Source organism: Anoplophora glabripennis, unplaced genomic scaffold, assembly GCF_000390285.2.
Source record: "Anoplophora glabripennis isolate ALB-LARVAE unplaced genomic scaffold, Agla_2.0 scaffold4, whole genome shotgun sequence".
Taxonomy (NCBI): domain Eukaryota; kingdom Metazoa; phylum Arthropoda; class Insecta; order Coleoptera; family Cerambycidae; genus Anoplophora; species Anoplophora glabripennis.
This window is the reverse complement of record NW_019416568.1, coordinates 1,718,297-1,790,385: the sequence shown is the minus strand read 5'-3', so window position 1 is coordinate 1,790,385 and position 72,089 is coordinate 1,718,297. Positions and strand designations below refer to the sequence as shown.

General features: G+C 36.6%; 1 protein-coding gene across 2 annotated transcripts; it reads right to left on the bottom strand.

Annotated features, from left to right (window-relative positions):
* Window positions 1-22,746: 22,746 nt before the first annotated feature.
* On the bottom strand, window positions 22,747-52,659 carry LOC108917348 (discoidin domain-containing receptor 2). 2 transcript variants are annotated; one of them, XM_018723898.2, is made up of 6 exons: window positions 52,492-52,659; window positions 37,659-37,681; window positions 28,801-28,916; window positions 27,708-27,813; window positions 25,752-27,273; window positions 22,747-22,991 (listed from the first exon to the last, which is right to left on the bottom strand). In XM_018723898.2, exons 3-5 carry the CDS (start codon window positions 28,865-28,867, stop codon window positions 25,803-25,805), a joined length of 1,644 nt encoding a protein of 547 aa, XP_018579414.1. In that variant the 5' UTR covers window positions 28,868-28,916; window positions 37,659-37,681; window positions 52,492-52,659; the 3' UTR covers window positions 22,747-22,991; window positions 25,752-25,802. The 2 variants fall into 2 exon arrangements, with proteins under 2 accessions (XP_018579414.1, XP_018579413.1); XM_018723897.2 differs by lacking the exon at window positions 37,659-37,681.
* Window positions 52,660-72,089: the final 19,430 nt, after the last annotated feature.

Below are 72,089 nucleotides of genomic sequence, written 5' to 3'. Positions count from 1 at the left end.
ACTCGTTAAACTGACGATATTACTCCATAAAACGAAAGCATTAAATCGGAATCATTTCATTAACTACAGCAGTATTTATAACATTACAGGTACTTAAATATGTTTAGATACAAAACGACTAAACTGAAACTATGTCACGGATTACGGATTTTTTTTACGATAATTCGAGCGAATATAAACACATTAAGCCAGGCACGCACATTATGCAGAAGAACTCGTAAAAATTCAGTACCCAGCTATAGAGCCATTCGTCATTTCCAAACTAGTCCAAGGTCTGCTTCGTGGGACTCGCTGAAACACAATCAATTTGCTAATGGAATTTCAAAAGGAGCTCGGCAGGTGCGAGCCATAACCATTATTTATCGGGGCCTGTAATAACTATACCGAGCTTACATGCATGATCTCGTGTAGCTGAGGTAATAAATCAAAAAAATCAGAAACATGCGTTTCGGCCCGTAATCGCTCGCCAAGCGTAGAAATATCACAGAATTTTGTAATTGTAGTACGTGTAGACGTTGTCGAGGCACTTAGTGCTTTGTTGTTCAAAAAAAGTCCTCTGACTGATATTTATATTTGCCATGTGCATAGTCCATGGTCTTCCGGTGCATGGCTTGTAGTGGTTGGCTGGTGGGAAACATTTACAAGTTCCAGGTAGTTCTAACCTCTCGTTTCAATTGGATCTATGTCGATTCTTCTGGATTTCTATTGCCTCCCTGTAAAGTACGTGCCCAAATCTCTGACCTTTCTACGTTGTTGTCTTTCAAGCGACACTCGTTTAACTTCGGAATGACGTCTTCTATTTGTCCAATGTATATTTTTCCATATACATACACAGAATACTATACACGACAGAAGTAGATTATCTTTGTAGGTCGTCTTGGAGGTGCTGTAAATAGTATTAATATTGTATTCCTTAAGATGAGAGATATTCTATTAGTACAACCTTATATCGTCATGCCGTCTTTTTTGAGGAGAACTTCTAAGAACAGTAAGGTATCATTTTCATCCAACTCCACGATGAAACTGACTCCGGAACTTTCTTCTCGAGGAAGATGTAGATATTTGCCAAAGCTGAGCCCATAGATCCTTCTTCACTTTGTTCATGAAACTACCTACAGGAGAAGATCCAATTGGTCAACATTTTTGTGATGAGCCTTTGATGGAGTTCTCCAAAAACTTGTCCAACTAGCGTTTTTGCGAATAACGCCGTCAGGTCAAAACTCCTAGGATACCACCTGGATCTAGTTGGATTACCTTGACCTTGTAAATGTCGCTGGAGGTTTTACTGACATAGAATCGTCATTCTCAAGGAATTATGCCCTGAAAAGTGGTAAAATTAAACAGTACCAGTCAGATACAGATATTGCTCTACCATTATCATAAAAAATTCTTGATATCACTTCTATATTCCGCTTCCAGGAGTTTTCCACCGAGGGGGAAGTAAAAATCTCGCTCACCTGCCCTCACGCGTAGCCCTCTCCACCGGCAAGGTCATAAATCCTTCAGGCAGCGGGAGGGCGGCTTCGGGGGCGCCCGGGAGGGGTTGGGATTTGCATGGGATCGAAGTGCGTGTGCCGCCGCATTCGTTCGTTCCGCGGCGAGGAGTATTTATGGCCGTTCCCGGTCTTACTTTGCCGCCGCCGCCGCCGCCGCAGTCCTGATACTTTCAATAATACACCGCATTACGGGGGATTTATTCACCGATGGAATCCATTCTCTATAATTCACCTGGAAGGGGGGCGGTTGGGGGAATTTAAATTTGGGGGCCGACGGGGAGGGCGTCCTCTTGTTCTAATCCCTGTAATTGGAACGGGGCGAGGGCGCCGTTTGTTTTTCGTTTTTATTTATCGGCTCCGAAGGGCTCTTCTGCTGAAAGAAAAGGGTTTTGATGCATTTTAACCTTAATTACCGTATTAAGGAGGTATATCGGGGTCCGAGGGTAGTGAGGATCGCAGGGGGGTCCTATGCTTTTCTTATGGGACTAAAACCCGCTGCCAATTTGAAAAAATTAAATTCTATTGAAATTATTTGCAATAAACATCTATATAGCAAATAAATCTTTTCAATATGCACATAACATACATATTGAAAATTAACAACATAAAAATATCATATTTAAGTAGTTTCAAATTATATTTAATGAACGCATAAACATTATGTAGATCTGGCAACAGCGCTAATAATCGAGTTCAGTTGTACACACTGCGAACCTACAGACCTTCGGACATCGCAGATATTGTGCGTCAAATTCGGGTAAAGATGCGTACGCGTTCAAAAATAGATTGTATGTAAACTATGTACAATATAATTATTATATATAAGAAATATATCGTATTATCCTCGTGAAGATTTGAATCCTTTATTTAAAATCCGTAAATCATGTGAACTGGTAAAACAACGAGAAAATAATTATGTTTAGTTCTAAAGAAATGAAATGACACTCGCGCCCATCTCTCGTCCAAGTCAAAGAAAATGTTGGATGCAATTTTGAAGGTTCTGTGATAGAAATTATTACTCACTGTTCGTGTTTTTCATCTCTTTTTTAGATATAAAGTTTGCTGAGAAATATTTAGGCTCCTTTGTTATTCTGTACAAATGCTTTTATCTCAAGTATTACTAATTATATTAATCAAGTAAAGAAAACTTTATGTAACCCTAAATATTGTTGGGTAATGATTACGATGTTTTTATAAACCATTAAATATATTAAAAGGATTTGTCAACTGTATTTTTTATTCCAATAAATATATCACAGCTTCCTAGCCTTTTTTAATTAATTTATTTTTTTAAAAACATTACAAAAAATAATCTGTTGTGGATAATTTATTGTTGATAACAATGTACATGGGATTTAAGGAAAATGTATATATTTGAAATCAATTTCGTTTTTATCAAGTCTTTCAAATGTATTCCCTCCTTGCTGCCATCTGATTGCTACGTTGCCATATTAATTCTCAAGACAGACAGAAATGCAATTATTGGTTCCTGTTTCTAATTAATACAGCTGTACTATGTTCAAAACTTACATTAGTTTTACATCAAAAATAAGATGATACTGTGTACTATTTATGGAGAAGTTTTGTTTCACAATTTCTACATTTTTCAGTTATGGGTAAAAAATGAGCCGCACCGTCCATCTTCGCCATATAAATATGCCCTTTTAACCTCTTTTAAAAATCGCTGTTAGTTTTATGGTCAATATATCCACGTGAATGACTCACTTTACCAAAAAACTGACGCCGCACAGTTGCTAGGTGCAGATTTTCGCCAAATCATGCCGTTCGGTAAACGGATTTTCCGGTTGTCTTCGCCAAAAAGGGGAACCGGAAGAAAAAACAACGGATTCGTCTCGGTGTTTCTTTATACCCGCGATTACCTCGCTCTGCGCTGTACAAACACTTTTTCGTAAACGGCGATTTGTTTCCGCCGATCGTCCTCATTACGATCCGCGGTGACCGGCCAGATTGAAAAGTTTATGAGGCGAACAGCGCTGAGTTGATCTCGGTTTTTATTGCCGGTTTCATTTCACGGTTAATTCTTGCAAAAGTTAAATATTTGCGGCCGGTTATTGGACACAGTCACCTTGACTAGCTAATCGTTGGGTGGCCGTCGTCAGTTCTATACAGGGTTAGCAAAATTCGATACAATTAAGCTTTTAGTCCTCGTTTAATCATCCGAATGCAAAAAAATTGGATCATCACATCAACTTAGTTGAAATTGTACGAGGAGTGCTAAAAAACAATTCGAAAGTTGCGTGAAATAATGTATCTTTAAAAAAATTAATTATTAAAGTTTTATTTATTTATTAGTATAAATTTTCACCACCAAGAACGGCGGTGACAACATTTTTAACATTGAGGCAATGTTTCGCATTGTATTAGCTATGTCCTCCCCAAATTTTATTCATGCAACTCTCTTGGTTTCGACAAATATTTGTGTTTGAGTTAATCATAATTTTGTCGTAATTTTTCTATTAGAAGTGTTAAAGTGTTAAAAAATTAGTATCACATCTTCAATTTTTTTTGAATAACCGCATTAGACATGATAGTAATTCTAGAATTGAGGAAAATTAGTCCGTTCTATAATACTTGAATGTACTATAGGACTAATAACCGTTTAAAAATCAATATCATCGCATCTGCTGCCCTCTCCTTTTCTTATTTATTTTCCCGCTCCCTTCGGTCGCCGCCCATGTCTACGAACCTGTGGCTGCCTTTGATCCGGACGAGATTAGCGGGATGAGAGAGATTTATACCGTCATCACTCCGTAATAGTGGCTTATTTTAATGTTGGTACCCCTGTAAAACATAAATAAGCATCAGCGGCCCTCCAAAACGCCTAGATTTATCGTACCAGGTGGGAATCAGATTGGAATTTCGGGGGTAATTAATTTTTTCATCGGGCGCCCCATTTGGATGTAAATTGGATTTAAACACGGCCCAACTGCATGTCGCGAGTGATTCACTTGCAGTTGGTATTGTTTTCCAGTTTTTTTTTGTGGTCTGTGTTGGGACGTGTATGTTGCTGTAACGCCCCTGGATGCGGTGAAATAAATGTAAATCCGTTTTACCGCAAATAGACACCATACGGTCATAGAATTTACTCCTGCCTCATATTAATTCATTTATAACAAATTTTGTATCAGTTGCAACTGGCTCGAAACTAGAACATTTTTATTCTATACTGTAAAAACTGTATAGAAGACACACTCATTCGAAACTGGAGCAATTTTATTCAATACTGTAAGAACTGCATCTTTAGAAGAGAATCTCATTCGAAACTGCAGCGATTTTATTCTATACTTTAAGAACTGCATCTCTAGAAAACACTCTCATTCGAAACTGCACCAATTTTATTCTATATTGTAAGAACTGCATCACTAGAAGACACTCTCATTTGAAACTGAAGCAGTTCTAATTGACACTCTCATTCGAAACTAGAGCAATTTTATTCTGCAAAAGACACTCTCATTCGAAGCTGCAGCAATTTTTTGTAATATTTTAGGGTCTCCTCTAGACTAGAAGATAATATTCCGACCACTATTATTCCACTGAGTTATATTCCAATGGAATATACAGCAAAGTATAACACCTACTGCTCTTCTTTTTATGAAAAAAGGTGCATAGAGATGAAGGAATGACTCATCTTGACAAATTGGAGATCTGTGGTATATCGGAACGTTTATGTCTCAGGTAAAGCTTAAGAAGATCTGGTTTCTGTGCAATTTGCAGCAGAAGTCCACTAAGGCAAGAAGTACAGGAGCATGGTGGTTTACGGTGGTTGAAAACGAACAAAAAAGAAGAAACCACAAGCGAACCGACACAAGGAAATTGCATAAAAAATGACAGATTACATCAAAATCATATTAGAAATGCATCAGAATGTTATAAAATCTTGAACATACCTCAGAAATAACTGAATTCATGAAAAGGAGATCCAGGACATCTTCCTTTGGAATCAGTATTATTTTGACACCAAAATGATTGACCGTATCCTCTTAAAGGCAGCAATATGAAGATGCAAACCCATGAAACCAAGATGGATTTATTGTGCAGGGAGTGCCAATCCCACAGTCCACAGTCCTTGATTAATGGGTGCGAATTTATGACAACTATATAGTTAACACCACAGCCCATAACGTATTGGCAGACGACAGATATATTACACACGTATACGAGGGTAGATATGTGCTTTGAGCTATCAAAAAATATTGTTATTTAGTAGCTTGACTAATTTCGTGTACCTTAATCTAAGTATTCCCACCGAGTCTAATTTTTTTTTCTTCCTAATGTAAGATAATTCAATCATGCTCTCAAATTTGAACTCATTAGCAAACCAAATCCATTAACTTTTTTTTGTTAATCACAGATTTTCTTATTTATTTTACGGAGGATCTATTGAGAAATATATTATCAACGTACAACTGTAGCATCTAAAATATTTGGCTCCTTATTTGGAATGAATCAATTAAGTTGTCAGTCGGTCTCAGAAGCATATTTGTCGAAAGTAATATGTGAAATTAATTCTTTTTGGTAGTGTAACTGGAAATCAACCGTTATAATGCCACATATAAAAAATTACGCTGATTATGTGACTATGAAGCGGATAACATTTGTGGGCACTTTATACAGTAGATAGTGTCAAAATAACATATGTTCTGGTTTTTATAAAATGTTTTCTTCTTTACTACCATCGAAATAAAAAAAGTAAATGGAATAGTAGAAATTTTAAGGAATTTTGTTAAAACAAATACTCTTTCTTACAGAATCTAAATTTATTTTATTAATACAGTCTTTGTTGTTAATGTCATTAACTTTGGTGCTGAATAAACACTATTCATGGCCTCTTAAGTTGTGACTAATATACCAAATCAACGCCCAGTATGACGCCGTCTCAATATTGACGATGGAATCTAAGTAACCTTCGACACGGACTCGTCATTAAATTAGTCCCATTTTGAAGATGATCCAAAACAGATCGAAATCTATTAATATACGAGCATAGGGCCAAATCTCAAGTGCTTCCACTTGAGAGACTTCTGTTTGAATTACCGATGGAGACAAGATATAGTCAAACAACAGTCTTGCTACTATTTTTTACATTAAAAACGTACTTATTAATGAATGCAAAAGCACTGTAGTGATATATTGTAAATATTTAACACTGTATTCATATAAAGTGAATATCTGAATACAAGTATGCTAAATTCGAATTTGTTTACTGCAATTTAACATGGATTGAACAATTTTTCTGTATTCATACTGGGAGTAAGTGCCACTTTTTGAGGTTAGACTCTAATCCGCGCGCGTTGGCGGAACGTAGCGCCCTTAAGCCGCGCGAATCGCACCAAGAATGATCTAAACCGTGCTTGAAATATTCGATTTCATTTAAAGGCAGTTAATATAATGAAAGCGGCCGGGTTAAATTGATTATTTATAGGCGTATAACCCGCTCGCTTATAAATTATGGCCGCGTTGAGGTCCAATTAAATTTACGATGGTGAGTACGTTTTAAATTGTCTATATAAATCCATTCTGTTATGCAAATTCCTGGAAATTATTATCGGGGCGGCGTCTTCAATGTTTTATTTTAATCGGTGCGGAATTGCCGGTTATCAGTTGATTTATTTGCTCGGTTTATCTTTATTTATTGTGGGAAGACTAATAGGTATTAGTGAAAAATAGGAATTTACGTAAAACTATCGTACTTTTAGCTAAGCACGAAGGCAATGTAGAATCCTTATAAAACAAAGTTAATGAATAATATTAAAGTAGAAAAATGAGGACATATTTACTATCAGTGCCAGTACCAACAACAGCCAATACTAGTTGTCGCTTAAATATAATCCATAAATCAATGGATTGAATTAATAAAACATTTTGAGGTTAAATCAAAGATCAGATTTGCAGTATTATCAAGAATTTTCCCAGTACTAAAAGACGGTTAATCCATCTAACATAAACAATGATCTATTCTTTGCTATACTGTCTTTCTTTGTAAAGGTATTTGGGGATGGTTGTATACTCATTGTGACAAAGTAAAGAATTTTGCTTCTGCAAATCAAATTTGGTATGTTCCATACAATGGTTTTAAATCTAATACTTGTTTGGCTACTTCTGGTGCACCTCGAGGATCCAACTATGGCCCACTTCGTTTTATTTTATTTACTAATGATTTATCATCAATACTAAAGTTTCTATCATTTGCTTTTGCTGATTATTTAAAACGTTTTTATGATGATCTGGAAAATGAAAAAATTTCTCTCATCACATTCATCAAATGGTCAATACTGCCTGTAAAACATTAGGATTTGACATTAGAAACCCTTCATCGTTGACGTTATTTTTATTTCCAAACGCTCTTAAAGGGTGTGTTTGCACGCCATCTGGGATATCTGCATTATCAAGGTTATATGAATGTATACGATTCAGCCTCCTGATCCTCCTGATTCAAAGCCCATCGTTTTCAATAAAATCAAAGCCCTCAAGACCAGCCCTATGCTAGTCTGGAAATAGAAGCTGAAATTGACTCCGCTACCGAGTCCACTGCTCATCCGCGGGGATAGACGGAGATGTTTTAAAACTAACGACAAATTATCACCGGAGTAAGGCAGAAGTGCATAAAGTTTTAAATTTATGGAGGCGTGTAGTACGTCTGGGTGAAATAGTGTCTGTGCTTTAATTTAGCCTACGAATGCAGAGTCTCGCGCCAACTGCTGAACACCAAGCTACCGCTTTAATGCATGCAGCGAAAGAAATGGGGAAAAAGCGAGATACAATTCGCAAACATTGAAAATTTCAGCTAAAAATTTTTGTTAATATTTTGTATCTACTAGTGATTTGTTTAGGTTTTGAAGCCAGTTCAAAGAAATTCATAATTTTTTTTCTGTGGGTTTAGAGGTATATAGTGTCCCTGTTTACTTGTGGATTTGTAGAACTAGATATAGACACACATGCAGCTGTACAAAGTCTTGAACAAATAAAATATCAATCATTGTCGTACATACATAAATACAAATCCCGGTCTGTTTTCTATTTGTTATTTTGTTTAGTAGATCAATATTTGCACAACATACTTTTGAATTCATGAGAACTCATTTCCTTCAAAATAACTTGTTATACCTATCTGGTATTCTAGAAAAAAAAACACAGAAAGCAAATACCTGATAATGTTTATCAGTTTATAGTACCTATTATTATTTTTTACATTATTAACGGCAATTTTTTATTGATTTTATATACATTCACTGGCACCCAAAAACTTCAAAGTATCGTGTATGGGAAATACTCCATGCTCATACCACTGCTTGCGTATGAGTGAATGACATCTGACCTTTCAGCATTAACATCGTATCTTTTAAAATACCCCCTCACCGACCAATTCCGTTTGATGTATAGCGCCGTTATTACTGAAAATAATACCCGTATTTGAAATATTTATGGCCCTGGCTTAGCCGGCGCAACTATAATCAATTAGAGGCCATTAATATTTAAAGTAATTAATAAATCATCCATCAGGGTGTGATGGTGGTCAGTTTTTATATTTTTGGATGATTAGGCTCTTAATATCGCAGCGGGGAGTTAATATTTTATTTCAAAACGTGAGTCATGCGTGTTATAAGTCGCTTGCAATCGTTATAAAATCGAACAATATAAGTGAAAGAATCTGTTCATTCGCCCAACTTTCATGAAGTTGAGAAGTTGGTAATAAAAACGCACGACCACGAAAGTGTGTTTGTTTAAAATCTCTATACGCTTATAAAACTGTATGTTATAAAATTCATACATATATACAGAGTTCTGCTGATTTGTATTTTATTTATGACATTTTATTCATCTGACTAGTTGAAAAAGGCAATTTAGATTAGAAATCTACGTTATTTCTCTTCCGATATTACCTTGTTTACACATAAAAGTTGCTAATTCTAATACTTCACCTTTTAATGGATGTTCTCGAAATCCTTGAACATTAAATCGCCTGACCTCTGCAGCACCACGAAGCGGTTAATATCTATAAACTAATAGTATTTACACTTTTATCGTTATTCCTTCCTTGATGTCACGACTCCCAAGCCTAGCGCGAGTGTTACCAGTGTAAGCAATCATTCTAACATCCATAGCTTCACGAGACGCACCAGTACCCTATTTAATTCCTTTTCTATTAAGCGAGCAATAAAATTATATTACCAGACGTTGCCCCACAAGCTAGTGTTTAAGTGAGTGCATTTGAACACAAACTCGAATTATTATTATTCGAGGTATGTTTTATTGATAACATAAATATTTGCGTAGACTCCCCCTTATCTGTACGAGTGTGTTTAAGTAAAATGGTCTAATAAAATAACACCCACAGGCATTGGCGTGCGCATGTTACGGTTATCGGGCTATACACAGTTAAATCACAATGATTTTTGCTCAAATACTTACGTTGAAACTAGTTGTGTGCCTCACGGGTACAATTTGGGACTTTTACTCTTTTTGATCCTCGTAAATGATTTAGGTGTTGCGATATATTGTAATATATTGAAGGAATGATGGAACTATATACAGATATCAACCCTGTACATTCTTGTGACAGTCTGTACTGTAACCGTTATTTATGCCACTGTTGACATTAAATACCTCTCATTATCTCCTCCCTCCGTCCCCGGGGCTACGCCGCTGGCCCGTATGTCGATCATTCTACGAGCGTATGCACGTACTACACAACCCATCTGAACAAATACCCCAAGAGGCTTATCCGGAGTCCCGTGTGTTTGTTTAGGACGCTCAATTTTTCAGCCGATTCAATAAGGACAATAAGGCCTCACTATTTATGAGACGGTCAAATGTACTCGTGGATGCGTCGGAGCGGATTATCTCGAATCGGGCTTTTCAGCCTCCCGTTTCGCCTCTTCAGATCCAATTCTGACGGTTGGGCGAGGCGAAAGCTACGCCTCGCACCTGCCGCCGTGCCTGGGAATTCCATTTTTGTCGATTGGAAAAGTCAGGTGGCTGCCGTATCTGGAGCAAGGCTGGTGGAATATAATAATAGCAATTTCTTTATAGAACAACAGATCTGTAAATTAATTTGTACATTTTAACATTAAGCGAGCGTTAATAAAAGACATAAATAGTAAAGGTCTAAGGTTGTAGCCCTGAGGGACCCTGTGCTTGCCTATAACTCTCGAATCATGTATCATCAATGAACTTTTTTATTCCACTGTTTCTAGTGATAAATTTAAATCTTCTCTTCCACTTAATACACCACTATACTTTTTAAAAATGTTTTTAGGGTCCATAACGCCCAATGGCAGCATCAAAGTTCTGTCCCAAAATCCCTTATAACGTATTCCATGTTCTCTACCTAAAGAATACGTAAATATCCCTCTTTGAGCGCGTCCTATCTTAAATATAATATCAATAGATGTATCCGTTGTACCTTACGAGAAGAATCCCTTTGATCTGACGTCGGTATTAAAAGTTTTCTATATTAAATTGCAAATCAGCCCTAAACGGTAAGTAGCTTGAGAGACTTAGTCTAAAAGACGTCCTTTCATCGCAGCAAGTCTGTTAATTAGAAATTCATTTTGTGGGGTTGTATCAGCATGAATCTTAATTATTTTTTTCCTAAAGCTTTTTCAACTCACGGTGCGACTGGTAGACTAGGAGATTGATATCGGGATGCATAATTATGCTAATTTTATAGCAGTGGATGACAGTTATGCATGTTTTTACATTCCTTTGAGAACATTACTCCAGTGTTCAACGCGGGAGGGCACTGATATGAAATGAAATCTGTGAAACGTATTAAAGGTGATGTTTCTTCAGTTTTTATTGCGTATTAAGATCACGAAAATATACATGAAACGTTATAAAAACTGTCTACGTACTGTTTTTTAAGTGTTTTTAATTTATTCATAAAATATGGGCTTCTGGGAATACCAATAAGCTGTATAAGATACAAAAAATGTCCTTAATATCCCGAGATTGCTTATCGAGGCTGATTTTCATGATTTAATATTCTCGAGAGGCATCTTCGACCATCTTTCATAAAGGCTCCAAAGTTTAAAATTCATTAGGAAGTTGTTGGGTAAAAAAATTCAATTAATGTTATTTAATAAGGCCAGGCGAAGTTTATTTCTTCCTCGAGTTGTTATTTGGGAACGAGGTGTATCTTTTAATAAAAAAATCACTTAATCAAATAAACTTAATGTTAATTAAAAAATAGATTTTTGTAAGAAAAAAACAAATTAGTTTTTTTAAGAATTATTAAAATACTTACCAAGCCTATTTGGTTGTCCTTCTGGTTCAGTTATTATAGGATATTAATAATGTGAAATTAGATACATATTATGCCACAAAGACTTAAGCAGTTGAAGGAAATGTCATTTTATTAAGCTTAACCGCATATTTTTCAATATTGTATATTTAAAAAAATGTGACAAGAGTGCATTTTCAGGTTTTTTGCTGAAAAATTGCTTTGGTTCATGATACCTATTTTCTTGAACACCCTGTACTTGACTACAACTCGATATCACTTCTAAACCGCTACCTCTATCATATATATGACTAATTCTTCTGACGTAGAAATGTATCAAATTATACAGGAACACGATACAGACATGAGACCCAGACATCTTTTCCGTGACTATTCGTAACACGATCAGGTAGCGGAAAAAAAACAACTTTTAATTACGTATCCCGTTACAGAACTTTTTTAACTTCTACCACGTAAGACTTTTGCATCTGAATGACCGCCAACACATCTACACAGTAGAACACAATAAAGTGTTTAACAAAGAACAGAACTACACAGAAAATATAATGAATCTAATATTAATGTCATTTACAGTCACTGTGAAGATATAAAGTGAAAAACTAAACCAGTTTTGCGTAGAGAATCATGTAATCGAGAAAAGTTCTATTTATACCAATATAATTTCAATGTCCAGTCCACCCTCATCAGCAATTAAATGACAGCGAAAACATCCTCCCAATTCCACAGAAAAAAGGCACAAACATCCACTTCTAATTAACGGTTCCCAGATCATTATTCTAACAGTATCGGAGCCCTCTTCGCATATGCCTCTTGTTTTTCATAAATCGGTAGAGGAGTCGACCCACGGACAAAGCCGTACGGCACTCGACAATCAGTCAAACGTTCACGGTAACCATGGATTAGGGATCTCCGCCTACGGCAGATGTGACCTGGGAACGGTAGTTGGGACTCCGGCCAGATCGAAAAAATAAATTCGATTTGTTTACTGGGTAACGCGGGGGAAGAAATTAAATAATCGCGTTCCCTAATCCAATTTCGCCTACGTCGTTGATACAAGTTGCTCGGAAATGCTGGAAAAGCATAGTGACGGTAACAAGTGGTGGATATCCTAGTACACTAACAGTTAGTTTATATACTACCTTATGTTTTACGTTACTTGTACACCTTTCTGTGGTAAAACTCTTTCTTTCTTTAACAAAAATTGTAGCTCGATGTTTGGATTTGGTTTAAGCTTCTTGGCAATTCGAGATTTTCATTTTTCACAGGAGAAAAAGGTCCTTCTAGTGCACACAAGTTTGCTAAGTTATCATCCTTGTCTTCCGAGTCTTCGATGAACTTCTTCCAAAGCTTCTTTATATGACAGTTTTGTGAACAACGGCGTCTGGTCAAACTTTATTAGGAAATCATTTGGATCTAGTTAGATTCCTTTGATATAATCGCCAGCGTTTTGGAAAGGTGTTTCGCTTTGTACACCTTTGGAAGATAATACAGCTTAGGTGTCTCGAGTCACTTGAAATGAGGTCATTATGTCGTTCCTTAGGAATGTTAGAGACTTAACCTCTAATTCATTCATCACATCTTCCCCAATTCTTGAATGGGTTGGTCTTGATCTTCTTATGTTCCAGGTCCTGTAGAGATGCAAGATGAGGAAGCTCACTGCAATTGTGATCTTATTTATATATTGTGTGCGAGAAAATATTTTTCTTATTAGCTGACGCTCTTGAAATAGGGTTCAATAGGTATTCAGTGAATGAAATTAACATAGTTTTTTAGGAAATATAAATTCGTACTTAGGAATAGCCTTCTCCTATAATTATTTACAAAATTACTTGGCCCACCACTGGCTTTTCAAATAGAATCGATCCAGGAATTCCATATACCAAAGAAGTAGACCAGTCGTGTGCTAAACAGCTGCATATCAAATATTCGATCTCCACCCATTCCGCCACCCTTCCTGTTTATGCTATTAATCGCCGAAATGGAATTCTGAACTGAAAATATGGCGTTGGTTTACATAACAGGATGTATTCGTTCACCGGTCTAGAAATCGCAATGAGTACGTTGCGAATTTGAAGAGGATGGAGGTTTTTAGAAATACAAAACAACGGAAGTTACAATTAGTTTATTTTAATTTCGTGTATCGGTTCTAAATAAATTCCAACATTGATTGCAGAAAGTATTGCTTTCCCTGTACTTTTCTTATGGAATAGAATTTAAGATCATTCTGAATACAATCTATATAATTGTTGGTATCGAAATTCACCACCATATAGGGCTGTTATTAACGGTAATTTATTATCTTCAATTTGAAACAGTATAGCAGCTGTGGCTTGTGCGATATGCGATAGTTGAAATATCCCAAACATCGGTTGTTGTAGATTTATCACCCCTGAATGTGTCAAAATGTGGCTGTTTCTCAGTGGGCCTCATGTGCCAACCGCAGGGAACGTCGTATATATCTTCTTAATTAATATTGACAGATATGGGTTAAGGTAATCCCCTATTTTCCTAATTAGGGTAATTCCACACACAGAATGATCCACCATAAAATGTAACAGCTGTCAATAGTATGATGACAAGCTTCTTTGTAACGTTTAAACGTTTTTAGTTTGAGTCAGTGACAGATAAATAAAAGAAAAAATTGTTACTCACGCTGCGGAACCTTCTCGAGGTTGAGTTATTCCAATTTTTTATTCCTAAGCGGTCTACAATTCGATTCGATTCCTATGTAACACTAGCCGTGCGTGAATCGAGACGTTTTTTAACATTTTAAAGAAATTCAGGTAGACTGAGAAGAAATACTATAAAAAGACTTCTCAACATTCGCTTCCACACAGAATGTTAGGTATTTGTGACATATTAAAGCAGCGAACAGATAATAATTGTTTCCTTGATCAGTTATTAAATCATCAAATATATAATTCAATTAAACCATTACTAAAGCAATGACCTCGTTTATTATTGTATAGTTCTAAAGTTTTGTTAGCACTTAATGTATTGTGCACGTACCTTAAAGTACCCTGCAGAAGTCCGCCAATAAAACTATTAGAGGATATATTAAAAGTGCAGCAGTGGCAGATAACAAGAAGCAGAAGTTACTGCGGATCCCAGCCCGATATTCTTTGAAGTGCAGAAATAAAGGAGAGCCCGAGATTACCAGGTAAAATAATTACGACGGTCGGAGAAATAGTGGATTTTAATTCTCTCGCAAAACGTGAAATAATTCTTTGAAGTGCAGAAATAGAGAAAAAGCCACGTCCTAAAATAACTCGGCTCGGATTGCCTTCCGGTAGAAATCACTAGAGACGAGGATTATATGTTCAAGATCGCGACGTTGCCAATAATTCTGTGTTCCTCCATTAAGCCACTTCAGCACGGTCGATTAACGTGCAATTGGAGCAGTAGCATTGAGTTTATTAATAAGAAAATCATAGAGAAATCTAGATTTGAAAAACAGATTGGAGCCTATTGATATCAATGAGATATCTCTTTGATAAGATCGCTTTATCCCTAAACCATAAAGATAACGACTTACCTGATGTAATCCAGAAAGGTTAAGAGGTGCAAAAAGGATAAAAAATAAAACATACACTCGGGAAAGACCCTCAGGGATCATGTGATGTAGCATATTCTTTCCCTTAACTGTCGATTCTGTTTTAAACAATTCCTTGAACAAACGACCGTCCTATCGAACCCTCATCTGCAGCGTTCATCGGAACGTAAACACGTCTCCAACTTTGGTTTGTTGTAGAGACTTTGGCACTAATCACGATATATGGGACATAACAAGCATCGTTTCTGGCTCAAACAATGATTTTGCTTATCGGAGCCACTTCAGTTGTTTTTCCCTTAATTTACTGGCATCAACGACTAATTCAATTGCCTGACAATTATCTTATTGGCTTTGAGAACAACAGGAAGTGTTTGATTCAATTGGTCTGACTGCGAGCTTCACTAACAAACAATTTATAGTCGGATACAAATGTCTCTACCTATTACCATATGAAAAATTACTCAAAAAAATTGTTCTTACGTATGCTACAATATTTATACAACTGGAACTCGTGATACTAGGATTGCAGCGTGTATTTTATCGACCGTCGATTTGTTGGTATTAATGTGGGGGAAAAATTGCGCGTAATAATTTCAAAAGGGAATTTGTCAAATTGAGCCAATGCACACAAAGGCAGGCGTCAATGAGGACACTATTTAGCCACAATTAAGTATAATGTTTCCGAAATCACAACACAATTGCGAACAGGGACAGGGACCAGCTGCTAGATCGATACAAAAGGAGTTGGACAATAGTAGGCCGTGAGCGGTGTTTCGTTAGCCAAATAGCCTCGTCTCGTGCGTATGAATGGATGATTTGAATCACGGTACAATAGGCGTCTGGGCGTGTAAGCCGGGCTCGATTGTTATTTTGAGGAATTTATGTGTAAATGAAGGCAGAGGCGATTTGGAAGGATTTCCTACTGGGTAATTGGCCTCTTATGGGTGTGGATCGTAAACCTCCAGATCCGACGATTGTCATTCATCACTTTAATGTCGGATTATGACTTCGATAATACCGAAAAACTCCTGCTGATATTGTAGCAGCACAAAAGCTCTGGCTGTTGAAAAATTCGTGACTGTTTCCGCTGGTTTTCCGACCAAAAAGGCCATATATCGTATCGTATGGTTTCTAATAAGAATTTATTTGATTAAAAGAAAGAATTTCAGATTCGTCTTCAAGGGACTACGTAGGTACTATTACCCTTAAAGCTACGCCTTACGTAATTACTTGATATTTTAAGTGGACTTTTCTCTATTTACAGATTGTTAAAAGATTGAAGATCACATCTTCTTCATAATGTAAACGAAGCAAGAAGCACCTCGTTCATAATTCATAAATTTCCCTGGTATTAAACACCGTCTGCCTCGCCGCACATATATTATTTCTTATTTAAATATTTTCTCCTATTTAAAACCAGGTTCTTGGCCACAGTCACGTGCTGGAGATTATTACAACGACGCTAAGCCGGGCTAAAATGGACCGATATTTTACGGCTGTCTGCCGTAACTTAACGAATTCTGCGCTATGTACATGGAGGAGAATAATGAATTGAAGCTTTTCATCGCGACTGTATTGATATTAGGGTTTAACTGAGGGGCAGAGGTTTTTAATTCTGTAATTTTACAGTTGATACTTAGGAGAGGATTTGGCGCAAAGCCTCTGGATAAATAAATGTATGTACATAGTGATAACCCTCAGCATTTGTGGGATTAATTTTATATGTGTAAAGTTAACAATTATTATGACAAAGTAATGAAAGGAAACTACTGTACCGGGTGGCCAACTAAGAATGGCCCCCGGCCATATCTCGGAAACGAATCATCGCACAGCTTTAGAAAAAAAATTAAACTAGTGGAAGAAACTGAGGGATCAAAAAAAAAATCTAAATTTTCAGCGATTTTTCAAATGGCTGTATCTTTGATAAAAATGGTCGTATTGGAGTAAAAAAAAAGCAATTTGAAGCTTGAAGTTTCTAATCTTTGGATCTTGCAAAAAAAATTTATCTTAATGAATATCATGAAAAAAAAATTTTTGAATCGATTCTCAGAAATTTCGCAAAAGCGGCGGCATTAGCGTTACCCAAAGCGTACCACGTGGAGGTTGCTCGGTCGGATTTACGCTTCTTTTACACACGTGCGAAAAGCATTTAAAGTTATGAAAAAAAATTTTTTTTTTGACAAACTTTTTCGTTGGATTCACTCCAAAAAATTTATCTCAGTAATCCCCAAACATTTTCGACACGATTCCCCTACTCCATTTCGTGATTATGCTGACTGAATTTTAATTAAATTTAAAAAAGTTGATACCCCTAACGGAATATTCCGAATATTGACATCGATCTACACCCTTCTCAGAGATTATTGCTGCGATACATCTGAATCCATAAAACACTTTTTCCGAATTTACAGAACACTAAAACAAACAGTTTTTTTCAAACCACCTTTTTCAGTAGAAAAAAGATTTGAACAAAAAAATTTTTTCAAAATTTCAAACGCTTTCTGCAATAAGAATGTAAATAAAACAGGAAAAAAATGTTTTTTTCATTTTTTACAGATTATGAGCATTTACAGACAAAAAAATGTGATCCTTTAATTTTTTTAAAAATTCAATCGATTGAAACAAAAAAACGGCTTGGGTGGATCGAATTGAAACTTTAGGGGTACAATGACCTGTAAAAGCCACAGTTAACTTTAGTCATTTTCTCAATATTCTCAATGTGGCACGTGATTTACTAGAAGACCCCTAAAAGTCCTATTTTTACGATTTTTCAGTCATGTTAAGGATAAAAAATTTTTTTTCCTAAAAAACCGTGCCAGGACCTTGTAGTGAATTCATTCAAGTTTTTGAAATCCAACTTCGATTTTCTGTGCAAGTCCGGTAGCTCAGCGAGAAATGGTCGTATCGAGACCAAAAAAAAAAGAAATTGAAGCTAAATGAACAACCTATCTAATCCATAAGGTGATTAAGTTGGAAAAAGTTTTTTCAAGTCCGTACACCAAAAATTAGTTCGAAAAAAATTTCGAAAATTTTTTTTTCTTAATATTCATTAAGATTGCGCGATACGTGTTACTTGAAAAAAAAATTTTTGCTTCAAATTGCTTTATTTTTTACTCCAATACGACCATTTTTATCAAAGATACAGCCATTTGAAAAATCGCCGAAAATTTAGATTTTTTTTGATCCCTTAATTTTTTCCACTAGTGTACGTTGAAGAAAATTCGCTTAAAAATGTTTGCTAGTATCTAAAATGGTCGCCAGGTGGCGTAACAGCTACGACTAAATAGAAAATTTAATTTAAGAATGGTTTGCATCAGTTTCGTTACTTGCCTTGCAGTGATTACCATGGATAATGCGCCTTACCATAAACGACATAGTCAACATTTGCATAGGTTTCAATTGTTTTGCTTTTCGCAATGATATAAGAGTACCGTTTCATTGCAACTCCATGGTGAAGCTGCTGTGGAATATTACAAATTGTAGGTGGAAAAAACAAATCCCTTATAATCTCTTAAAAACTATTTTCTGCGAGTTCATTCCTCTGCCTCCATACTTATCCACGGTCTTGGCTGCCGAATCGCTTCCCGTGCTGCCGGCAGTATGGAAAATAATGAGCTTTTAACGACGCCCATTGTTAACTATTTAGTTTTAATAAAAGGCGGCTGAAATCAGAGCGCAACCCCAAGCCAGGGGCCTCGCGGGCTCAGCAAGCGACTAGCTTTAACTTATTGGGCTCGTTTACCCGACGCGGTTGCTCCGCATCGCTGGCTCCCACCTTATTGCTTGTATATCAACGTCGGGATTTCATAATACGAAATTTACCTTCTTTTATGTCGGGAGGGAATATTAAACTGCTACGTCGTGCGTGGTTGATGTCGAATTATTAAAGTTTCGGGACGAATGCCGCTCCCGCCTTATTAAACGGGGCCTAATGTTGCTGTACCTCACGTGGAGTGGCGGGGCTTTGTCGCGATTCTATTTTTATTAGCGCTCATCCCAGAGTTTATTAACTGACTGCCTAAATTACTCTTTATTGTCACCGTTACCGCTGCACGCCTGGAAGGGCACGAAATTCGGGATCAAATATAACACATTCCTGTCAAAAACGGGAGAAAACATCTCTTCTGTCACTAGCTCCAAGTGTAACCTTTCACTTCAACGTAATTGGAAGCGCTTGTCCTTTTGACGACTCGACGATAATGTATTGTGACCCAAAAAGTTTAATTTTAACAATATTTTTATTAGAGAGCGATAGAGATACATATAGATCTGATATTGGGAGTCGAAATCTATATTTGAATGAACACCCTATATATTAAACTGGTCCTTAATGCTGTTGTTATAAATTTTCTGAACTTTCTTGTCTACTTCATATGATAGTGGTATAATACTAATAACAATATGTCGGTGGATTGAACTGTAACAATTCCAATCTAATTTCAAACTTCCGCCGGGCTTCGGGTCACCCAGGGCACACTTCGCAGTCCTTTGTACCTGGAATTTCCCTAATAACGCCCGTGATCGCATTACTTCCCGTTGATTTCACGGCCCCGCGTCAACGGCTCGACACGTGACGAATCCCCGACTGCACGTGTCAAGGAGCCGCTACGCATTGTTACCCAACGCGAGGCCCAGCATAATTAGGAAATATACCGCAGCTGCCGATACGGATTCGCAAATGGCGAATACCTAGTCCGGTACGCGGACGCTAGGTGAGTCACTCTCATTATTGGAGATTTTATATGCTCTTATAAAGCCGGTGCCAGACGATAATAGTAACATTTGCGTCGTGCATGACTGTGAGAAATCCAATTTGTCACTGGTCGTGAATTTTAACAAAGGCGGATAAGAGCTGGTTGTGTTTCTTGCAGTTTATCGGGAATTGGTAGTGTTTTCTGCACGGTGTTTGAAGCGCTCGGTACAATTAGTCATGTTCTGGTAAAGGCGTGCAGATTTATGGTACTGCACGGTAAGTTGCGTGGCGTAGAGCTTCTAGGTACTTCACATGAATTAATGGTACGTATCTTCAAAAATCGCCCTGTTTCGAATCCAATATCAGAAATCTGCCGTAGAGACTTTAACAGTTCTAAAACTACTCTAAGAGCGACAAAAAATAGACAGCGACGATTGAAATTATAACCCATGTTTCGAATCCAATCGTACATAGATCTAAAATTAGCTAGATCTCATGATAGGTCGAAACGACTCCAAAGAAAAACCAGATCCATATTTCAAAGCTTCGAGACTGAGCTAGAGGGAACGACAATGAAAAAAGGTTGTCCAGCGAATAACCCAATTTTTACCGATGTTTCCAATACTGCTGGCGAGATCCAATCGAACGTCAAGTTGGTAACAGAGCTGTTTTGAATTTAAATCATATGAGATCCTTAAGTCATTTTTCAAGTCTCCTAACTATAAGCTCCCCATATATCAATCATACAATAAATTGTGCAATTTAAACTCTTTTTTCGTTCCAAAATAAATCATGGTCCAGCTCCATTAATTACCAACGCGTTTCATCGGCTCATTAGCCAAGAAGAAGCTAAAGAGAGCTCTTAAACTACAAAAAGGTCGTTCTAACATCATTCAAACCCTTCATCGTTCACTAAAAATGAGGTAAACAGCCCCCGGTTCCAATTAACAGTTTCCTGTCCGACCTAGACTACAAAGGGCACTGTTGAAAGCGATAGAGATCTACTCGATTGCATTTTATAGTCTCGACTTACGATTAGATCGGAGATGAATATCCTAGAGATTGTATATACGGAAAGGGATGAAAGGTTATCTGAAAGGGTGCATGTGACTAGCGGCCTTTGGCCGAGAATAGATAAAAATACAGTTTTCGTTTAATTAAATATCTGGTTCAGATATCGCATTTAGATTTGGAAGTCTTATCGAGTTGATGATGTGGGATGGGTAAACTGATTTTGTGATGAGTGTGAGAAGCTATAAGTGTATACTTTGAAGGATAGACTACTAGAGCAAAAGAAGTGTATCTCTATTTATTTGCATGCTTAGAAAGAAAGAAAAGTGAGGCCAAATATCACTGCTACCATTTATAAACAATATAAATAGGAGTAGGCTTAGAATATATCCCTGAGGTATTCCCGATCTTGCTCTAGAGTAAACTTTCAATATATTCACGTATTAGTTATTAAAAATTCATTTGAATTTTACCAAAAATTTTTTCTATGGTATAAACGCAGTATTCTACATATCTGTGCAGTTAAAGAATGCTTAACTTAACTTTTAGAATGAACCGAAAACAATTCCGAAACCAATCTCGACGAAGTTAACATGCTTTCCCAAACATCAACAACGGCATTTTTTCTGTATATCTATTTAATGTAACCGGCTTCGTTTTCATTCATGTCGTGTACAGGAAAGAGGCTCGTTACAAGGGAGATAAGCGACAGTAAAATTACAAATCAGTACTAATTTTAGATGTTCCTTGCATTCCGGGTAAAAATAGATAAGATAGCTTCGGGAAAGAACGTATCGAGAATGATGAGCTGTCCGCGCTGCGTTACCGACAGGATTAATGCCGTTCGGTGAAGGTCATGGGCGTGTATGTTAAGGAATTTAGGGATTTACGTCCTCTTGCGTCAATTTTGACGGGATTTTAGTGGCTTGATTTATTAAAATTGAAAAAATGAAGAAGAAACATTCAAATGTATGTCACTGTGTACTAAAACGGAAATACTTTTTTATTTGCAAATTTATTTATTTATTGCTGATTGTTATTCAACACAATTACAACTTTTTTTATTTAATAGATTACATAGGTGCTTTTTTGACTTGAACTGCTTAAGCTGAAATTCTAAAACGCAGCGTGTGATGCACTTACCTTGATACCCATCTGTCGTTCTCATTTTCGGCGTCTTCCGCCTTCGTACTAACCTTCGTTATATCGAGTTCCACTCGAAGAGGTAATAACTCTTAAGCCCAACAAATCTCCCGCCGACGTTGTTCATTTTTCAAACAAATTGGACGTCGTGTACCCTGTCATACTTACAAGGCTTTCAAATTACGATCCGGACTACAAAAACAAGGCTAATTTAAATGTGAAAACAGCTTATTATATGGAACGACCAGCTATAAACGTATATCAGCTCGTTCTAATCTTTAACCGTAGCGCTCTTGGGCCGCGATGCCCAATTTTCTTAGAAGAAACCCACGTATCGCCGTTTTTTATTCGAACGTGCCCAACCTACCCAATTATGATGGTTACGTAAAAAATCGCCGTTAAGTTTCATGGCTCGGCAAATTAGATTTGGCCGCGTTTTGTTTTTGTTGTTATTGTTTTGTTTTCATGGCAGCAAATGTAAAAACTATTTTGCCCATTAAGAAAATCGACTACCTTTTGAGTCATATTTGTAAGTTTCCCATTACCTTTATTTTTACCTAAGGAAGGAAATTGAAATGAAACGAGGTTTTCTATGTTTCAGTTATTATTATCATCATAATTTTATTTACAATACTGATGGATATGTATATACAAAGGTATAAACAGCTTTAATTTAAAATAGGGATATATTTACAGACATCTACTTAGTAATACCACATATAATATTGGATTGTCTTATTCATATAAAGCAAGTATAGTACATAGTTCCTAAATAAGTTAAGCAATACATTTGGTAGTCTTCAGCCTTTTGAAGTTGATGACAACGTCGAGCTGAAACCAAACAGAAAAGATTATTAAAAACAAGATTGAGGACGTTAACAATCAGACTGGATTATGTCTTATTCTATCTACAATTTTTACAAAACGCATGTTAGTATTCAGTTTTAGAGAATCTAGCAAAATAACACATAATATCAATGATACATAAAACATTTGTCACCCAAACATTCTTAACAAAATTTCGACAAAACACATGACCATAGTTTATTTGCATAGAAAAGTAGCCTGATCAGATTTTATAAATTTCCATATTTCTCGGATATCGACATTGCTGCCTGCTTCCTCATCGCTTCCCCATTGAAGTTTGAATGGTGCTCCGAATAAAACCAAACCCGAGTCTAGAAATAGCCCGGAGCACGTAACTTTTAATCTACCAAATGGAGAGGTCTTTTATTTTTAGATGAACACAACTCATACAATGTCTTAAGAGCCGCGATACAAGCGAAATGATTTATACTACAGAGGAAAGCTTATTACAAAACAAACCGTGTATTTGTTCCGGTGTTCTATTTTCGACTTATCGATGGGTTTAAAAGCTCCACACTAATAAGCTCGCAGGGAACGTCTGGAGTTACGATCGCATGCTACTGTCGTGCTTTCGTAAATTTAATAGAAATTTTGCTATCCTGGGTATCATAAAGGTCTGTTTATTCCGTACTTTCGATCCGTACTTTTAATCACTGCCTTTTTCCACAGGCCGTTAATTTCGGTTTTATAATTCAGGGAGTGAACATTACTTGAATACTTGATTATTTAATTCGCAAAAACTGAACTTTTTAGGATACGCGTCGTTCTGCAAGTACCTACTTAGCGGAATTCCGACAATTAGTCAATCAGTTGATACCAAATCGTTACTGAAAAGGTGATCTTGCTTGGGTACCAGAGCATGGTAGCGGTCTGGTCAATGAGAAGTCTTATGAGTTAGGCTGTAAAGAAATATGAACTCTCTAACAGCATTTCTAGCTGCGTTGTTCAGCAGAATCAAAGATAAGTCCCAAAAATAACTGCAAGGAGAGGCCATATATACTATTTAATGTTACAACCTCAGAAAACGTTGGAATAATATGGATCTGGTGACCAATAGCTGGCTGGACGCTGCCAGAAGAAGATAAAACCATAGCTCAGAACAGAAACACTGGAAACCATGCGAAGAAGCTATTTTAGAACTGTAGAGCCTAATAAGAAGGCTAAAGCTGGATGAGGAATTCTAAGATCGTGGTGCTCCAGAACAGACCTCCATAAAGTTCCAATCTAACGAGCGTTCAAATAAAATCGTGGTCAAGTTGGTTCTGAAAATTTGGACGTAGGGCGTAGCGTATAGCAAATGAACTTAAACGTCATCTGTCAAAGCGCTATATCGCCGCTATCAATTTGAATATTTTCGTTTTAAAAAGCGTTTAAAATGGTGTTTTCTCAAGAACAAAAAGTGTTTATCATAGAGTCCTACTTTAGAAATGGACGCAAGATTGATGGAATATGGAAGTATTCTATTGAGGAATGTTTCATAGAATTTCAAAATCAATTTCCCGGCGTTGTTGAGTACAAAATTTTTCAAAGTGCAGTTCAGCGTTGTGTTAATGTTTTTCGTGAAACGGGCAGTGTAACAAGAAAAGAAGGAAGCGGCCGACCTAAAAAGCGGACTGAAGAATTAAAAGAAAATGTCCAACAAATAATGGAAAATGCGCCAAGAACTTCTGTACGTGTTTTATCACAAATGGTGGGAGTATCAGTCGGTACCTGCCACACAGTGTTAAAAAAAGATTTGCGTTTGTTCTCCTATCGTTTAACTTGTCAGCAAGAACTTCATGAAGTTGATTTTCCGCGACGGGCTGTATTTTGTGAATGGTTTTTAAACAACTACGGTGAACTTCATAATATCACCTTTTTTTCTGATGAAGCCTGGTTTCATTTAAGTGGTTACGTAAACTCACAGAATATGAGAATGTGGTCTTCTGAAAAACCAGATAACTTTTTTGTCGAGGGCCCTCTACACGCTCAAAAAATTGGAGTTTGGTGTGCTCTCAATCGAAGGAGGATTTATGGACCTATTTTTTTTAATGGTACTCTTACTGCGCAAAGGTATAGAGAAGAAATTATCGCTCCTTTTGTTAACCAGCTGGAAGAAAACGAAATTACAAACTTTTACTTTCAACAAGATGGCGCAAGGGCACATACGGCAGGCGAGACGATGAATATGTTGAGGGAAGTTTTCCAAAATCGACTAATAAGTCTCAATGCTGAACATGAATTTCCACCGAGGTCATGTGATATTACGCCGTGTGATTTCTTTTTGTGGCCTTACCTTAAAAACACTATTTTTGAACTGCCTATTCCTGATTTAAACCATCTGCAGGCTCGACTTATAGACAAGATTCGTGAAATTAACAATACCCCGAGCATCTTAGAAAATGTCTTTAATTCTTTGAGGAACAGGTGTGAAAAGTGCTTGGAACAAGGAGGGGGACACTTTCAGCAGCTGCTTTAATTTATTGTTATAACAAGGAGGGGGACACTTTCCGCAGCTCCTTTAATTGTTTGTTATTGTTATCACGATTATTCTTTAAAATAAAGTTATATAGTCATTAACGTTATTGAAACTGACAGCTGCTATACAGCTCGTTGAGAAATGAGGTTAAGTTGGTCGCTATAAGCTACTCCCTACGTCCAATGTGTCAGAGCCAACTTCGACCACGTTTTTATTTGAACGCTCGTTACAATGGAGTGTAAGTTATTTTGGACGGGGAAACTCACCTAAAAGAAATCTTCTACCCTCGAGGCGCACGGAACAGTCTTTATCACAGTCTAGGGTCCCACGTAGGTCCGGTTCGACACGTACTTGGGCTGCCTTCCGATTCGCACCGGTGGCGGCGTGGACAGCGGCGGCGGAGGCGGTATGAACCCAGTGTTACAAATCTCCGTTGCCGCGTAGTACCTCTCGGGAGGTGGGGGTACGGGTGGTGGCTTGGGGAAGAAGTTATGCAGCGGGGGAGGTGCCCTAGGTGTTTGAGGCTGCTGCAGAGGAACGGCGTACTCAGGATCTCTGACGTCGGCGTAGTCGGAGCTTCCGGGAAGTCTTCCCAGACTCGGTTCTCGGTAGAGAGCAGCTTTGTCGCAACCGCTGGGCACCTGGGATGGCCTTGGGGATGATTTGTAACGTCTCTGTTGGATTACCACGTAGAGAACAACCACTACCATTAGCACTACGAGCACGGAAAGAATCCCTACGATAATCCCTAGGTACTGGCCTAGCCCTGAAGGTGGATTAACCGCGCTCACGACGTTTTTGTTTTCGATGCCTGGAGTGGCGATTTGGTCTTTTTGCAGAGGGGGTTCTTCCAGTTCTTCCTCCTCTTCAGTGATGTTTCCGTTGACTGGAATGGAATCGAAGGTAATTTCACTGACCAAGATCCATCTAGCTGCGAATTGCAGTTGAAGTTTCACGAATCTTCCTACTCTATGATGAAGTTTGATCGATATATTGCGCGGAGTTTCGAAGATGTGATCTTCTATGTAATCGAAGGTTATCGGTTCACCTTTGTAACGTTTACCGCCGACACTGAAATATACTTTGGCCCCCGAAAAAACGGCAACTTCCTTCGTGAACTGGTTGTTGCAGTAAATGTTCACCGAAGAAAACTCCCGCACTTTGTCGAACTCGAAGGTTATCTCGATAGGCTTGTTTTCCCTTGTATCGTTCTTCCATCCCACCCAACCCTGTGTGTTCTCTTGGTGGAAAGCCAGCTTGAAGTCATCTGGTGCCACTTGACCATCAGTTAATTGTCCTAGACCGTATTTTAGCTTCTCGCCATCCCAATGTCCGTCGTAAGTACTATCATAGAACTCCCAGTTGGTACCACGCTTGTCTCCCTGGGGCATCGAGTAACTCACTACGCCATCAGTCCATTTACAACCATACACTTCTACCCTCATGCAAACGGTCCTCTTGTGGCTGCTATAAGGCAAGAACCGGACCTTGCTGGCCCATACAGGAGGGTCCAACATCGTTTTACTCTCAAGATATGTATTTATGTTCCCATTTAAAAGTTCTCCTGTTCTGCTTCGGTAACGGATCCACTTGTTCAGGCGAGGCCTCCAGTACTCTAACATGTAGTTCTCAGCGAATTCCACACCTTGCCCGTTACCGAAACGACCTTGGGTTTCCGCAGCGGTGATCATGTGGACAGAATGGAGGTCGATCTCGATCCACTCTTTGGTTTCCGGGGTGGCTTGAGCTTGAGGACACCAGGCACCTCCGTCGATCTCGTTTCTGATCCTGAAACAAGAGAATAAGATTTAAGTGTCAGTGAAGAAACGCTGTAATTTAAAGGACAGGAACACCAAGAAGCTTTTATTTTTAGAATACGGATAGAAGAAATCGATAAAACTGTACTAAAAACTTCACAATTCCCTGAATATAATGCACCTATAACTTCTATAGAAATTAGCTATAAGCTTCTTTACGATCTAAGATATGATTCATTATTTCCAACTTTGGTAGACGCAGGTTTTCAGGGGGATTTTATCGTTCTGAATTCCAAACTATTTGGATTATGTACATGGACAATAAGACGATGGAATCTTTACGAGGACGTTACCAAAGCATTACAATCCCGTAGGTAATAAAAGCGTTTGCATCTGTGTTCGGTTCAGTTTAATGCCTGTGTTTACTTTCCGCTTCGAAAATGAGACAAAAGAAAAAAAGCTTACCTTCCATGGTGCGGTCCGACATTTCCGTGTTCGAACGAAGAGCTTGCTGTGATATCCTCGTCTCGGATAGCGCCTGATTCCATCCCCAGGGGAGCAATGCATTGCGCTAGAAGAAAATTTCAATTAGCGAATTATGTCGTTCTAGTTATATTTTTCTGAGCTACAAGACAGTCATAAGCAGCGTAGGTAGTGAAGTTTACACAAAATTACTTCTCCTACAGTAGAAAAGGGAAATAACGATTTTAATTATGGTTCAATCCATCAAATACATTCTTTGAAAGGTTTTCCAGGAATCAAAGCGAGTTTTTATATTTCATAAAAAGCAAATATTAAAGCCAATCAATCCATCTGAATGTGGCAACCTCATTATTTCCCTGTTCTCCTTTGGTAGAACACGTTTGAGGTCCTTCCAATCCTAAGGACTTCTTCCCCGACTTCGCTCGATTCGATGGGATAAAAATTAATTATACACTGGAAGGAAAACGCCTCGATTCGGCAACAAGCTCGGAAATTAAACTTTTAAAATTGCTGTTTGCTTTGATTCTGCCCGATCTCATCCACTGGCGTATTTTTTGAAGGTTCTAATAAAGAGGAATGCAAACAGAGTCCTTTATTAGCTACCGGCTTGCACAGGCGTGACGTCGACAAAGCTCGAGCGGTCTCTGGGATGGTAATTTAGTGTCCTTTCGCAGAGTTCCTATCGTACAGGATGTTAGAATAGCTATTTATGTGTCCAGTGCTAAACATTTTTTGTTTATAGCACGTAGCATCAAAATTGGCAAACAATTGATTTTTTTATTTTACTAGATATTCACACATTAGTAGAAGATTATCCTATTGTCTTTTAATTTCACGATTTTTTCATGAAATGAGCTGCAGAACCGTACAATAAAAGTATTCAGCCTGCAAATTACAAAAAAGTGAAAAACTTTTAAACTCTGAGAACATTATAAAGTCCCCTCGGGGCTCCTCAAATATCAAGTAGCACAGAAAATATTCATACACACAAATTTAATAAAAGTTGGAGGGTATGCGGACTTTTTAAAGTCTCGCATTGCACTCCACCTGAATTCCTAAGAGACGGATTACTTACAGGGCTCTATTGCTTCTATTCTCGACGCCCAAAGGAGCACCACGGCTGAAAGGAGGGCCTCTTTCATGTCGAATACTTGCCGATGTACTTGAGATGAGCCACTAGTTTCATTCCATCTGAAAATAAAAGAAATATATCAATAAACGCTTATTATTCTGTGCTATGGTTATTTTTTAATGTTCTGTAGCCAGTTTATTAAAAATGAAAGTCTATCATTTATAAATCGACTGTTTTCTGAGTGTGCACGCACGAATATAGACGGAACAGTATTGGATATATTTACTTTGGCTTATATATCCAAACATGTCGCGCTAACCCGGGAAATTAGGTAGATTTGCCAAGGATTATGGTCGCGTGACGTGAAAAGCGCATTTATCACTGAAAATATACATTGTATATCACTGACGCCTTCGAGTTTTATTAAGAGTGCGACATTGTACCATTTCACGACTCTTTCGAACATAAGGGCAACGCCACGCCCGTAAATTTCGATTTATTGATCGTTGCGACAATATTAGCTTTCACAAATCCCGTTTCAGGGATGAAAAAACATGCGTAAAAGAGCTGATTTATTGGAAGGAATCGAACACAAAGTAATTTTCAAAGAAGGGCGTTTTTCCAAAGGCCAATTTTCCGATCCCGACGCTGATCTTGCTATAGGAGCCTTACGGAGCCAGCGTAGGGTGGGTTCAAACGTCCACTCAAGTACCATGCAGTTCAATAACCAGAGTCGGATTTTGGCTAAAAGTTTATACCTTTGCCTTATATGCATAGGTTATATTATTCCATTTCATCCGAGTTAAAAATTTCTCTAAAAATATTCAAATTTATGCAGTGACTTTTACATTAACGTGAACCGAACAAATAGACAACAAATTAATACATGAACTTTATTTCATAAAACAGAACAAGTTCAAAAACGACTTGTGGTAATACATATATCTGTAAAGCTCAATAAATCAACGAGCAATATTTGCCGTCGCATATTATCGACTTCGTTTTCATCGGGGTATAGCGTTACTGGCAATATCAGCGGGTTCGGTCACGGGTAAGCGAGTAAGGAAGCCGCCAAACCTCAGACAGTTCATTACGCGATGGCGAAATGAGCAAAAACCACGAAACTGACTCCGCGTTTGATCGGGGGACTGTTAATAATCTGCCACGACAGACAGCCGCCCCAGTTCCTGGATATTTCCGGTTCGTCTTATATTGCTCGCACGGGTGTGGGATATTTGATATCGACGATAGCTATCTCTGTTGGATATTTGCACAGAAATGTGTCTTTTTCCTGACGGTTCTTCAGTACAACCGCTCAATAATGTAAAGGTTGCTTAATCTATAGCGTAAAACAGCACCTGTAGAGACTGTGATCCGAAAATAGCCACATTGGTTTCATTTTTGAGCCCTAAGAAGACTGTGGAGACCCGTGGAGTATTTGACAAACGCTCAACCAATCAATAATGAAGAAGACCTAGTGCAAGCCTTGGCAATACCACAAACATAATTCGTGAGCAGTGGAACGAATATAATCGTATATACGAATACCTTATTCTCCTGATAGAACTGTGACTTTTGCATAATGAACAGAATTACGAAATTATTTTCTATTTTACACGATTTTAAGCCAATTACGACCATGGGCGCCGCGTCAATAGGGGTCTTTGCAAATATATTATACCATATTTATAAATTATATTGCATCGCGATTATTTGTAACCAGCTTGTAACTGCGCTCAGTGAAAAATAAACTTGTCATTGCCGCAGCTTCTTGTGGGGCCCATTCAGATAGGAATAAGGGGGCTTAGTATGCAATCCACTGCAGTACAAAGCCAGCGTGTGGACTTGTAACTTATAGACACCTCGAAACGCTCGAAAATTACCATAAAACGCGCATAAATCAAGGTGTCCTGCCTCTTTGGAGGTACGGAAGGCTTACATCTAAAAAGTTAAACCGTACGTGATCCGAGGTTTTCCATAGTTAGTAAATCTAATGTCTCGTGAGTTTCTAATTGTGGTAATGGGGTGGTAAATCGGGCCTTCCTGTCTGATTTAATGGGTGCGGCTGCTCTTCACACCACTTAAAAACCAGTCGGGGTTTTTAATTTATTTTTAAATTAATTTATATTGGCCTGTGGCTGACAAAGGATTTTATCCGCGGCATTAACAGTCGCCGCTAATTGGATTGACGAGAGATTAAATACAGGGTGTGGTTGATACAATTTTAAAGCAGTTTAATTTGTATGTACATCCTTTAATATAATTATATAATATCTGCATGAAAATGATGATGAATTTGTCAATGCCTAAATTACTAAGTCAGGAATTGAAGGTCTCTGCGAGTACAGTTAAAGTAGAAGACAGCTACAAGCGTTTCTAATGTCATAAAACACCACTTCCAGCATTGGATTAGATCCTGGTAATCAGTTAATCTTCCAAAAATCGCGAGACTAGACATTCCGGATTTTATGTCCTTTAAACAAACTCTGTTGTGGAATTCCGACGATCCGCAACGGGTAAATGCCGACTCAATGTCCCATGGCATCCGTCAGCAGCCATCGGGACCATCCATCGACAGACTGAGCTCCCCGATAAGATCTCTCGAACAAAGCGCCCTCTGTTGGCAAGGCGCAGATGCTGGTGACGACCAGGATTTAATTATTCACTTTTTAGAGTCCGTTTCCTTTGGAGAATAACACCGTAATTATTTGATAAGAATGCGGGGTCTGTTCCCCAAGTGTCTGTAGTGCGTAATGAGTGAGATAAGCCGACTTGGATCAGCTGCCGACCCGACGTTTTGAGGGAATTGGGCTGTTCCAGTGAAATAGATTCTCGAAGCGTTAATCACAATGTGAGTTGCAAGTTAATACCTTTATTAAAATTAAGTCCTTGGTACTCGGAACGATTTTTCGTGATCGATTCTCCAGATATGGCAAATACTTTGCTTTATCTCTTACCAGCTACCGAACACATGTAAACCCGGTCGATTCTGATTAATAAGGTCCTGTTTGACAGTGCTTATCTTTTATGGAATCGTTATCAGTGGAACAGAAGACGAAACAAACACGAAAAGTGGATGAACATTTCATCAATCACTCCATGATGGACCTTTCACTTTGGTCTCGATACAACAACTCCTAGACGTTGTCGTACTCGATAAGGTTATCTTAAAGGGTTCTAAAAAAGTCAGCAGAAGGCTGACGAAAAGAATGTGGGAAAAAATATTCTGTACATTGCTTTGATTCATTTCTATTGCGGTTAAACTCAACGTTATGTATTAAAGAAAATAATAATTTTCTACAAACAATTAGCTTATTAGTTCCCTATTAACATGCCTTAACACTAGTTGCAATAAATGTTGATAAATCGCCTGTGGTTAATTTACAGCAGCGGGGGGAGATGCATCAAGCCATCGTAAAGTTTTTGTTAGTTTATGGGTGTTAAGTAATTAGTCGTACCATAGGGGAAGTTACAGTCGAACAATTAAGGAAATTAATTTACAGGGTGCGAGCCCAGCACGATAATTAGAATATTGGAGCAGCATAAACCAAAATTAATTGCTGGAGAATAACACGAACTTCACATAAAAATAAACAAGGTTGAAATAACAACACAAAATCGATATGAACAGGTAAAAAAATTGAAATTCCATACTAGTAACGTTTTTCTATACTAAGCTGAATGTTAAAACCCTATTCATTGTAGAAAAAAAACATTGTCTTTAAAATTATTTATTTTAATTATTTCTTGGACGCCTGCTGATGCTGCATGCCTCGCATCAGGTCATTTCCCTCGCGATGTTATTTTAGTACCCTCGTATCTTTTACGCCGCTGCCTAACATCCGAAGACAAACCTGCAGACACCACCGTTTCTTTGTGAACGAAACATAAAATATAAACCTAATAATTTTCAGGGCAGTAAAAATAATAACGGCCGTTCGAAAGATGTGCCCTTAAAGATGATAAACGTCTAGACGTACATATTCCGCTCGGACCATAAACTGATATAATTATAACAGCAGCGGCTCATGTCGGCGGAATGTACAAAAAAATAGAGGAATTAACGTCAAAATTAAACAGCTTTGTAAGCGCAGATAAGTGCCTGTCAAATGTGTGTGCATGTTTACTTTTTAATATAATAGGCTCTAAATAGTTTTGGTGTTATCTAAATTACCGAGTTTAATATTTAATTAATATGATGTATCGTTTATAAATGATTGCATAATTACAAGCGTTGACGTTTTTGGGTTATAAATTTGAATAGGCGCATCCTTATAGTCGTTAAAGGGTATCTTTGCTTTGTTCTTAATAATTAATTAATTTTTTAAATTATCGAGCTATTGAACACGAAATCTGTTATTGTTATGTGCTCTGAAAACAATTTGTTTAGTTAAATTGTTGGAAAATATTGATCAATGTTTGTCAATCATTGATAAGGTTACTGACACTTTCCAAGTGTTCGTAAAAACACCATTATGCCCATCAAATCCTTAATTATAGTCAACTATACTATCTCATACGCTCACTAATCAAATTTAACCCTAGTTTATGATTATAAACTATTTCTCATTGGACTAAAATTCAAGAGTATGTCATTTAGATAATCCGTGCTTTGGTAATATTTGAACTTGTCTAACAAAACAAAGATGGCATGCGTCACGAAATCAGTAAACATTGCGCTATGGGAAAAATCAAACAAGTGAGAAAGCTATTGCTCTAGTTACGTGAAATGTTCGTCTCCTAAACAAACATGCACAGTGACACCGAACAAACAATATTTTTTAGGTAAAAATGCTTTCGAAACTTCCAATATTTGTCCAGAGAAATCTAAATGCCTACAGATCTCTTATTTGTTATTTGATTTGCATCTGCTGTGACTTTTAGATTAATTCCACCGATAAATTTACGATCACAGACGAGCAGTTCTAATATAAACCGCTGTTGCCGAAGCCTCGCCACTCCCATCTGGCCTTTTCGGTATTTCGCGAGCTAATCATCGGGTGATTTATGTCTTTTGGAGAGAACAAGGTAAACATCTTCTCGAGTCGGAGGAAGAGGCGTGTGATGCCTTTAAAGCACGACTGCGGTGGTCCTGGTCCGCTTTACGTGACATAATTTACAAGTAAAAAAGGAAATATGACTGAAATAAGAAGTAGGATAAGTGCTAACGGCCTCTGATGTGTCGTGTGCAGCGGGAACTCGCTAATTCCGCAGATATTGACGGTTTAGACTGCATAAACTGATATAAACAATTAACCACGGTAATAAGAGCACTGTGAAAACCACAGTAATGCTGAACAGATATGTAATAATGATGTTATAACAAATAGTTAAGGTTTTCATTTTAAAATTTCATAATCTTCAGCCAGAAGTAGGTAAATCATGTTATTGCTTGTCTTGGCTTGACTTTGTTTCATGTTTCGTCAACTTCTTTTTTTTGCGTTATGAAATATAAATAACACTTGGAGCAATTAGGCGGCGTCCACACGAAACCCCAGTCGAATTGACAACTTCCTTCGGGTTTTAATGGCACGTGCTCGCCATATGAAAATAAAGAGCGAAAAAAGGAGGAGCACTTTGATCAGACTGCGCCGTTTTGGCTCTGCCTCGACGTGAATAATGTGTTCGGTAGGAATTTTACCTTGGCATTTTTCTGTACCCAGTGGAAAACATCTGGAAATAATTGCCCCGAAATTAATAGCCTTTTACATGACAAGAAAACTTGTAAATATCGGGTAGATTGTTAACTGCGTACTTACTGCCAATTTTAACTGCTTTATGGGACGTTCTAACGGGAATTAAGTTCGTCGGCGTGCTCGGCAATTATTTTTTTCCGGATCAACTGATTTATTCGTCAAGGCAAGTCACGTGAATTATTCCAGACTCATTAATTGACATTGTACTAATTAACCGTCATTTTTTGACACAATTCTTTTTAATTGCACTTACATTAAATACAATTATTGCGAATCTAGGTTTCCACTTCTGGATCCGGATCTATGCGATGGTTTAAAGGTAAAATATAAGCGAGTATATTCTGTTTCTCTGAACTGCATATGACAGCGATATCCCACCAACGAATCTCTCCGCATCATCAGCATGTTTAGTCTAACTCGTTTCCCAATCGCAGCTGTCTCTGTGCACCAGACACATTTTAATTTCGCGTGGGTCTCTTTCAAACTCCTTCAATAGCGGACGCCCCCCAAAAAGAACTGGCTTACTGATAAGCAACTCTTTTATACACTAAAAAAGATTTATTCGATGAATAAAGGCCCTTTATGATGCTAAAACCGCGGGCTATATGGGTCCGTGATATGGTTGGGTAAGATCAAGTAAGCAGTATGTATTATACATAAAGGCCAACAATGCTGGGAGGCCCTCACTTGCTCCCTTGCCATCCGCCCCAGGTTTGATTTGTGTTTGTGATATTAATATTAATTCGGCGCTTTCTTCGCAGTTCTATTCTGGGTTGAAACGTTTTTCATTGAAAGTGAAATGCATTAACGAAGTAAAAAGGAGAAGCCGAAACCTTAGTAATGATGTTATGGATATCAGAGTATAAAAAAGAAAAGGAAATAACGTTTTTTTCCTTGAATGGTTCTACTCGTAGACGATATAAAATGTGTGAATTACGGATGGAATTCAATGCTACACGGAACTATAGTTCGCAGAGTAGTTGTTTCGCGCGGTATATGTAATTGTACACTGCGAACCGTTGCACAAAAACTAAACACATAAAAGCAAAGGAAATAGAGACCATTTGGCAACGATATTCAAATGAGTGCTAGAACGTGCCGTTACTTCCGCCTACGCCAGTTTCGTCATTTCGCTACTCACCAGTAGTTACGTTGGCAAATCTGTTACGGTACTTACATTTTGTCAGCTACACCCGTGAATGACATATGATATCTGGTGAATAAATTTACATTGTACTATAAAAGGGGAACAATTGAAAACGATATTCATCTGAGCATTAGAATATGTCACTACTGCAGCAGCAACCCACGTCTCTGTCCCATCGCGATTTGCAGGAAACGAGCTGACAAATCCTTCTACTTCAGCAAAGTGTGCAAAGTAATGAATTTAATTGTGATAACAAGAATACAGTACTCCTCAGTCAGTTTATAGACCAGGACGGATCTGTTTTGAGGTGGATGTGAGAGGGGGCAAGCAAATTTTTTCACATAATAAAAGTGTAGATCCCTAGATCTGGGCGAGGTCCGGAACATTTCAAAATGCAAACATGTTTTAAAAATTTTTAAAAATACCTGTTTTATCTTAATTTTCTGCTTATATCTTGGAACCTATGCATTTTGGAAGAATATTGAAGAGGAAAAATGTTTTAGAATTGAATTTTGCACAATATACTGTAAGTTACAAATGTTTAAATTTATTACCGATGTTGCAAACCAGCAATGATTGATGAAAAAAGGCAAAATAATCAAGTTTTTTTAATAATTTTCTCAAAATACTTTAATTGCTCCGAAAAAAAACTTACAGTATAATAAAATAACACAACAAATTTCATTAAAATCGGTTCGATAGTTTTCGCAAAATAATTTTTTGAAAAAAATTTTAAAAGAAAATTTTCGAATTTTCAAAATGTTGCACAGCCTCAAATAAAGCATCTAGATACTTGAAATGTTTTCACATAGAAAAGATCGCTCAACATTTCAAATGGTTTTTGAAAAATTGAAATCGGTTGATGGCCGTCCTACCACATTAAATTTTTAAAGTTAACGCTCTTTTTTTTATTTTTAAACAATTAGATTACATTTATCAATTTGCAATTTAGTTTTTTTCAAAACATGGCTAACGCTCATTAGTCGGCATTTTGGGATTTTCGGCCATTTTTTGCGATTTACCCAAATTCCTGTGAGTACTGGAGTAAAACTGAAGCTTGTCAAGATAGCCTAGTAAGTTCTCCAAATCAGCCCACTTCGTTATTTTGTTTGCCTGTGTTATTCGTACCGTACGGCTCCTGCGAGCATCCGCCTACTCGCCCGTTTCGTCGTTTCACGACTCGTCAGCGACGTGCTGACAAACCGGCTACGGTAATAACTCTCCAGCATGAATGACGCGCATTGTATGCACACGAGAACAAGACACGAATTCCGTCTGTCGATAAATCTCCAGACACGCGAAAGCGGCACGTATCCGACCGGTTAATGGCATAATCCAACGAGGAATAAACAAAACCTTATTGTCACGTGGGCAGACGGGACAGACGCATGGGCGGGCGGACCACGTAAGGTGCGCATCTTTCGAACACTTGAGGTTGTAGGGAAAACAACGTCAAGTGGCTACCGTGATTTCCAGTCCTCCCAAAAAAATTCCCACGACAATCGGGCGTAATCTTCAATCGGTTTGTTAACGAAACCCAGGGAAAAAACGCAGGCTCTTGCGGTTGTCTCACTTATTAATTTACTAGTCTCGGGACGAGATAATGGGGTTATTTATGGTGTTTGGCTTGGATTTGGATCGTGTTTGTGTAGTCATTGTCAACAAATTAGGAGGAATAAGCTTCAAGTGGTGTTGCCTTTCTAAATTTAGAACGACAGGGGTACCAGTAACGCGTTGTTGTTAATATTTTGACAGAAAAGTTTCAGATCAATTTCGTTTAACAATTTCAGAACCAGTTGTTTATTTACCAATAAAAACGCTGTTGAATTAAACGATTATGAAACTTTTAAGGCGAAAGTGCAAGCCAGGATACAGTCATAGATAAGACTTAGCGTATAAAGCTCCTTCATAATATTGCTTTTATGATTATTGCAGTCAAGATAAATCTTAATTTACTGCTACGTTTAACAGTACTGTCTAAATGAGGTGTATCTTTAATCTCTTTTAGAATAACTTACCATGTAGCGGATCAGAAAAGGATCTGAAACAGAAATAGTCTTTTATGTAGATAGTATATTATGTAAATAGGTGACAAAAAAATCGACATAAGTAAATCAGGTTTTACTCTTTGCCCCGATTTGATTCGATAAAGTATAAGAATGTGTATTATTTGAAATGTAGCGAACGAAAAAGGAGCACCTTAGGACCTCGGATAAAGATTTAACAGCGGTTTTGTTTAGAGGCACGAAAATCTCCTGGGTCATCGACCGAACTAATAGCCTGCATTAGAACTTTTCAAGTGGAGCTCATTGTTGCTTTATATCAGCAATTCTGGCTCTTAGAGCACATTTTGGGCTGTTTGTAGAGTGGTTCCCATGGAGACAGGTGCGGTGTGCCTGTCTCGGGTCGATGGGGCTTAAGGCGTTTGAATTACGCCGCGATACGTAGCAAAATCCAAAGATGTCTAGCTTAAAGGGCGTACGGGGTTCGAAAAATTAACATAACTACAGAAAATTAGTCGTTTCGTAAGCGCCGTCTTTGTGTATAAAATATGGGTCCCTTTTTACTGATTTCGTGAATGCCGTTCAGACGAACGTCGCGTAAACATAGTCTTAATGTCCTCGGATAGATTTCCACTGACTTCCATCAGACCGGGCGTTTCTTCCTCCTTCGATAATTTCCGTTTTGTCGGCCGATAAGGGTGAATGGTGAGAGAGCTGGCACCGGAAATATTCCTTTCATAGCGGCCTTATCAGCGCTGGTTTATGCGAGATGGAAATTGTGTTTTTTTTTTCTTGCGAGGAATATATTTTTCGTCCCGTATAGATAAAATCGTGCCGTAAAGGAATGATATCGCAAAATGGAGCTTAATGCGGACATCGAAGGAACCTTTCAATGTTATGCATTGCTGTTAAGAATGTATTGTTTGAAATACTGCTGTTGTGTTTGTAATCTTATCTTTAGAGTAAAAAAAGAACTAGGCAAGTTTGGAAAACACACATTCCGCAGAAAAATTGTCTGTTGGTTCTGGACAGTATGTTAAACTACTCAAGTTGCAAGTTGCCATTGTTACACGTTTGCATCACAATTTTTACCAACGTTTAAATTATTGATCTAATATACCCTGTACCAAAAATATGTCAGAAACAGGTACATTTCTGTACAAATATCCCAAAGATGGTTATCCTCGATATCATAAGAGGTACAGTGTAAAGGAAATTGTGAAGAGAACTTCATAAACTCTTAATTTATTTTTAAATGAAATTCGAAGCCTTTTATATCCCGTTAGGACATCAAACAAAGAAACTAGAATCAACTTTTGCGTTTCTTATAGGTATAGGTGCCATGTTGTATTTTCTTCTTCTTCATCATCTTTATGATTACCATGACGTGTTCTTATGGTGTATTTTTTAATTTTCGTCGAAATTCCTACAAACGTTATCCACTACCAAAACCTAGTTTTAGTGTAAAGCATCCACTGATTACTTGAAACGCGCTTAGGTCAACAAACCCAGCAAGTTAAACACCACTTTTTACGCTCAATTTATACTCAACCGTTCACCGAGCTAATCTTACTTTATTCAGCACATAATATACATTATATCACCACTCAGAAGGCGTAGCTCACTCGGAGGAATGGCATTAATTCACTATTAATATTAAGCAAACACCAGCGCGGACTGACAGTTTCCTTGAGCGAGGCTTACGGCATATCATTACCATCCGATATGCCCTGGCGACGTAATTCTTCCTCGCGATCTTTCGCACCTGCGAAGCTTACAGCAAACACCCATTTGTGTCACTCCTCAGTGTTTAAATCCTCGCTTAATTGGAAGCGTAATTGCGATTTAAAAAGTTCGATTAAGTACGATTATGACCGCGGGCAGCTCACAAGGCAATAACGAGGCTCGGTCGCGGTGAATCTCGCGGAGACGACTAATACTTCTCCGCTAATACCTTTATTAGCGATAAATGCCAATGCGTCGGACGGTTAATCAGGATTTAGTGCGATGTTTATTCGCCGAGGATGCCAGGGATTAGGTTTCCTTGCCTGTTGCGGAGGGAATTATTGCGCTAATGCCGAGAATTTTTCCGGGAACGTTGTGAGAACACATCGCAGCGCTTGGAGCCGACTGTAAAGTCCAATTTTATCGACTTGAATTATATAAAAAGCCTGTCGCATAAACCGCTAACCACACTGAAGAATTTCCGATGTATTTCAGAGTTTAGTGCATTTAAACATCGACAGTCTTATAAAAAACGTACGGGTCACCATTTCCCTCCTCATTGCCACCTCCGTAATACCTGGACCTCTTCTACTCGACGCCAACCTATACAACGACAGCAAAATCGCTCCGATCGAACCACGCCTGCGCCAAGCGATCGCAGCCGAATATTTGTCCCATTCTACACATTTTAAAAAACATGCTAAATGAGCCCATTCGCGTACAGACAAGAAGGACTGACAAAATTAATTAAATTTTTTCTCAAACTGCGATAAAATGTTAATCAACTCCGGCTAATATTTACCCGTTTAATGTTTCCTGTACAGCTCTAAAGTAGCAGTTTATGAGCACAAATCAGTGTGTAAAGCCATTAAATTGCATTAAGGCAGTAAATAAAGTGCAATGTATAATAGCTATTTACTGTCGCACAATATCTTTAGTAAGGTATTACCCATTAAGGAAAGGGATTGGCCCATTCCGTAGATTAAAGGAACGACGGTTTTTATCGCCACTTAAACGCAAGTTTGAGAATCTGCTTTGTCTAGTTAATATCCGGAGAAAATCGAAAAATAACTGTGACAGTAATGAAGACATTACTCAATAAATTTAGATAGGAGATGAACATGTCAAAATTAAGTCTATTAACTGATTAAAAGTATTTTCGATGTTAAAAATGACTAACATTAGAGTCGACATCGAACAGGACGGTTGCATACTTTCTTCCAATTCATAGATATGTAAGGCATGTTGATTGGTAGTTCTCTCATTTACTTACGTTAGAAAATAACTAAATTGAATCGTGGAAACACATTATTTAACATCTCTTTTATGAAGATTTATTTTCCTAATTTTTTCGTTCATTTTTCATCAGTCCTCTTATCGAAAGTTTCGCTCATGGTTTACATATACCAGAAACGACTAGAATGGGGATAAAATGTTCAGCTTTTCTCTCAATTTTTAATGTTAAATTCAATAAGATTTGCCAATAGTTATTTCAAATAGTTTTCAATGTATGTTATTCCCCAAAGTCCATACCTTTGGCCATTATATAATTGTTTCTATTAATAACATTCACTCTTCTGTATTGAGTGAATCAAACTTAATTTTAATTAATTCTGAGCTACCCAAAGACTTAATAAATATGATGGCGTTCACTAGAAGATATTAAATCATAATTACATATTAAAGCATATTAAAGCTACAAAGATAAATTAATGGTACTATTAGATATTTTTACATACGTGTATCCTATAGTATATATAAATTCCTTTTATAATGCCATGTACATCCCCTAAATAGCATTAGTTTCTCACAAAAGTAGTCGCAGCGGCCATAAAATAACCTCCAAAGGCGACATCGCCGCTTCCAATATTATTACGCCGTTTACAAGTCTCTCTTTCGTAAAGCTGCTGGATGGGACTTAAAATCCGCTTGGAGGCAATTAGCCGAGACCGCCCAGCTCTTTTACGGGGCTGTTTCTGTGTGGTGAAGTGGATATAAGCTTATATAGGTCGACAAAAACCTCAGTTCGTCTATTCAAAAGAATTTTAACAATGTACTAGATCATAAAAGACAGAAAGACACCATGAAATGTTTCTTTGAAGGAATTATGTATTACAAGGGTTTAATGGGAGCTAAATCTGGAGAGCTCAGCGGCCAATGCTTACAAATTTGAAGATTTTAATTGATTCCGATGCATTTCTGATACCATTTTAATGTATTCTGCAGTTTTTTTATTGTTTGAAAGTGAATTTGAAGTTTTACACAAATGCAAAGTTTTTTTAGAACATGTTTTTATGTTGACTCAAAATCTTCACGGTCTGACTTTCTAAGCCTAAAATATATAACTTCGCGTCGCGTATACGCGAACAGAGAAATCACTGGCAATACCATGCCGTTCCTCACCGCTCTGGGCGTTATCACCCATCCCAATCAACCCATTATTTACCGGCACAACAATGAAGGAGTTCCATGCGCTGCCACGGCCGCTTCATTGTCACGATTTACGCCCGTCGGTGTGACCGCCGCTAAGTCGATACCGATCGATAACGGTGCTGTAAATCAGAGAAGGCGGCGCGCTCGAATTACCCACTTCGACATCGCAGTAGTCGGCGGCTAGTTTTTATGGCGTCGAAGGTCAACGCACATCATGTTTTATCACCGACGGGTTTATCGTCGGGGATGCAGGCCTAGCGACGAGGAAGTTTGCACGGTCGTGTTTGTTCTGATCGCTTTTTACGAGATAAGGATGTCGCTGGGTCGAGATATGCATTTTGCAACAGAGGAAGAGTGTTACGGAGGCTTGTTTGTTTGGATTTGGTAATTGTGACGGCGCGTCGTGCGGTTTTTTATATGCTAAGGAGGTCCCTGATCATTTAACAGTCGCATAAGTTTATTTAACGTAAAAAAATATTTGCCTCCAAATAAATTTGAAAATAATTTGGTTCTTATGAGCTCGATAGTGCTTTTACTTCAGTAGTTATCACAAATTTCACCCATGTTTTGAATCCAAAGCCAGAAATCACTGATGATTTTCTAGCAAAAAAGGAGAAAATCCACAAAAATCACGTGACGACCAACTTACGAAGTGATGAAATTCGCCAAAATTCAGGGCGACCAAAAGCAAGAAACACTAGCGTGAACTGGCGGAATTATCAAAGGCTGTGATCGAACGTCCACTCTCATGTTCTGTAATAAATCAGTGCAACATTCCTGGCCTTTATAAAGTACGGCTCTCCGCATTTACTTCCATTACACTGTATGAGTCCATTTATATAATCAACTCATATCCTGTATGTAAATTATACCAAATACAAATACATATTCAGTTTAAACTTGATTGTATTATACAGAGATATATGGCATTTATGTTATGCTTGCTGTAAAAGGGCACAATCTGTGACATTGATAAATCGTTTATTAATTGCACAAATAACAAAGCCCCTACGTTTGAGCCTTGTGGAACTCTACACTTAGAATAATATGTTGATGTTTATTCTGATTATACTTGTAACAGCTAATTGAAGAGGTGTGATAAGTTGCAATCAATATTTCTCCTACCACCTGTCGGTGATGAAATTACATGAATCTAGGTGTATTCCCAGACATAAATAACGAACGTATGCATGTTTATTTAAAATATAATGAACAGATACACTTCGAGTATGACATCTGAGCATCCGGTAGCACCAGGTAAGAAGTAGCAAGGACCTGACATATTTGTTTACTAAATCCACTTATCCTTCTTCAACCATCTGTTGTCCCGGTAGGTGCAGCTATGAAAGCAAGGTCCTTGAGTTTTTATATCTGCATTACCCATATGCCAGTGTTGACACTGATGAGATTTATTGAAGACGACTTTCGCGGTTGGCCTATCAGTTTATTTATGAATGGTTCTTCCATACAATAATATGAATTCATATTAAAAAAATTTACTTTTGTAAATATTTTTCGTCTCTATTTAGGTATTATTCATATTATTACTTTTTTATTCCCTCGAACAGACTTCCCTTTCTTTACGACGTCGATAAACCAGAAAGTTCAAAGACCTCTTGTAAGGGAACGAGCATTATCATAATTGTTATTGGGCACCACCAGGCCAGTCAGCCGTTTTCACACAAGAACAAGTTTCCTTCCCCTCACCAGTCGAATTAATAAACCATACAAATCCCGATGACCGTATCTTTAGAATCTGTGGACCCTCTTTACAAATTATGCAGTATCAACCACTTTAGAAAGGAATTTATTAAAATGAATAGACCGGAGTTCACGGTTTATGAATCTTGGTTAATTTAAGGGTTCTGGTCTAGACTAGGAGTCACTGAGGCCCCAGTGCAACTGAACAAAGAAATGTTTTTATACATGAGCAAAATCGATGCTACCCTTGCCGAATCTACCCCTGTATGTTAGGATGAGTTGCTTTGTCGAGCTGGAAGGTAGAATTGCAGCAAGCTTAATGTATCGAAAACGTATATTTTATACCACCAGTTCCATGATGTGCATTTCAATATGTACTAATAAAAATGCACCACGTATGTATTGAAAAACAAATAAAAAGTCTACATGTGCTTGTTTTACAATTTTGTTAATGCTTACAAATAGTAATATCCTATTAAGGCACATAACTGTTGTTTTACATTATAAAATAATGTTCAGTTTAATTATGTAAGGTATTAAAGGCATTGTAGATTGATTAGTGAGCGAAAAGCCGTCTGACATAATTTAAACATGTAGTTAATTTAATGATTTGTATTTTATCATTATTAACTGACATTTCTAATGTTTCGAGGTTCAAAATTGCTTTTAATTTATGAATCGTTCATTTGTTTCATCACACATCTGCGTTGGCTTTGTTTGACAGGCGTTATTTATAGATTTGGTGTTATTTAAGGAAATTACTTTCTTTATTTTTAGTACCCTTGTCATAAAACAGCCTGGCTGATGTTTCCTTATCTCAACTGTCGACTATTTTAAATATTTATACAATTGCAGTACTTAACAGCTATATATTATCATTGGAATAGATTCCATAAAAATTGTTTCACAGGAAGCCAATGACTTTTACAACGTGTTGCGTAAACTGTGTTTTTTTACTGCAATATGTCACATGGTTTCAAAGATATTGCAAAATAAACTCTAATTTTTAATGCTTTGCTTAAATAAAAATATTAAAGAGATGCCAGCTAATATAATTCCATAGCCAAAGCATTATTCAGCAACTTCAGGAAGATGACATGGTAAATTTACCCCTCAATTTAATAATTGATCTGATACGGAGGTGTTAAAAACGGTGTAAGATATTACAAGCAGATAGAAAAACCCTCCACTATAATTACAAATTATAGTGCCCTTGCAAGAGAGTCATTAGACGAGGAAGCAGATGGTTTGTAGGCGATGCTCTCCGATCATTATTTGTGAATTTTAAGATCGCTGGGTAGATTATTTTTTAAGGGTTGCACAATGTATGTGACGAGGCAGTTTTGTATTGTTAGATTTAAACCAAACAGTGAGCAACAAATAGTATTCTAAGTAACGAAACTTTGCACTGATGTTGTTTTCTTCAGCTGTTTTCTTACGTTCTTGATGGACACTCAAAATGTTAACCACGACACATCTCGGCCACCACGCTGTTCTTCCGTTTTCTTTTGACATGTCCCCATCCATAAATTATGTACTGAGACCGCTATAAAAAATTAACAATTCCAAACTGGTGGCCCCTACAACCGATAATTAATTATGGTAAGCGTGAGCTCATGAATTAGTCAGGTTTCTAAGCGCCTGGTACCAAAACGACAACGTGCTTCCCGTTGATATTTTTTTTATTTCGTCTGGTTAACTTTCCAAGAAGGTACATCGCCCGACATAATTTTATGAATCATTATTTGGAAAGATTGCAACTGTTATAGAAATACGATAATACATTAAATGATTTTTATTTATTTACAGGGGTACTCCAATACCAGCAATCGGCAATGAAAAAGGAGATGACTCCCATGGCTTTCTTCGTAAGGAATAAATGTAAGTTTTATCATTATTTTCTATTAATTTGAAGGCCCATTTTTGCAAACGGCGTATTTTAGGTACAATGTTTATATAGACTCAACGTTTGTTCTTGAGGCAAATGTGATTGAGACTGTTGAGGAGAAATCCTAACATTTACACCAACCAAAGAGTTACTTTTCAATTTCCTTTAAAAAATAAATTGAAAATATGATATTGAATAACAAATAGTCAATTAGCGACTCTTCATTGCCATTGTAAGTCGGTTTGAAATAAAGCAATACCTTCCATTCTTCAACCCAATCGATTGACATGTATAACACCACTTCCTGTTTAAATAGCGACGGAGGTTCTACACCTCTGACTATCTCAAACCATTCAGACCAGTATATTACACGTATGTGACTCAACTAATGGCATTAATCTATACAAGTCCGACGAAAATATGCTGCTACTTTTGAGTACTTCAATTAGTTCTCAAGAGCATCAGCAATAATAATAATACGTCGATTTATGAAACAAGGGTCGTTTTCTATTTTTAAGACCGCTTTTATTATTTCCTAGTACCCACTTGGTGGGCTTAGAGTTTAGTACCGTTCAATTTAGATAAAGGCTTCATGAGTAACTGTGACTATTCTTTGCTTTATCACTTCGTTTAGAGATACGGGTAGTGACTGCTAGAAGACTTGGTCGAGAATTCAAAGTGTCTGTTTGTTCAAGAAAGTATTTCTTCTGATGAATTTAACCGTTTATAGAAGAAGGAAGTTGCAGATATCTGATATGTAATTATCTATATTAACATTTCATCATGTTTTTTTATTTCTATATATTTAATTTTCATTGTGATTTCCCAGATAAGTAACCTAAATTCTTTATCTGAAACGACAACAGTACAAATATAACAAAAACATTTGAATCCAGGTTCTAGCTGATAAGAATGATTTCAACTTCCTTTAATTCAGAGCAATTGATTTTCTGTATCGTTTAGAATATTTTCTAGGACGCCACGTACATTAGCTTAAGTTTGTCCTGTCAAGTGTGAATTCTAAGCGCCCAAAGTGCCACAAACACATTAATATTCGAGTCCGTCTAGCTGCTGGATGATTCATAGCACTCATCACTTAAATTATTACTAATGCAGTTGATGTAACCGAAAGGTTAGTACTCGGTCGTAAAAATACTCGCTTCTTTGTCTATTGAAATCTCGGTCGGTGCGTTTTCCTGGCCTCCCAATCGTAAATAACAATAAGAGATGACAGTTGGTCTTGTTGCAATAATGGGCGAGATGTCTCCAGGCATTTGGGCTGTCACTGGGCGATATTTACGATACTAATATCGGTCAGCTTCTGGAATCCCTTCCTGTCTGGGAGATTTTGAAATAAAACAAGGAATAGGCGAGGGATATTGGACTTGGCGTATAATCTTAACAGAAAAGAAACAAGATCGTATAAGGATTATTTCGTTCAATAAAGGGATCATGACTATGTTAGTTCCTTCAAAATTTGTATTTTTTTATAAACTGTAGCCTGTAGTTATTTCCAGTGCATTCAAAAAGTTCAATTACGAAGAACTTCATGCCAAACCGGGATAAATCTAAAACGAACTCATTCAAAAGAGCAAAAAGGATCCATTGGGGCATCATTTCCCTTTGTGGGAAATAGGCAGCTTCCTCATAAAAACGTCACGATTATTTATGCCTATACACTTCCGAGGATGTTTGTGTAAAGTGAGACGTAATACGGTTTTTGAATAACGACTCTCGAGAAACCCGATCCAGCAGCCACGTATGCACCTAGGGGATGATTCGACCGGATGGGGTTCGCTAATGATGAGGGGGGGTTAGCGTAATTTAAAATTTAATTATTGGAAGCCAGATAGATGTTGAGCACTGGAAAAGGGATAAAGTTATTTATATCGGGGAGGTGGGGGACCGGTGAAATATAATTCCTCTGGTTCGGACAGGTAATTTACAATCAATCTAATGAAACAGTGCGGTGTAAGGTTTTTGGAATGCGCAATTACACGCTTGGTAAATGGTATTTCCTAATTGGGAACAGAACGAGTCGATTTAGAGAGTACAGTTATCCAAATCGAAAAGTGATATCATTGATGGTAGCAACATCAATGGGAGTAGCATGTTTTAGATATTGGTAGTGTCATTCCATTTACTGTAGGTTGAAAAACGGATATTAGATATTTCTAACGATAATTTCGTACAACTACATGTTGTAATAGTGCAATGTCCACTGATGTGATTAAATTCCATTATTTATTTCAATATAAGACATTGCATTTACTTATGCTCCGTTTGTCACACCTTTTAAGTTGCTTTATAGTAGTAGGCTATAGATTTCGAAGGTCATTCGCATTGTCGTTTATGAACAAAATAAACAGCCTAGGCCTCAATACCGAGCCTAGAGGCACACCCGAAGTTGTAAAATCATTTGTTCTATATCCTACATATTGAACAAACTGATTCAACCATACAAGTACGACTGAAGAAATCAAATATTGCATAAGAAAATGTCAATGAAAAAAGAAATAGATAAACTGTCGCATAAGACTTAAAATTATTTTGTGGTACAGACCCCTACATATCTCGTAGCTTAAGCACATCAAATTTTGGAGTGCTAAGAACCTTTTATACATCTTTACACAAATAAACATTTACCGTAGTATTTTACAAGTAGAGAAATCATTATCTGAAAGACAGATCACCATGGCCTGTTGAAAAGTGAAAGTTGTAAACAAATGTGTAACGTCTCTCATCCTTTTTATGTTTGCCAAAGGTAAACTCATACAAATGGAGATCGTCCAAGAATTTTACAACGATGCACGTTGTGTAGAACATAAAACAGATTTTGTGTAGTAACATATTCTGATCAATGTTTACTACTAGAAGAGCGTAAACATGTGCGAGGATTGGAAACGGGTGTATATTTTTGTTGCTGCGGTTTTCTGACATTCGCTAAATGAAAGATATGCATGTTTGTAAGTCACTACTTATGCTACGATTCCTCCAAAAATATACAACTACTTTAGTATGTAATCCTTATCATTTTTTGTACACTCTGTTAAATCTCCCATTATAAATTTCGGTACGTAGTAATGGTTCAGGAATCGATAAAAATCACTCGATTTTCGAATTTGTTTATATCAGGGAGATTAATAAACTACATTATAAACACCGTAAGTTACCCAGAATGTTTAGCTGAAAAAATATTTATTAGTTCAGTGACTTCAACTTGTTTAGTCGTAATTTTGTAAACTGTTATTTATTTACTTTAGAAGAAATAGAACATAAACAGTGTAAATATTTAGTTACTTGGAATGGAGTACTGATAATGCTTTATGTTTGTTACACATCGATTTTACCTGCAAGTTCTATCCGATTTCCATCTTTGAATCAATTTTCTCCGCTCAAGCCAATCCGTTCGCGCAGAAAGAAAAAACAAAAGCCTTTGTTTGTATAAGAAATTCAAACTGAGCGGTATAAAGACGTTGAGCAAATACAATTTACTGGATTTGGCCCTCGTTCCTTTCTCAACAACGGATTTACAGTTTTACTTCAACGGGTCACGTTCTGTTCAGAAAAATACCAGCCTTTACTTTAAAATCGTTTAACGGGGTCTACTTTGAATAACAATTTTTGAAGGAAGGCTCTTCCGCTCACAATACCTTTCAGTGCGAAGGATCACGAAATTACAAATTCTATGATTACGATAACACGATCGGGAATAATTCTAGTTTGATTCAACTGATCCATGAAGATTTTATCGAGAACTTAAAAGCTGATACTATCTTCGTCAAAATCTAACTAGGCGTTTCGTCATATTGAAAATCCTAAGACTTATTGTAACAAGTCTCGGTGTTTGAATTCGTTGACTGTCAAGTCAAGCGTCACTTGCGGTTGAAAAAACCCGGTCTAGTTCCACGGGAATCATTACAGAAAAGACAAAAAAACGAACAAAAGATCGAACGCCATACAATTGAATTTTATACTATTCGTGGTTTGAACTGTAGCTTTTTTACCGACAATATTTGGAGGTCGAATTTGTCACTGTTCCCGGAAATAAATTAAACTTTTGGGTAATTTTTATTACGAATTTTTGTTCGTGTAAAAACTGGTGTCATCGTTCGCATTGACAGAAGCATAGTCATGAAAATACTAAACCTTTCTTAAATTAATGTGTTATTCAATATTAACGTGGTTTCCAGAGTGCTCTTATCACTGTGGTTTATTATTTGCATCAGTGCAAATGGTGTTACCTCTTTATAAAATATAATTATGTATATTTAAAAGCTGCAGGAACTTTATAGACTTCTTTCCTAAATCACGCATTATCTAAGATCTTAAACGGTCTTTAAAATTCCTTTAAAAGTCGACTTATCCGATACCCTAGCCCACACGAGCCTTAAGCCACTTAAGCCTTATTACGTATGGAAATATTTATAATTCCTTCGAGAAATATTCTCCTAAACACTAGGGTGATAGGGTTGGTTGAGTGTCCGGGCCCAGAAACCAAACAATTTGTCACTTAAATAAAATATCGATGAATTGAATAGGTGAAAAGAAAAATACTATTAATTGCATCCTTAAAATGCATAAATAGTTTAGCTTAGATATTTTTTTTTTGGTTTTTAATTATAAATAATAATTAATGACTTGCTTCAGCTTTCAAAGCTGTTTCGAAGTTTTAATTTTTTTTATCTTAAAGTATTAATAAACATATATTTTTTCGATACATCTGGACTACGTCAGGATAATAAAAGCCATCCACGGTAGATTCTAAAACAAACCCAGCGCGAGGAAATAAAATAAACAATTTGGCTCGGCATCGGCCTCACGGAATATTTACGACGTTTTTTGTATCTTTAGTTGGGATTAATGTGTTTTAAGATAAAACACATGTGTATAAAGTAACCTGGTTTTTATTCAAATTGTATCTAACTGTTTAGAGTGCTCGCGTCTGTTTATCAAAACACAAGCGAACGTATAAAAAACACGAAGCAGCAATTTGTCATTCGGATACAAAGGGCTTCTTGGGGAGCTGTATAAACATTTCCAATCAGGAAGAGATTATGAAGTGAGTCATTGTCCATTTCCTGTTGTATTTTTAATGACGTTTTTAAATTTATTTTGGTGAAATGATAAGGCAGTGCTGTAGTAAGAATTTTTGGATGGCATTTTGGAAAATAGTAAAAAAAAACTCTTTTCCGTCTGATGCAAATTATCATTAAAGTACATATTAAGAAATATTAGCTAATATTGTATTATTATAAAATATTTTAAGTCGTAAAAGACACGAAAGTTATATCATAATTAATTATGGGAGTAATAAAATATGTTAAATGTTTGAGTAGACATTTAAATTAGAATTAGAGACACGAACACCAACAAATCTTATAATAACGATCGTGTTCTTTGCCATTTCCTATTATAGTTATTCCAGTCATTCACCCTTCCACATCTAAGACCATATAAGCAAATAATATCTATAAATTGTATTGTACTGTCACAAATTTTAACTTCGAACGGCATTGAAAAAATTAAATCTCAAATTAAATCAGTATCCCAGATATATCTTCGTCTCTAAAAAATTATGACGCGAAACTGTAAAAAAAAAATTCTTTGACATTTTGACTTTTTCATTGCTTTTACTGTTTACTATTACCGTGCATTTAGATGCTATAAGATTATACAAGGCGTTAACCAACAACCTATTAAAAATAACGTTTTTTTCCCTAATTAATTACTTCCAGAATTGTCGTGGTTAAAGTTGTGGACACCCTGTAGATATTGATTTTCTGACAGATAAAAAAAGCTTCAAGGAAAATATTGTTTTACCTAAATTATTAATACTTGTTTTTAATTTGTGTTCATCAGATATATTTATGATTTGATTAAATATTGAGATAAGAAAGATGTATAATACTAAAACTGACTAATATTTATTAATCAATTACGGTATTGCAAATTACGTTTTTGCATCAAATCGTCGTTTAAAAATCAGCAAAAATTTACAATAACATGAGAAACACCTCATGTTTATTTGTGTAATAGGGAGATGGATTTTGTGGCGATGTTCTTTTTTATCTGGACGTTGATAACTTATTTTTGGTTTGTTTAAGACAAGATTCATCGTATATATTTATAATCTGACGTAAGACTGAGATAAGACATACAACAATAGAATTGACACATATTTTGATTAAAGCAATTAAATATCGATTTCGGTATAACAAAAAAGTCTGATAAATAGTGTGCCAATATTATTACTCTTAATTCTAAGGAAATTTTATTTGTCATTTTCTCGATTAGCCTGCTACACATGATATAAAAGCTTTGTTCATCGAGATAAGTGAGAAATGTGTTGTCATATTCATTATTAAAAAACGTCGTTAGTAAGTACATCTACAGACCTAAAAATTTTAAATTTTTACTAGACAAGACGTCGGAAAGTTTTTGACAGATGTCGAAGATAAAATATCTTTAACTACAGAAGTAGCTATGATTATTGGAAGTGTTTTTTTTTTTTCATATAGAAATAATAATACCAAAAGCAACAAATCTCTTTCTTGAATTTCAAAAGTTACTATGCATATTTCCTCGATGATATTACTACTATCACAATGAATTTCATTATAATCCTAGTACAACATCATAATTATAGTATGCTAACAGATAAAGATTTATATTGGATTTGGATTAGTTCAGAATTTTTTTTATCTGTGTACCTACTATTTGAGACATCTATCTACCGCCTACACGATCGATAGTGTCAGTTTTTTGGAATTCCCTTTAAAAATATGTGATTCTTTTAATAGTTTTTGCTTTAATTTAAGTGTTAAAATATGCCTAAGGTTTACATTTGTCAGACAATTAAAAATCTAAGCCACTAAATTACCTATCCTGAAATATCTACGCATATTTATAAAGCCAGTAGCAAATAAAACCGTGCAGGAAACTTTTTACCACCGTTTTCCGTCGTAAACCTGGTAATTTTAATTTAAATTTACAGCCTTTATTTAAGGGAACATTTTTATATCTGTTTTTTTTTAGGCATTCAATATTAATACTTCTAACAAAGCTAGTAAAAAGCGCCGTAATGGGCCAGATCCCTACCTGCAATAAAACTTATAATCCACAGCGGGCTGCACCACACAAAGACAACATAAAATCTCACATCCGATTCATAAATAAGTCCCGCGGAATACGTACGGAGGACCGTAAACCTCTCTCGCGTTAAGCCGCCGCCGTAGTCGTAAAAACTCGAGCCGCAACCTCTGTCCGCCGCACTCCAACCATCGGAACGCTGCACTAAACCCGAGACTCGCCATCCAATGGAGAAGAGCCCCTGCTGCCCCCCACCATCCGCGGATCTGCCCCCTCCACCTGGACCTGGCCCATCTGATTCCCAAATCTGCCTCGCGCCGTCTGCTCGGGAGGGTTGTAGCTCCTGCGGTCGCTGCCTCTGGGGATGAGGATTCGCAGCTTTGCGCCCAGGGCTGCGGGTGTCCGTAATCGGGATGTATGGACGCTCTGAAATGGTTTTGTTCTCTTGGTCTGACAGTAAAGATAAAGCGAAGACTAAGGGGTGGTTCTTTTCCTGACGATGCAGGTCTTTTATTGAGAGAATTGGCTAGGAAGAAGAGCACCAGGTATAAATACATTCATTTTGGTCAAAGATTGCACCTGAAATCAGAAAATGTTGTTTTCGATACATTCAAATTTTAAGACAAAATAAAACTTCTAGAAGTCCTACCCTTTGACTTGAATGCTTAGAGCATTCCCATCTATGTGTTAAAATAATCCCTAAAGATTCACAAAGCTTGATCGTCCATATTTTCATCTTCGCCATGAACGGGTTCCAGAAAAAAATAAGAAAATTAGATGTGTTTAACTAATGTTAATAACCTGCGATTCAGTCCACTGCAGAGACCTCAAATTCCTAGAAGGTAAACGTTGGTTGTCTTTAGTTGCACTCCACGCCAAGTACCTCAATATTGACCCTCTCATTTACAGTTTCCACTGAATTTTCGAAATTAGTATTCGGGTGCAAGTTGACCTAAGCTACCAGAACAGAAGACCGCCCATTGTTTAACAATTTTAAGCTGTTCCAGTTGTCCTCTCGCTAAAGTTGTTCTTTGTGAGACCTTTTTCTTACACTTCCAGTGAAATGATTACAAATTGTTTACTCAACCGATTGTCAGCTTGTTTTCTTACTTAGCACGTCCTAAAACGCAGACACCATTGTTTGAGTGAGAGCAACTATTTTTCTGGGAATCATAAACAAAATACAGGTAGTTGCTTATAATAGATTACTACGAATGCGCAAAAGTTTAAAACAATGTGCGTACGGGAAATCTGTAACACAAATCTAAATATGGTAGAAAATGATATAATCAAATGAAATACAAATCCAAAAATCATGTTTTTTTATGTTTATTTATTGGTATCCTGCGCTGTTACTGCCCCCGATTCTGTTTCCTCATCGTTGCCCGTATTTGGCAAACGCTAGAGAACAGTTCAGTCCTCTTTTGAAAACATTTTTACAGTTTAGTCAGGTCTTAAATGAGCATTATCATACCCACAAGGGATAATGGAAAGTCCTCAATAAGGCAACCTGTCCACTTCTGGCACATCTGCTTCGCTGGTCCCTGTCAGTAAATCCTGTTTCCTTCACGTTTCGCCTTTTTGTTATTCAAAGTCGTTGGCCATTACCAGTCGGAACCTCGGTAATCTTAAAGTACAAGGTAATCCTATCAGCGAAGTTTGTAAGTACATTATGGCAACTCGTTAATTGGAAGATAATGGAAGTTGTGCGCTGCACAGTTCGTTTTTGATAAACACAAACATTTAGAGGGAAAGATTATGCTAATCTTAAAATTAATTTTAAAGAATTCGCAAAATATTCCAAAATTGGTAACGACTGTATCCAATATTCTATTGGAAAGGTGGTTAAAAAAATGTCAAGTTTTTGTTACTGGTTTATGTACTTTCAATATACTCTATGAAGTGGTAGAAAAAGTATACAGGGTGAACTTTTTAGAGATAGCTTAGAATATTTGGATTTTCCTCAATGCGGCCTGGAAATTTTGGAATTCTGACCTCAAAAGTTCGTTGATAATAATCAGTGACATTTCGTGGATTTTCTAACCCAATATTTTGCCCCATTTCCCCATTAAAGTCATTGCGGATAATTCTTTGGAGATCCTATGGCTTAATATTTTTCTAAACTTGCTGATTACTCACAGAAAATATCCAAGTTGGCAGTATAGAATACGAACAACAACTGATAAAATGTGATCGCAACCACTCATTAATCAAATCGTTACTCAGCTGTCCGTGACTTCTGTGTAAATATTTAGATCAGCATTGATGTTAGGCTATCAGCAGACCTTATTATGAACAGACTTATTTGTCCTTATGTTCTTTACCGATAAAAAAGCTGGGGTCTCGCTATCACAGTAAGCATGCATATTTTTTCAATAGTCGCGACAATATCGACGTCTCCAGAGCTTTGAGAATCGTCACTCAGCATAAGTAGTTGGGGAGCGATGTTTTAAAGAGATAACGAAAATTGTCAGATGATTAGCAGACGCTACTTCCGGGGAACCATTTCCTATGACGAATTTTTTCAAGATAACCGCTAGGTTGACAATTGCATAAAAAAAATTATGAAGAGGCGGGATTGTACGATGAAATATTTCAAACTACCCAAAAATTTTAATTGGGTGCAAGTCATCCTGAAGCTCATTCCAGAAAACACACCCTACCTTAAAAATAATTAACTCCCATACCTGTTGGCCATATTTTTTGTCTGTACTAATTTAATTTATTGCAGTTTTCTATAAGACAGGTAGTTTTTTGGTAGTCGCGACAGGTGGGTGAATTTGTTACAGATAAAGGTTCGATACAATATCGACACCGACAAAGGGTCTGTTCAGAAAACATAAAATTGAATTTTGTTTGTCTGCTGCTAGATGTTAATGGATTTTGCCCTTATTTACTACATTCAGCTGTTGGACAGGATGTTTCGCGTTAAGTCAACGAGTTTCTCTTATTTTGCCATGTTCTTCTTTAATATCAAATATCTGCGTTTGCTGGAAGCATAGATTAAAGTCAATGGAAATTATTTGCACTTTTGGATGTACATGTAATTACTTTGGGCCAGAGATGTCAGTATTTTAATACAATATTACACTTGACATAGTGCAGAAATAATTGTTATTGCTGTAGTAAACATATTATTGACAGCAATTTGTAAATAAACAAAAGGACCATTGTACGAGAAAAATTGTCTGCTAATATTAAAATAACAAAACTTCTATACGATATGAAATTATTTTAATTTGTAATCATCTATCAAACACAAAACAAATAATGTTATTTACTCTTAAACAAATTTCAGCTCTGTTTACGATAGTTAGACCTTTATTGCCAATTGAGGTTATGGTGACATTTTTTCCAAATCATATTTAACTGAAACCGTTTTGAGAAGTGAAGGGAAATGTCTGTTTCCGACACGCGCCCCCATCAACGTTTGTTTCTGGAATTAACGAATAATTACCCAAGCAGCCCTTATCCAGGATTTGTCCAGGCGATATTAAAAAAGTTGTAACACCAAACAGAGGATTTTAAAACGATAACGAGGGGGCTTATACCAGTCCTGAATATATTTAAACTTTTTGTCCCAAAACTTCTGGCAAACATGGAAGTTGCAGCTCAACTGACGCCCGGCTAATTTCCCGCTATTTTCCGAGCGAAACCGCCAAATCGCGCTTAACATTCTAAGAAATTAATTCCCGTCGCACTGTTTTGACGGCACCCGTTTCACTTTTATGAAATTTTACAAAAGTTTAAATCCCCCTGAATAAGCAGCTTCCGCAATTTTTAATTCAGCGAAAAAGTATTTGCATAATTAGAACTGGTATCAGTGGCATTTACGTTCGAGGAAGATGCGGTATAATACTATCAGTAGCAACTATCGAATGTTGAACTTATTGCAGTTGCTATTAACAATTTATTGATTAAGTGGTTAACGACACGCATCCTTCTGTGACCCATTTATTCAAGCAGAAAGGAAAACGAACTCGCGTTCCCATTTTCGGGTTCGAAATTATTTCGTAATCTGAAAAGTTTTCACATTATCGGCCGATAACGGCTAAATTGCCCCGAACAAAGCAATAATTATCCAATGGCGTGCGAGAAATGGGGATCGATGAGGAGTTATGCATTATTTCTGACTTGGTTCGGTAGGGTGGAATTCCTTCGTGCTGCTTTGTATTATTGTCCGATTTTTAACCAGCGGATGACAGTAATGTCGGGTAATAATCGAAATGACATGACACTTTTAATTAAAATCCTACAGAAATCCTACAGACATAAGTGGATTTGAACAGACAACCAATCATTTACGAAGGCATATAGACTGACATTCGAAAGTGTAGCAAAGTTTTTAAAATTTACGTTGTGGCAACGACAGTCATAGTTAACAGTTTTTATACAATTTTGTTCTACACTGAAAAAAACTGAATTTGAAAATATAATGCACAACAAAACCTTTTTCTTCTATCGATTTCTCCTTGAAAATTCCCGAAAATCACCTTTTCTCCTACACTCAGAATTTTTAGGTAAATGATTAGGTGTGGAGAACACTCCACATCCTTTACTTGCTTATACGACGAAAACTGACATATACGAAAAACGTCCCAGCATCCCCCAGAATCCAAAACTCAACAAACATCCTGCTCAATGACACTAACCGCCTTGTATTTCAGTACAAGTCCTCTAAAAACCACGCTCAATTTCGGCCTAATCCACCGTAAAAGGGAATCGCTAGGTACTTACACTTGTTAGATGCAGATGTGACCCCGAGATTTATTACATAAATCGTCAAATTGGAAACTGTAGTTTATTGCGAGCTGTAAATTACAAAGTGTTTAAACCGGGATCTGTCCGGTAATGGTATTATTGCGCCCCGCTGATTGGCCATTGAAAAGACCGAGCAGTTATTAGTTTTGCTGTAATGATCGTTTCCTTCTTCTCGTGGAGGAAGCAGGGTATAAAAATGCACTTCAACAGGTCCTTTGCGGGTACTTTATAGCGCGGAAGAAATTGTAATTGATTGCGAAAGAAGTAGTAACTACATTTTAATATTCAACAAAAGTTTAATTGTACAAAAAATGGTTGTACACTGTAAAAAGATCGGTGTGAGTGAAAGCAATAAAGGTTCGGAGTACATTTTCACTCAATATTGGGCATTTTGATCATTTTACTCATTTGTGGTTATATTTATACTAAAACTAAGTACTTTCACTCAGATATAGATACTCCTTACATAAATTCTCCACGTAAACTGGTATTTGGTGCACCTGTACCTAATTCAGAGTAAATGTCCTCAGTACAGAGTGATCCCACCCTTTTTCATATTTAGATGCATCGCCTTTGCCTGTTCCCATCGTCCCATTAGGTGAGCGTGGTGTGGTGGATGGCAGTATGGCGTATGGTGTGCTTTGAAGTTGGACAAGTATCGGTTTATCTGGTTATTCTAGTCAAAATTGTATTTAAATGCAGTTATTCAATTACAATAATTAAAGACAATATATTAGGCCTCGATTAATATTTAGTTAAATAAACCGAGATTTAAATTGTTATCTATAATTACTTATTTGTAACGTACATTATAGGTTATGGCCTTCTATTCGTCCGATCAGTTCACCAATTGCCTTTAATCGAAACCTAAAATATTGTCTCTAAAAACAGATGTGTGGCTGTGACTTTAATACAATGATATTTAAATTAAAATTTAAAGAGAATATAAAAATTACTCAATAATAGTTAAATTTAAATCATATTAGATAAAAAGTAAACTCTAAATTGGTTTTACATACTCAGAATAGAGTCGAAAGTAACTCACTTGATAACAGAAACTCGTATTTGAGTAAAACTCACTCATTTCTGATGCAGTAGTTTCACTCAGTTGTACTCATACTAATAGAATGAAAATTTCACTCAATCTGGTGTGGACAGAAATTGATGCATTGTTGAGTAAAATTGAGTGAAATTTGAGTGAAATTTTTTTACAGACCCATATATCATTTCAGAAGGAATTCTATGCACTGAACATGATTCAGTAGTCAAAATTCGTGACTTCCCAGTAAGAAAAGTGAAATTTTTGGGTGAAAACTGGCCAACTGAACTTTTCTTAAATTTTGTCCAAATGTCATTTTCGTAGAATTTTGAGACGTTGTATACGATATCATTATCTCTAATCACATGAAGGTGTCCTAGTTCCAAATGTAGGTATAGAAAACTTGACAATTTACATCATGAATAAAATAAAATGGTAAAATTAAGAAAAGAACAGTTTTGGGACCATTTTTGTGCAAATTTTGGATTTTCTTTGAAATATCGAGGTCGTGGATAAATTTTACTAATGGCATCATGTCCAGCGCGTCACAATACTACGAAAATGATATATTTGGGCAAAATTTTTGGAAAAAATCAATTTTTACTAATATTTGGACTAGTTTTCGCCCAAAAATTTCACTTTTCTCCAAAATTCTTAGGGAAGTCATGAATTTTGACTAGAGGATCGTATTCAGCGTATGTAATTCCTTCGGAAATGATGGGTCTCTTGGGTTTAGACTTTTTTTTGTGTGCCTATGTTATTTTTGTATAACTTAAGCACTGGGTATCACAGTCCAGAGAGAGAGAGAGAGAGAGAGAGATGGAATGAAGGTGACGACTGCAGAACCCGGAAGAAACATCTTAAATAGACAAGGGTCTATAGTTTCAGTCAAATCTTTGAGAGGTTGTAGAAATTATTTCATAAATTTGGTTATTTAGGTTCAATCAAATTTTATTTATGTACCTCCAATAGTATACCTGTACAGGGTGTTTAGAAAAAATCCCTATAATACTGAACATTAAGTTTTTGTAATTCATTTCAGATATTCACGATGTTGTCATAATCTTTCTGATTTGCAAGATAAAAACATAACCTCTAACTACAAACGGTAAAAGTTAATATATATTTTTTGCAATACTCAAATAACGAATAGTAAACGAATAGTTGAAGTGAGGAATACATAATTTAAATGTGTATAATACGCTTTAAATAAAATATATCACTTTTCACCAGTATGCAATGATTTTGAAAACACTGACTTGTTTAAGTAAGTGACATCATAAAATGACACTTTACTTAATTTTCATCTATTGCAGAAATCATACTTGCATTTTATTAGGGCATTAATAGCAGACTGCCCTAATATATCGGACCCAACACAAATGGCATTTCCGTTACAATGGGACTTGCCAATATCGAAACCTCCACCGACGCGTTGATTTATTCGTCTGTAACGTATCCTGGAACCGAACACATGACCCATTTTTGACTCCCTACAAACTTTAGCAAAGCCATATGCCCACTTTGTACATGACTTCGACATTTTCGACGCAAATCCCTGAGGGGTGCACCACCACCCTCCGGTGCATTGTCTGCAAGGAAAATTATTCGAACGAGCCGTACCCCGTATTTGTCATTATGCCTTGCTGAAATTGAAACGCTAATTGCGGATAAGCTGTCCAAATATTAGCGCTCTTTTGAGCCTAATGTCGTGTGCCCGTAAGATAATGGCTTGGGGTATTTATAACGACGAGATATTTTTCATTTGGACTTATGGTTGAGAGGGGTACCGCTGGCAAACATCGCAAATAGTTTTTTCTTTGTTTAGTTTGACGTGGGGCTGGAGGGGACCGGCGATGGGGGAGAGAAGAATTTAATTAGAGCCTAAATTTTTCCCAGTGAAATTAATAAGTTGTCGGGTTTATAAATTGCGGTTTTAACAGCACTAGGTACAAGGAGACTCATAATTTTTTACGCTGTTATTATTCCACGGAAGAATCTTTACTCTTACTCTTTTTAATTTTGAATTCACCGAACTAATCGCGCTGAAAAGTTAACGAGGCGTGTAGGGTAGCACAGCATCAGCCATTACTGTGGATTTCACATTGATATTAGTAAATTTTATGTCCTTTAAAAATACTAATTATTTTATAATTACGTAGAATGTTTACAGTATCATTGTATACTTGGCATTTTACATGGTTCTTTGTAATATAATTTTTGGGTCACGAGGTATATTTGTAAAATTACTTTCCATATTCGCTGGATGATTGAAACATTGGGCATTATTTAGCATATGTTTAATGCAAATAAATTCGCAGAGGAGTAAGTTAAAACTAAAAACATTTCGAAACGATATACCTACCTGTGAATTATGAAACTTTGGCATCTGGTGTAACTGCAGCGGAACTCAACCAGCAGCACTCACCAAATAGTCCGACAATTTCATCGCGTCAATCCGCTTCGTCGCGTCGATGTTTCCAGTTTTTGTATCCACGCGTACACTGCGAATAATCGAGTCTTGGAACCGAACAGCCAGCCAGGTTTTTATCGTTTTATTAGATCGAATCACTTCATATTTCATCCATTCATCAAGCTCTACCTCATCCCATTGTGCGCATCTGTTGCAATTTGATTCCCCGATGCTCTATGCCAAGGAAATTAATGGAATATTTTATGATACTGTAATTTATTATGGTTATTAAATGTTGCGTTATAGCGGTTGGCGGAGCCGTGGAAAAAAATGACCACGCTTATGGGGAGGGAACCAAAATATCGATTTCTTAAGTTAAAACAATATTTACCAAAAAATCGTCATTATTACTACTAGACTTTAGTTTGTGCTTTTGCTTACATCCGTACATTTTCCTGAATAGTTTTTTTAATTGGATTTTGTACAAAATTTATCATGATTCAGTACACTTCTGGTTAAACGTAGCTATCAACACGAAACTGAAAACGGCAGATAAAAAAATACTAAAAAAACCGAACTACTCTGTTGACACTGCCTGATAGTGTCGTGTATCCGACAATTAAATCTGGAATAAACAAACAGTAAAAAAGGTAATTAAATAAGACAAACATTGCCTTAAGATGGGTTATTAAATTAATGTTAAAGTTAATATTACGTAAATAAAGAATAAAAAGCTCTAAATGCGGGTCGTAATCCATAAACATAATATTAACACAGGGCGCTTATTATTTACTTTGGAAAAGATAACGCGATATCACGCAGACATTATTACTTCGGGTATAAATCAAGGGCTACAAAGAGGTCTTTATTGGGGTAAGTACCTCAGAAAATAACATTTTATTGGGGGTATATACGAGGTCTATTCAGAAAATAACTGAACTTTTTGAATTTCGCGCTAATGGAGATATTTAGTGATATGCAGTTGGCACCATTGCGTTGAGCATAACCCCCTCTGTAACCACACATTTTTAGATTGTGAAAGTTTAAAAAACTAAAGTTCGGCTATTTTCTGTACAGGCCTCCTAAATATAACTCAAACAGGAGAAGGGCCAGAGCCACTAGTTCCATCTTTTTAACTTGGCGTACCCTATATACCACTACAAAGTCCTGAATGCGACGCTAGGTCTATAAAATGACATTTACATCCCTGTTTAATAATTTATCAAGCTGTAAACTTTACTGTCTGAATAATTGCTTGAATCGTAAATTCACTAGAAATGAATAAACAGCTTCTGTACTTGAATTTTATCTGCAATTTGCTGCTAATGATAAAGTACATACACCAACCCTAATGGTAATATAAATTCATATCCATATTTCAGACTTTACTGATAATTTCACATTATATCATCACATAGTTATTAAAATAAATAACTTGTCAAATATATTACACATCTAGCCCTATATTTCAACATTTGCTTTTGACACGTATTAAAAAACAAATGATTTACACCCTCGTGCTTCCAAAAATAATGCAAATTGCTTTGGATAACCTAAAAACAAACACAGCTAGCCGCGACCGACTATTTTTATGGGATTTTTATTGTAATTCGATAGGAGAAACCAAACAAAGCCAACGGCGCCTGGCCTAGTGTGCGCGGTCCCTTACCATCTCTCATGTTGCGACTTGTGCCCTCTCAGCGTGCGCCGCCGCCTAGATGATAGGATAACAATAAATCTAACAACTTCTTGAAAGATATAAATAATGACGGGGACCTCTAGTATGAAATATGTCTCAAATTTTCGGTTGTAACGTATACCGCTTGCGGTTGTGCCAGCAGGAAGCCTTAGGCACCTTTTTTAGACCGAACGGTTTTTCTAAATGGGGCCTTGCTACTCTATACACTTGCACTTTAAAGCAACTTTTTCTCCGGAGAATTTGAAAGTTACACCAAAATTTCTTCTTTCATGACTTCTTAGCAGTTTGCGGCTATCTCTGGTTGTTGTTCGTCGTGTCAAAGAATAGACTACAAGCCCATCGGAAATTTTCAAAGGGTCATTTGACTCAGCATTAATTACTTATAAATCAATACTACCACACATAATAATCCTACTTTTCAGAGGGAAATTAATTTCCCTACAGTAAGCACATGTTTCATGAAAAATGTACGGCATGGTCAAAGATATCATTGTTTTATAAAATGGAATTAAAATTAGTGAATTTGATGTTTGTTCAAATCACCCCCCGTGCGCTACCTACAAATAGAGGGTTGCACCCTGTATTCCTAACCCCTGTATCAGCAAGTACGTACGGCGTCGCTTAAAAATTTATCTATGTATCGATCCGAAACTTGCAGTATAAATGCCGTACTATAATAAATCACCAAAACCCGGGCCAAAATTTTCGGAAAATCAAAAATTTTTCTGGATTCCGGTATTGCTATTTTTGTACGGCATTAAGTCCAGGTTTATTTTTTTTTGTATAACCTACATACTTTAGAAATGCCATACAAAAATGTTTTGACGAAAACCACCCCAACTTGGTGGACAGGTTTAGCTTACCCGTCTACTCATCTGTCCCAACAAGAATTGACGGCATAGTTTCTAAAGTTATTGTTATATGTGGTAGTATTGATTTATAAGTAATTCATTCTGGGTCAAATGACCCCTTACAAATTTCCGATGGGCTTTATAGAACTGTAGAACAGCGTTTCTACTCTCTAGATCACTTGAAGTCGGGAATTCGAAAGTGTGGCGATTAATAATAGTCAGGATAGTCGCACCTAAATAAAAAATATGGTTAAAATGAGTTTGGGATGTACTTCTGTTAGATATCCATGGGACTGTTTACTAGTAGATAAACCTATCCGGTAAATACTACGAATCACCTTCATAACAGCCCGAGAACAGACTTCCTGTTAAAGTCGACCCTAAAAAGTCTAAACAAATACGCTGCAAACGAGTTGGTCCTGCGCCTAAACAAACCCTTATCTGCAGTAAATAAGGACTTTATGGTTTCAATATCACCCTCGTTAGCAGACATAAACAAATACAGTCCCCTTTTGCGTTTAAAATGTAATATCGTAAATCAGTTAAGCTGTTTAAGGGAAAAATAAGAAGTGGAATGGGGTATTATGTTGCGGTATGTAAGGTGAGGGGGAGACCAACGAACGAAGGGGGATTCTAATACTTTAAAAGACGATGAAAAGGGACAAGTGTTAGTGTTAGTTCATAACAAAATTTGTTTGTTTGATCATTTTTTTAAATTGTTAATGTATTATATTGAACTCTCTAGTTCAGTGCTTATTTCGAAAATTTTATTTTATTAAAAATCGCTACACTTTCGAATTCGCAATATGTGGTCTAGAGAGTACAAACGTCACTCCAGAGTTCTTCAGCACGACGAACGACATCCAGAGGCAACAGAAACGCGTTTTGGTACAAATTAAGAATTTGTAGATATTCAATACACTTTTCAATTTCAGGAATGACATTAACACCTACTCTTCAATTTCATTCTGGCATCGACTGCGCCTCAGCGTTAAAATAAGGAGTTCCTTTCTCTGCCCGTATTAATGACTGGCAACAAACAATTAGTGCCTTATGCTAATACCGCCGCTGGTACAAAAGACACCGACAAAGATCCGATCCCTTACAAGACCACACGCATCCCTTAAAAAAGCGTAACCTTCCCTATCTCTGGGACTGCTGTCATCCAGTTCTAAATTCTGTGATGTCCATACCGAAAGCATTTCACGCTCGGAGAATTCTAGTTTGATGTTACATAATAGGGGCCCATATCTAATCTGTCTAGTTGTACCATACGATGAGAAAAATGTTTGCTAGATCTGAAAAAATTACATTGTATATTGTGTGTATATTTTTTCCTATATATATTTCCTATATTTTCCTATATTTCCTATATTATCCTATATATATTTCCTATAGGTGTAGGATAATTAATACAAATTGTTTTCTCGTAAACTTTGCCGACGTTTCGATATGTATGCAGTCTTTCTTAAAGGTTGAAACAAAGTAAGAAGAGCGTTAATCGGCGACAAGTTTTGAGAAAAAAGGAGTTTTTGTTCATTTCTTAAACCCACAACTTAAAATGAACTAGTACGATATTTTAATACATTAAAGTTTAGTTTGGTACATTAAAGTTCAATTTAGTACATTAAAGTTCAGTTTAGTGCATTAAATTTCAGTTTAGTACGTTAAAGTTCACTTTAGTACACTAAAGTTTAATGTTTAGTACATTAAAGTTCAGTTTAGTGCATTAAAGCTTAGTTTAGTACATTAAAGTTTAAAGTTTGCTACAATAAAGTTAAGTTTAGTACATTAATGTTCAGTTTAGTACATTAAAGTTCAGTTTAGTAGATTAATGTTCAGTTTAGTACATTAAAGTTTCATGTTTAGTACATTAAAGTTCAGTTTAGTACTTTAAAGTTCAGTTTAGTACATTAAAGTTCAGTTTAGTACATTAAAGTTCACTTTAGTGCATTAAAGTTTAATGTTTAGTACATTAAAGTTCAGTTTAGTACGTTATAGTTCAATTTAATACATTAAAGTTCACTTTAGTACATTAAAGTTCAATTTAGTTCATTAAAGTTCAGTTTAGTGCAGTAAATTTCAGTTTAGTACTTTAAAGTTTAAAGTTTGCTACATTAAAGTTAAGTTTAGTACATTAATGTTCAGTTTATTACATTAAAGTTAAGTTTACTAGATTAAAGTTCAGTTTAGTACATTAAAGTGTCATGTTTAGTACATTAAAGTTCAGTTTAGTACATTAAAGTTCAGTTTAGTGCAGTAATTTTCAGTTTAGTACATTAAAGTTCACTTTAGTACTTTAAAGTTTAATGTTTAGTACATTAATTTCAGTTTAGTACATTAAAGTTCACTTTAGTACATTACAGTTTAGTGTTTAGTACACTAAAGTTCAGTTTAGTACGTTATAGTTCACTTTAATACATTAAAGTTCACTTTAGTACATTAAAGTTCAATTTAGTTCATTAAAGTTCAGTTTAGTACATTAAAGTTTAAAGTTTAGTACATTAAAGTTCAGTGAACATTTTATAATTCTAGGAAAATGTGAACAAGACTACAGTAGAAGAACTAAACAGTAGGTATTGTTCTTTCTTCTTTTCTTTCTCTTCTTGATCTTCATGATATTATTTTCTTCATAAAAATAATTTTTGCCTTTTGCCAAATGAACACTATTCTCTTTGTATCAACTATGCCTGCCTGAAGAACTATCCCTTGCTTGCGCTGATCTGACTACGAGTCGTAACGCATTTCGCTAAAGTTTCCAACGCATAAATCCATTGTCAGAAGGGAGAAGCGGGATGGCCCTATCCACAGAACACCTGACAGGTAATAAACAATAGATAGTGCACTGGAGACCTCCTAAATGGTTTTACTAGTAAGGCCTAATGGTATATTATTTTTTTTCGTCTGTTACTGGAGAAACGAGAAATATATCATTCGAGAATTGGTAAAATTAAGTACGGTATTTTTTTACTCATGTCGAAGATATTTTTGTCAAGCTCTTTTGACCGTTTCTACTTTTCATTTTGTTATAACAATGTATCTCTTTGTCGTTAGGTACTATTGTTCGTAGGGTAAAGACAGAAATAAACTCTGCTGGCTTTTAAAGTTGACGTTGAAGCAAATAAACACAATTTTTTTAATTATTTGAAACAAAGACAGGCTGCAATTTTGTCGTTTCAAGTTCGTACAATCATTTTCTCGTAAACAAAACTTACTGGTAGGTACACAAAGCTACAATATTTAATATTCTCTGGTATCTGGCATATCTCAAGAATTAAGAACACAGAAATGTTGTTCGCTGGGTATAAATCCTCAAATATTGCTTCTTGGAAAGCAGAGGAGACTAAACTTAAACAACACTTAGTTCTAGAACTCGGAAACATACAAACATGGCTTTCAGAAAAATAAATAATCTCCAGTTAAGGGAGATGGTTGGAATAGAATCCAAAATAATAAACAATTCTGTATACGCGTGCTTGCTTTCATTTTGTATTTCGTTATTACGATATTCTTCCACAAAACCAGCTTTGTAACATGCCTGTGGATGTGAAAGTCAGATTATAAAAGTATTGTTTTATTTTCTTATCAGCAAAGTAAAGTGAAAATTTGTTTTAAACTTACACTGACAGAAAGTATTTTTTATTTTCTATCGTTAAATAGTTCAAACTTGCTACCAAAAACAATTAAGCTGCTTTTGTCCCACCACATATGATTGAAACATGCAATTTTCTTAATGGTAGCGAATAAATTAAAATCTGGCATCAGACCCAGGTCATTTTACAAATTAAAGCGGCCAAATGAATAACGATTCCCCTTTGGAAGTTCTTTTCACATTTGCCATGTTAGGATACGGCCGTACATCAACATTTTTAATTGTGCTGTCCTTCGATGAGAGAGCAACGAAATAATGAATTAACAAGGGGTGCTTCGAGCACCCCCTCATGAATGCACACCGCCAAAGTAGTCGTCATCAATTGCTTTCAAGAATTATTCGAGGGATCAAGAGATTAATCATATTTTCTTATTTATGGATCGACGAACGTTCTTTGTGAATATCGTTAATAATAATTGTAAAAAATAATTGGATGTAAAAAATGGAATATATGTTTAATCCTACTACTCACAGTAACACGAAGAAACATTTTTGGAACCGCTGATTCTATTTAAGGGTTTAGATAAATCGCGGTACAATAAGATGTGTACAAAAAAAAGACAAAAAAAAGAAGACTGTACTGTTTTTTATCACAACCTTTATTATGTATGGGATTCCAGAAGTTCTCAACAAGTTTTAATAATTTTTTGTTACCATTTAAAAATCGTCTTCAGTCTTTATTATTGTATGTATTTATTTTTACCGATATTCGAAGGATTTCTCATCTTTTCTCGTAAAATCTACGTATATTATGACGTCCATAATATGGCGGGCTTCTATCCCGCTAAACAAAGTGATATATGAAGGTATTTACAAATACGAAATTAAACAATATCATGTCAAGCTCACAATATCTAGTTACTGATACACCATCGCAAAAAGGTCCGTAATCAATCACTGTTTGACGGTTTTACGATGTTGGGGATAAAGGGCGAACGAACTGTACAGGCGGTGTATGCTTTAATGCCTCGAAGGGGCCTCAGACGGCAAAACAAAGTAGTTACAGTTAAGTAATGTTTTTAAAACAGAGGTCTATGTATCAAATTATAAAGCTGAGGGAAGATTTATTCGCCTTCGAGTAATAGGGTTAAATTATTTTTGTTAATTGTCAATACCGTATCATATAATTGATCTCGTGAAGTAACATAACCTCAAATATAGCGAAAAAACCTCATTTTTACACTTTTAGGTTAGGATATTTCGAGAATCTGACATGATAAAGCTTTCAAAAACTTTCTGAAAAATATAGTCTGGTTTCTGGTTTATAATTTTGTCTGTTTAATTTGTTAAAATCAAATTTTGTCCATATATTTTTTAAAAAACATGGTATTGCACAGAAATTTGATACAATTAAGTTTTCGAAAGTGCCAAATATAAATGTGGCCTTAATTATTCATTTGCTAGAAGTCGCTAACTGCGATCGTTCACAGTAACATGAAAAATCGTTGTCAAAGGACTATAATAACACCTCTCTCGTGCAGTTGAGGCCTTCGGCCGAAGGAAAGCTGTTTCTGAGCGGCTCTATCAATCTCCAGCGGTAAGTGTCGGAAGGTGAAGCCGAGTTCGGGCCAAAACAGGGGGTAGTTCGGTTCCGCGTCAAAACTAAATTACTTCAGAAATTCCATTATTTCAGCGCCCCCATTAAGGAAAGAATGGAAAACGATAATGCGGCGATGTCCGTCCGAAGGCGTGACGACTTCGGTGTGCCGCCACAATAGACTTTACGGACCGTGGACTGGCCCAAAAGTCGAATTCATTCGACACAGACGCGGTTTCAATAAGGCCTTCTCGGATTTGGGACATCCTACGTGATGGGCAGAGAATGTCCGGAAAGGACCTCTTTTCTGCTCCAGGCCATTTTGAAATAACGGGTAAATGCAATTTTACGCGGAGGAAGACAGTCTTGTAATTTTTGCGGTTTTTTGTCCGATGTACGAGTATAACTAAATATTTCTTATTTATTTATTTATTTATTTATTTACTTGCTTACTTATTCTCATACTACTGGTTCCTTTTAATATTTTCAACGTTTAAAAAGATATGAAGGGGTTTTGTTAGATCACGCTTCAAGTCACGTGACTTTTTAATTTGCGAACAGTCCGTAATTTTTTATTTCTCGACCTAGAAAGATGCGGTTTGGTTTGCTGGAATCTTCGGACGATATTCTAGAGGGACGCCAGAGTTAGTTTTTCAATATTTTCAACGGCTAAAAAGTTATGTAGGGGCTTTGTTAGGCCACGTTTTCATTTCTCAACCTAAAAAGATGCGGTTTGGTTTGCTGGAATCTTCGGACGAAATTCTAGAGGGACGGCAGAGTTAGTTTTTCGATATTTTCAACGGCTAAAAAGTTATTGAGGGGCTTTGTTAGGTCACGTTTTCAGTCGCGTGACTTTTTGAATTGGTGAACAGCCTGTAACTTTGTCATTTCTCGACCTAGAAAGATACGGTTTGGTCAAGAAAGTTAATTAAATGATCTTTTTTAAGATTCTTACTTTTAATCTCTATTTGTAGCAGCTTTCCTTATACATTAATTTAAATAAAGCAATCAAATCAGAACCAACAAACCAATCACTTAAATTACAAGACAAAATATAAACTAAATCCGATGCAAGTTAAAAGCTTTAGTTGTTGTAAAGACCCTTACAAAGATATTCAAAATTAAATTTAGTCCTCAGTTGGAGATTGCAAGGGAATTTAATAAACCTGTTCCGGTGGCTTTGTAGCAAAATACAAGGTGCTAATTGAATCCCAATAGATACAATCAAGGGAAATTACTTGTTTTACATCAATTAATCTGGATTTACCCGCCTTTGGCCCTCTCGAATTAAGCCCGTGCTTTTTTTATTTGTTTCCAATTTCCTTTTCCATCACAAGAACACAGTAAAAAACATAAATTTGATTAATAAACGCTGTACAAAGCGTAGAAAAATGATCCCTTCGTTTCGACGAGCTATTCTGTCAGTAATTGGTTGTCAAAGGTACGCTTTTGGTTTCGATCAAAGAAATATCGGACATTTGGAAGGTGCCTGAAAATTTCTTTCTGAAAACTCTTGGTCGTTGTTATTTAGCGGTCTCTGGTTGTCGATCTTCGTGCTAAAGGACTGCGGAGCGATGTTTCTGCTCTCTAGACCAACTGTACTAATCAAATAATACGAGGTTTCATTTCATTATTTAATAAGTTGAAATTCCAAACCATTTCGATAACATGTCTTTTTTTATTTCTAGGTAAGTTACCGATTTTGTGTCATTTGCTCAACAGCTGTTATGTATATAGTCCAATTAAATGGACCTTTAAATCTCAAATTTCATCAGCTTGTCTGAATTTTTGAGATACATAAATTAGTTTGAGGTGTATAATAACAATAAGTGACGATAAGGGGTTAAAATTGACAGAGTTAGGGAGACTAGAAGTTAACGGATGATTTCAGAAATTTAAAAAATCATAACAGGCAGAAAAAAGAATTAATTTTATAATTTTTAATAAAAAAGTTATAACAATTTTACGAAGCGTACGATCATTCTTATTGCGGTCCTGACCGCCGCTTCTCTGTTCAAGGTCACCGAAAACGGTGGAAAAAGATCAATGCGCCGACAACGGCAACTTCTGCTAAATTTTTAATTAATTTTGATGATCTGTAAAAAAGCTATTTAAACTTCTAAAGTTAAAACAATGCTAGTGGGTGAATCACAATTTGCTAAAAAAAATAACGGGAATAAAATGTATCTACGTGCTTCCGTGCATGACCCACATCTCCCTGTTCCCTCGAGATAAATTTCGTTTTTAAACCCTGCCGAAACGCAAAACGGGGACTGCAAAAACAAACTAGCCGTCGCACTAATCACGCCGTTACGGGTAGATTTCGTCTCTGAACGCGCGTATTTGTTCCTGTCGCGTTTTATTAACGGAGACGCCCGCCGTCCTGCCCTTGTCCTTGACTCGTCGCGGATGTCCTTTGACCTCCGTGGGACTGCGACACATGTTGGCCGCTTCGTCATGCTGGATCTATTGTGTGCGTGTGTGTGTGGGGGGGGGGTGGGTCGCATTTTGCGAAATGGGAGCGCGTTTGACTGGAAAGTGGCCAACTCGTAACTTTATCGCTGGGGAAATAATGGCAAAAGTTGTTGAAATCCTGTAGTTGTAATGTGTTTCATCCATATTTCGTTAACTTATGGCGAAAACCGTTAAAATACCTAAAATATACCCCTAAATCTTTATGCGATTGCTACAGTCATTATTCAGATGCGTCTGTGAAGATGCAGTTACAATTTATACTGGAATAATACATTTTGGGGACTGCTGTTAACCTAAAAAATGCATAAAAGTAAAAAAAAAACGGTTTTTCGCTAATAAAAAAAAAACTTGAACTCCAATCGAAAAAAGTTAGGTGAGAAAGTTGTAGCTATTAAAAAAACTTATCGATTCGTATTTTTATATACAGGGTAGGAAAGTACCGATGGTCTATCTGAAGTTACGTGAGAGCGATAAAGTAAGCCATAGAAATCCATGCAATAGAGAAGGATGGCTATAATGAAGGCGTCTCTTAAATCACCGCCCGTTTCGCCCTTTCACAAATAAGATCCACTTCTTATTTGTGGAAGGGCGAAATGGGCGTTGACTATTAGACGCCTTCATTAAAGCCATCCATGGATTTCTGATACTGTATATTGATTACTATATTACTTTTCGAGATATATCGAAAAAACCATCAAAAATCGACTTTTTTTTGTGTTTGCTGTATATCTTGCAAATTAAGGTTTTGAAACTTGTGGAAATGTAACCCTCGGCAAGCAAAAAAATACTTTTTTTTTAATTAAAAATTTTCAAAAAATTTTCGAGTTATATCGATTTTTTGAAAAAAAGGTCATCTGTAAAATCGGCTCTCCTTGCTCGACGAATAGTCGTAGAGAAACGAATCAGGGCTCATTTTTCCTTAAGAGCTGTACTTTCATGGTAAAAAATAGTGATACCGATTTTATTCATTTCAAGTGTCCAGAGATGACTTTGAAGAAAGTAATTTTTTGGTCGCGTTTTTCTTAAATATCTTTTTCGATTTTAATTTCTCTATTACAGGAGTCGATTGCTGGCATTTTTACGCGAATTTAAAAAAAAACGTTGCTCGACCTTTTGGAGCCGAGATAATATTTTTTTTCCAAAAATTCCACGGGCCGCTATTTAAGTTATAGCGTCCATT

Excerpts from the sequence above, each read along its gene's own strand:
- LOC108917348 (XM_018723898.2), bottom strand. The coding sequence starts at position 28,867 with ATGAAAGAGGCCCTCCTTTCAGCCGTGGTGCTCCTTTGGGCGTCGAGA. Across the intron at positions 27,814-28,800 it reads AATAGAAGCAATAGAGCCCT|CGCAATGCATTGCTCCCCTG; the intron begins GTAAGTAATCCG and ends ATTTTCTTCTAG. Across the intron at positions 27,274-27,707 it reads GTCGGACCGCACCATGGAAG|GATCAGAAACGAGATCGACG; the intron begins GTAAGCTTTTTT and ends CTCTTGTTTCAG.